General features: G+C 51.3%; 5 protein-coding genes and 1 non-coding gene across 9 annotated transcripts; 1 reads left to right on the top strand and 5 right to left on the bottom strand.

The window, feature by feature from the left end:
* Window positions 1–4325: 4325 nt before the first annotated feature.
* FFAR3 (free fatty acid receptor 3) lies at window positions 4326–5306 on the bottom strand. Its single transcript, XM_065925949.1, has one exon. It carries the CDS (start codon window positions 5304–5306, stop codon window positions 4326–4328), a length of 981 nt encoding a protein of 326 aa, XP_065782021.1.
* Window positions 5307–9356: 4050 nt separating this feature from the next.
* Window positions 9357–10259, bottom strand: FFAR1 (free fatty acid receptor 1). The gene has a single exon (XM_065925950.1). It carries the CDS (start codon window positions 10257–10259, stop codon window positions 9357–9359), a length of 903 nt encoding a protein of 300 aa, XP_065782022.1.
* A 4447-nt stretch (window positions 10260–14706) lies between these two features.
* On the bottom strand, window positions 14707–28371 carry CD22 (CD22 molecule). Of its 4 annotated transcripts, XM_065925792.1 has the most exons (15): window positions 28326–28342; window positions 26556–26606; window positions 26148–26292; window positions 25137–25526; window positions 23302–23595; window positions 21374–21637; window positions 20986–21249; window positions 19759–20016; window positions 19294–19554; window positions 18956–19219; window positions 17100–17196; window positions 16869–16944; window positions 16341–16465; window positions 15898–15982; window positions 14708–15601 (listed from the first exon to the last, which is right to left on the bottom strand). In XM_065925792.1, the coding sequence occupies exons 1-15, from the start codon at window positions 28335–28337 to the stop codon at window positions 15470–15472; spliced, it is 2718 nt and encodes a 905-aa protein (XP_065781864.1). In that variant the 5' UTR covers window positions 28338–28342; the 3' UTR covers window positions 14708–15469. The 4 variants fall into 4 exon arrangements, with proteins under 4 accessions (XP_065781867.1, XP_065781864.1, XP_065781866.1 ...); XM_065925794.1 differs by lacking the exon at window positions 26556–26606 and having other exon boundaries at window positions 26148–26203; window positions 28326–28371; XM_065925793.1 differs by lacking the exon at window positions 26556–26606 and having other exon boundaries at window positions 28326–28341.
* A 15548-nt stretch (window positions 28372–43919) lies between these two features.
* Window positions 43920–60859, bottom strand: MAG (myelin associated glycoprotein). The gene is made up of 11 exons (XM_065925867.1): window positions 60843–60859; window positions 58984–59043; window positions 58291–58358; window positions 57766–58134; window positions 55842–56138; window positions 55453–55710; window positions 53696–53956; window positions 46658–46945; window positions 46216–46312; window positions 45356–45455; window positions 43920–44398 (listed from the first exon to the last, which is right to left on the bottom strand). Exons 3-11 carry the CDS (start codon window positions 58334–58336, stop codon window positions 44234–44236), a joined length of 1881 nt encoding a protein of 626 aa, XP_065781939.1. The 5' UTR covers window positions 58337–58358; window positions 58984–59043; window positions 60843–60859; the 3' UTR covers window positions 43920–44233.
* TRNAV-CAC (transfer RNA valine (anticodon CAC)) lies at window positions 47334–47404 on the top strand. The gene has a single exon. It is a non-coding gene; the product is annotated as a tRNA-Val (tRNA).
* Window positions 60860–66676: 5817 nt separating the features above from the next.
* On the bottom strand, window positions 66677–68186 carry HAMP (hepcidin antimicrobial peptide). Its single transcript, XM_065925998.1, has 3 exons — window positions 67918–68186; window positions 66955–67014; window positions 66677–66864 (listed from the first exon to the last, which is right to left on the bottom strand). Exons 1-3 carry the CDS (start codon window positions 68002–68004, stop codon window positions 66763–66765), a joined length of 249 nt encoding a protein of 82 aa, XP_065782070.1. The 5' UTR covers window positions 68005–68186; the 3' UTR covers window positions 66677–66762.
* Between the last annotated feature and the right edge of the window lie 683 nt (window positions 68187–68869).

The following is a 68869-nucleotide window of genomic DNA, read 5'->3' as shown; positions in this document are numbered from 1 at the left end:
TGTCCACAGGCTCTAGTCACAGGTGATGTATTCAACTCAGCAAACGGCCTAGTTTCCTCCCTGCTCCCTGTCTGGCCCTCTGCCCTCCTCTGACTGACACAGGTTCATGGACAGTCTGAGCTGCAGTGGTTTTGCCACTTGCTGCCTTCAGTCAGGCCACTGTGAACCATCTTTGCCAGTTTCCTAATGACTTCTTCGGTGGCTTCCCTAGAATTCTGGTCACACGTGGCTATTTAAAGCTCCCAGCCTCCTCCCATTCCCTTATGAGCTGACACTTGGCCTGTGACCCAGGGAACCTATGACAGAGATGAGTCAAGCCTACCCTTCCTTTCATCCTTCTGGGTTGCACTGCCCCAGGTTTTTTTGCGGGGAGGGGGAGGGTGACCATGACCTTTCCTTCTAGGAAGGAAAGTTTCCTATTCTCACGGCCATCAGTGACTCCCGTTTGTAAGCCTTTAAAAACTTGTTTTGTTAATTAACAAAATTTTACTGCTAAGAAATCTAATTCTTAAAATCGCAGACTGGGAATTCACTGGCAGTCCAGTGGTCAGGATTCTGTGCTTTCACTGCTGGGGCCCAGGTTCAATCCCTGGTCAGGGAACTAAGATCCAGCAAACAGTGTAGCATGGCCAAAAAAATAAAAATAAATTTAAAAAATTAAAATCACAGACTATCAGACACATGACTATTTGAAATCCTATCAGTGAGAATGGAACATTCCACTGCTGCCTGGAGGCACTGGGCAGGAGCCTGTGACACAGAGAAGTAGCCTGGCTTTTCAGCCTCCAGAGCATCACATGAGTTTTCAGACACAAAATTCCACCTTGATCTTTATTTTGTGTTTTCCAGAGAACTAAGACCCTGGGTCAGCTTCTTGGCGCAGCCCTGAAATTGACCTCTTTCCACCCAGGCCTGCTGTGCTTTGAGCCTATCAAATACGATGTCATCACCTAAAGGTCACCGTCATCCCAAACGTCTAAGAACCCAGTCTCTTCATTTGCGAGATGCCCCACGCTTCCTCTGGAGTGTGTGTGGTCTCCTTTGCTCCAGCAAGATAATGAACCTAACTTTGTTGGGCTGATGCATGAGACAGGCTTTCTCAGTCTGTGAGTGATGAGACCTGTGCTCCAGCTCATGCGTTCTCCACAGGGGCAACAATTGTTCCCAAAGATGTGAAGATATAGTTCCAGAGGAACCAAAAAGTCTTATAGTGGTCTGTGGTCTTCCAAAGGGCTACACACATAGACAAGATACAGAGTATGCCTGTTGTATTAAAATGCCATGGGGGATACTTCCCTGGTGGTCCAGTGGTACGGAATCCACCTCGAAATATAGGGGACGTGGGTTCGACCCAGATCAGGAAGCTAAGATGCCACATGCTGTGAGGCAACTAAGCCCACACACCATAGCTGCTGAGGCTGTGTGACCCACGGAAGATTCCACATGCCACCTCTGAGACCCGAGGCAGCCAAATAAATTGTAAAAATTCTAAAAAATAATCATTAAGAATTCATGGGCAGGGAAGGGAAGGTACTGAGTAGGAGGAAAATACCCAGAAAACGTTCCTGGAGGGAACAGTGGTACAGAAGTTTGAGAAACAGTGCTTTAGCTTTCATGCATTGGAGAAGGAAATGGCAACCCACTCCAGTGTTCTTGCCTGGAGAATCCCAGGGACGGGGGAGCCTGGTGGGCTGCCGTCTATGGGGTCGCACAGAGTCGGACACGACTGACGTGACTGAGCAGCAGCAGCTGATATTGATTAGCTTTGGGTGCTTGCAGTGAGTGAGGTGCCCAGTTGCTCTCTTTTGCAACTGGAATTGAGTTCTCTGAGCTCGGTCTTTGACCTCTCGCAGCACCCGGAGAACTGTCCCCTCCCCGCCCCCGTGCCTGCCATGTCCTCACCCACCGGAGCCGCACACCTGGGGCTCTGCCGAGTTGGGAGAGCGCGTGATGCGTCGTCACGCACACGCATGCGCCCACGCCATCTCTCTGCCCGTCCTCTCCCCTGCTTTGCCGAGTGGGAACAGTGCGTGATGCGTCGTCACGCACACGCATGCGCCCACGCCATCTCTCGGCCCGTCCTCTCCCTTGCTTTGAACGGCGCAGGGCAGTAGACCCGAACCCACCCGCTACTGCCTGAGCACCCCTCTCCTTCGACTTTCAAGAGATGTGGAAACACTTCCACTCTACCTTCAGCACCACCCAGCCTCTGATGACTTTTCATCCTCCCCGCCCCTCAGCCTTCAGCTTATACAGACTGGGGTGGGGGTGGTGCTTGGGTGATGCTTGGCCAGCTAAGCTGCCTCTGCTTCCTCAGTGTAAACTCTGAGGGAGGAGTCAGACTCCTGTTCTCCACGGTTCTCTCTGGAATGCTGGGTTTCCAACTCCTCTTTGTCCTCAGACTTGGGTCCTCGCTACCACCCCTGGAGTTGGAGGATTCCACGCCACCTTTTTGCCCTTTCCAAAGCATGTACACCCATGTTTCCAAGGCCCGACTGCCTTGGGACAGACAGATGAACAATGGGACAGAAGGGCAGCTCATGCCTTCATCTCTGCACTGAGATGATGTCTCTCTCCCTTCACCTGAGACTCAACCCCCACCCAAAGCCAGTCCTCATTCCCCAGTGACCTTAACCCCTGGAAGAAAGCAGATGCTAAAGACATTAGTAAAGGGCTTCTCAGGTGTCTCAGTAGTAAAGAACCCGCCTGCCAATGCAGGAGGCACGGGTTCCATCCCTGGGTCCGGAAGATCCCCTAGAGAAGGAAATGGCCACCCACTCCAGTATTCCTGCTGGGAAATCCCATGGACAGAGGAACCTAACAGGCTACAGTCCATGGGGTCCCAGAAGAGTGGGACATGACTTAGCAGCTAAACAGCAACAACAAAGACAGTAGTACGGAAATCCCTAAAGTTCTGAGCCCAGCCATCTACACACAAGGGCACAATAAATGTTTTTGAGCTAAATCTGACTGAGTGTCAGCAGTGCCAGCATATCTCTGGTTGCTTTGCGGGACAGGGGGGGGAGGCCCTGACCAGCTCTTTCTCAGGTATCACCCACCCCTCTGTGGAAAACAAAAAATTACTACATGATCACAGTTTGATAAAAATAGCTCTTAAGAACACACATTTGTCTTTGCGGTAACCTGAAGTCCACGCGCTGACTAATTCTCTTATTTTTTTCAAGGAGATTTCTTTACTGGGAAGAGGATGTATGCTCACAGATAGTTCATCTGCTTTGCATCCAGTTCTGTTTCTCCTCATTATCTGTTTACATTTGTTCCAGTCAGTCTGCCTTGGCTGACTCTGGAAGTCTGACTGGGCCTGCTTACCGATGACACACAGCTAGTGGCAGAGTGGCTCAGGGACCTGGGTTTCAGAGTCAGCTAATTTCAGCTTCCAGTCCTGCTTCAACTGCTTGTGGGATATGGGGTCTCAGGTAAGAGACTTCACCTCTCTGGGCCCAGTCTCTCACCTGTAAAATGGGAAGAGTAATAGTACCTGCCTCACAGTTACTGAGAAGAGTGAAGAAGAGAGTGTCAGGCCAAGCTCTTAAGATAGGTTAGTTATTATTCTTATTCTTTCAACTCCAGTCCTCTCTCAGCATCTTCTTGTTCATCCCTTTTCTTTCAGAGTCTAGGTGTTTTATCCCTCTCTCCAACAATTCCACCTAAGATACACTCACATATACCAATCGCATGGACCATTAAAAAAAAACACACACACAGATTAAGAAAAAAAAAATTCTCTTTTGCTTGCCACCAAATTTATTTAGGTAATGTTTCTTCTGCCATTTTTAATAAATGTCCCTGAAGATCTGAAATTATTTAACAGTGGAAACTTTCTGGAAAATCCACATGTGACAGCAGGGTACTCCCTCCCACCTGGAGTCCTGTGTCCCTACCCCCACCAGCTGCATCAGTAGTTCTGAAGGATATATTCTTCCCATCTTCTTTCCCAAGTCACTGGGCAGCTCCCTGGGCCCCTGAACACTGCTCTCAGCTCCTCTTCTACCTTCAGCAAAGTTCAGGAGCTGGCCTGCTGCCATGGGAAGCTCCTTTTTTCTCTATAGCTCTTCCTCACCTTGACCACTTCCTAGGCACATCAGGGGATGGGAAGGGAGGGCAGTGTGTGGTGAGATCAAGAGCTGGGCTTTTGTGGGCACATCCTGAGGAAGGCGGGGTGCCTGCTCTGCCCCGGATGGTGCCAGTCCCCAGTCTGCCTCTCCAGGGTCCTGCCTGACTTGAGCTTGGAACTGCCCCGGGGATGATCTCCCTTGCAGCCCAGTCCACCAGCCACCGGCTCCAGAGCGCCCACCTAGAGTCTGCTAGCTGGCTTCTATGATGGACAGCTCCTGTGGTGGCCCCTCTCCGTCGCTCTTCTTCGAGGCCACACCGTTCTCCTGCCGCCAAGGGCCCCAGGACATAGTTAGCCGCCCCAGCAACCCCTGGAAGTCGGCTTGGAACCCAGATGACGAGAAATAGTAGACAAGGGGATCGAAGCAGGAATTCAGGGTGCTGAGGAGCAGTACGTAACTTCTCCACTTGGGACTTTCACCCTGGACGTAACCCACGATGTGGGACACGTTGTAGGGTCCGAAGCAGACGAGGAAATTGAGCAACGTGGCGGCCGCCAGCCCTGCCACCCTCTTCCGACGGCGATGGCTGGCTCCCCTCCCGAGTATGCAGACCAGGCGGCTATAGCAGTAGCTGCTGATGAACAGGGGCAGCCCAAAGAGGACCACCGCCATCTCTAGCCGGAAGGGCAGGAGAAGGGCCAGCTGATCCTCCCGGAACTCCAGGTAGCAGGTCCTGTTGATACCCTGGCTGGGGGAGGAGCCCCCCGAGAATTCGATGACGTAAACCACGCTGCAGTGAGCAGCGGCCAGGAGCCAGCAGGCCCCGCTGACCAGGCCAGCCTGCCCCGGCCTCGGCCGAGTCTTGTACCAGAGCGGGTAGGCCACGCTCAGGAAGCGCTCTGTGCTCACGGCTGCCAGGAAGAGGGACGTGAGATAGATGGTGGTGAAGAAGAGGAACTTGGAGAAGGGGCAGAAGATGAAGGGCAGGGACCAGTGCATGGCGCTGGCCGCCTCCACCATGCGGAACGGCAGGAAGAGCAGCAGGAGCAGGTCCGAGAGGGTGAGGTTTAGCAGGAGCACATCCACGGCCACTGGGCGGCGCCGCAGCTTGCCCACGAAGATCACCAGGGCCATCAGGTTGAGGGGGAGCCCCACGAGGAAGGTGAAGAGGTACACGGAGAAGAAGAGCCAGTGATTGCCGAGGAAGAAGGAGTGGTCTGGGTTGGTCATGGCCACTAGCGAGAGAGAAAGAGAGAGAGAGAGAGAGAGAGAGACAGTGATGGCAGCCCAGGTGAGGGTCTCGCACCATCAGCTTCCCAGCTGTCGGCCGGGAACACCCCCACCCCCATTCCCTGACGCTTTCCGCAGCAGGGGCAGCCTGCCTCTCTTCCTGGTCACACCCGGTCTCCTGCCCCTTTCCTGTCCCTCTCTTCCTGGTCGCCTCCTGTCTCCTGCTCCCTCTCCTTGAGCGCTGAGGTGCCCTCCACAGAGCCCCTCAGAACACCGTGCTCACCTGCTGCCTTGAGAACCCGAGGGCTCTGTCGCTCAACACCTTGCCGGCTCCTCCAGATCAAGTCCGGTGAGCTATTATCTGGCAGAACTGATAAAAACCTGGCAATGCCCATGACGTCACTCGCTGGAGAGCCAGGGCACAAAAGATGCCTTTAGCTCCGTTAGCAGCAGCGCCGCCGGGGCCAGTATGCAAAATGAGGAACAAATTCCACGACTGCCTGCATGCCTTGCTCCTCAGGCGGCCTCACAGGGGATGTGCAGACTTTGTCTTCTCTCTGATCCTCCACTTGAATTTTATCTGCTCCTCTAGAATGGCACTCCTCCAGTTTGCCTTGTAAGGGCAGGAAGTGTGACACAGTCATGCAGAGCCTGGGCTCTGGATCCAGGCTGGGGTTCAACGCTAGCCCTGTCACTTGCTAGCTTCGTGATTTGGGGCAAGTGACTTAAGCCCTCTGTGCCTCTGCTTTCTCATCCATAGAACAGGATCATCAGCATACCAGTCTCGTAGGCTTATTGTGTAAAGTGTTAGTTAATAACCTGTCAAAGGCTAAGTCAAGTGTGGTGAGCACTGAACAGATGTCACTTGCCCTCACCCCACTTCCTGCAGTGGGCCTGTCTCTGGGCTGATGGTAATATTAATGTTGGTGGTGATGATGGTAACAACTATATTTTAGGGGCCACATAATCCATAGCAGGGGCTTCCCTGGTGGCTCAGTGGTAAAGAATCCACCTGCCAAGCAGGAGATGCGGGTTCAATCCCTGAGTGGGGAGGATCCCCTGGAGAAAGGAATGGCATCCCACTCCAGTAGTCTTGCCTGGAGAATCCCCATGGACAGAGGAGCCTGGTGGGTTACAGTCCATGGGGTCGCCAAGAGTTGGACACAGCTGAGTGACTGATACTAACTACTGACTTAAGAGAAGTGAAAACATACATCCACACAAAGACTTGCTCATAAATGTGCATAAGAATATTAGTCATAATAACCAAAAAGTGGAAACATTACCTGGTATCCATCAGCTAGTGAATGGATAAACCATGTGGTGTAGTCAGACAGTGGAATACTATTTGGCAACAAAAAGGAATGAAATACCCAAGCATACTGTAACACAGACGCACCTAAAAACATTGTGCTAGGTGAAACAAGCCAGACATAGAAGACCATGTATGTTTCCATTTTTTATGACATGTCCAGAGTAGGCAAATCTGTAGAGACAGAAAGTAGATGACTGGTTGCCTGGGGACTGAGAGTGGAAGTGGGTTAACTGTAAGTGAGCATGAGAGTTATTCCATTTTTATCAAAAAATGTCCTAGACTGCTTGATAGTGATAGTTGCACCCCTTGGTAAATGTACTAGAAATCACAGAATGGTACACTTTAAATGGGTGCACTGTATGATATGTAAATTATATCTCAAATAAGCTGTTAGAAGTTGGGCAGAGAACCAAAGTTTTTGCTGTTGTGAGGCTTACATTTGGTGGGAGGGGGTGTCTTTGAGAGGGATTGAGTAGGGGGAAAATAATAAAGACACAAATAATACAGAGTAATAATAAAGACACAAGTAATACAGAGGCCAAGAGCCTCTGGAGGAAACAGTACAAGCACAGGGAACAGGAGTACAAGGTAGACCTGCTGGGAGCCACTGGTAGCAGGTTCAAAGCATAAGGGACGAGGGTAACCAGAGGATGCTGGGGGCGGGCTCTGCGGGGCCGCAGGGAGGAGCTGAAATCTCCCCTAAGTGGAAGAGGTACAAGTAACTGGAAGAGGTGGCCCAGCAGGCAGCAGGTGCTCTGGTGCGGTGGGAGGGAGCGTAGTTGTCGCTTTATGGGAGGCGTCACCTGTGCTGGAGTTCAGGCTTTGACCAAGATTCTCTGGTGTCCCCACTGCACAGAGAGCAAACTTGTTTCTGGCTTCAGTGGAGCCTCTGGCCAGTGACTTCACTTCTTTGGCCTGTTTCCATCTTTGTTTGTTATTGCTGTTGTTTAGTCGCTAAGTCGTGTCGAACTCTTTGCAACCTCATGGACTGTAGCCCACCAGGCTTCTCTGTCCGTGGGATCGTCCAGGCAAGAATACTGGAGTGGGTTGCCATTGCCTACTCCATGGGATTTTCCCGACCCAGGGATTGTACCTGCATCTCCTGCATTGGCATGCAGATTTTTTACCACTGAGCCACCAGGAAAGCCCCCCATCTTTATAAACAGGGATAATAAAACTATCTTTGGAGGGCTGTTACAAGCATTCACTCACTCAGCAAATATTTACTGCAAGCCTACTATGTGCTTGGCTCTCTTCTAATTGCTGGGGTTATATCAGCAAATGAAACAAGAATTCTTTCCCTTGTAGACATTTTTTTTTTATTGGCCACACCATGCAGCGTATAAGATCTTAGTTCCCTGACCAGGGAATCCAACGTACTCCCCTTGTAGTGGAAGCACAGAGTCTTAACTTCTGGACCATTAGGGAAGTTCCCCCTTGTAGACATTTAAGCATGAAAAGATAACTTGTGTAAACCACAAGTGCAAGTCAGGCACGTAGCTACCAGTTCTTTTGCTTCTATGTGTTCACATCTTTGTCATCATTAGAGGAATAAGTCTGCTTCCTACACCTCGTCTCAGAGCAGACGCCCACGTGTGGGTCTCTCTTGGCCGCTGTCCTCTGCCCACTCTCTCTTGGGTTCAGAGTGTTACCACTCACCTTCACAAAAGGGACCACAAGGAAAGGCATTAACCCCGATACCCCTAAGTTTTCCAGATGTCCCCTGACTTCTTGGGGTCCTCCTCAAAGCATCATATCTTATGTCCACCGTTCCACTGCTGTAAGGTCTTGGGCAAAGTTCTTAACCCCGAGAAATGAAGATGATGATCGTATCTGGTTCCAGGACCATAGCAAACTCATGCAGCACCTCAGTGCAAATTAGGAAAAGGCACGCCCTGCGGAGCGCAGCCCTGCACCAGGGAGTGTGCGCTGCCGGACAAAGTGAGTAGCGTCTTTGTTCAAATTAGAGTAAGTCACTCCTTCTCCTGGGTGGGAGCAGCCCTGCACCAGGCACGTGGCTTGGTGAGCAAAGCGCAGTCTGGAACTCAGTCAGCATTTGCCCCTTTGCCTGACTCCCTTGTGCAGTGAGCTGCCTGCTCATCCGTACAGCAGCTGCACGGCTAAATCAAAGGTTGGTGGGAGGATGAAATGAGACAACACTTGCAAAACTCTTGACGTGGTGACCGTCAGGTATCTCTGCCACTATTTCTGGTGTTGCTAGTATTTTCCCTTCCCCCTACCCAAGCATCTATTGCCTACCAGCTTCCTGTTCACAGTTCTAATGCTGCCCCCTTGTGAGCCCTAGAGGATATCACAGTGTCATGGTCTTGCCTCCTGCTTCTTGCTGAGAAATTTAAATGATTTTGGAGTAACATCTCCCCAGACGTACCATCAGAGTGGCACTGCCTGTGACTTAGAAGCAAACGTCCTTCCTCCTCCTCCACACGGCATGCTGGCCATTGAGGACAAGATTCCAGGAGAGGAGAGACAGGGGAGGTGGGAAATCCTGTGTGCCAGGGGCAGCTTACCTTTCTCCTGCCATCCGGCTCCAGGCCTCCATCCTTCTCTCCAACTGCATTGCTGTCTTCTTCTAGGCTCAGTTCTTCCTACAAGTGGCTCCAGGGATGCTCCCAGGCGAGGCCGCCCTGCGGTTCCCTGAGAGTGGCCCTGGCCAGGAGCCTGGAGGAGCAGCCAGGCTCTCCTGCCTCCTGCCCCCTTCCCCCCGGCAGTAGCTACTACTTCTGGGATGCCCCTGTGTTTGTTTTGGCCACACAGACTGTCCCCTGGCCAGGGCGCCTTCCCAAGTAGCCAGTCACCAAAGGGTTGAGCACCACGCTCCAAGCACCTGTGATGAGCCCCAGTTGCCGCCACTGGCCTCCGATTTCGGGGTGCAGGAAGCCAGCCACGTTGGAGGCGTTGTAGGGTCCTAAGCAGAGCAGCAGCGTGAGCAGGGCCCCGCCAGCCACCCAGGCTGCCTTTAGCTTCCGCCTGTGGCTCAGGCCCGAGCGGGCCAGTGCCCGGAGGCAGCCCACGTAGCAAAAGGCCGTGATGACCAGGGGCAGAAAGAAGAGCAGGAGCGAGAGGCTGAAGCGAGCAGGGCCCGCCGATGCTGGGTCCCAGGCCTCCAGGCAGACTGGAGAGCCATTGACTGGTGTGCTGATGCCCAGGGAGCTGGTGGAATTGTCCAGCCAGCCCCCCGGGGCCTCCAGCCCAAAGACTAGCCCCAGGTGACAGAGGACGATGGCCCATATGGCCACACACACGCCCCAGGAGTAGAGCGGCCTCCGGGCAGCTTGGTAGCCCAAGGGGAAGGCAGCTCCGAGGTAGCGGCCGACACTCAGGGCGGCCAGGAAGCCCCCGCCCGCGTAGAGCGGAGCGAAGTGGACCAGGGCGAAGGCAGGACAGAGGGGGGCCGGCAGGGGCCAGGCGCCCCCAGCCAGGGCCTCCACCGCCTTCAGGGGCAGAGAGGTCGCCAGCAGGAGATCAGAGCAGCCGAGGTGGAGGGCATAGACCAGGCTGGGGGTGAGGCGCAGCCGGGCGTGGGACACAGCGCCCGCGACGGCCAGGGTGTTGAGGGGAAAGCCCAGCATGAAGGCGGCCACATAGAGGGCGAAGGAGAGCTGCGGGGGCAGGTCCATGGTGCCCTTCGTGCACCCCACTCACTCCCTGATCTCAGATCTCCCAGGACCGGGGAACGGGGGCTCCTGGAGTCACAGACTTGTCTCGGCACCGCTCAAGGTGCAAGAAGCCGTCTAGTGAGATCGGTGGACAGATGGACGCCCCATAGAGGGAGGTGGCAGCTCTTTAGCAGTCAAGCCTGGATTCGAGCAGGGACCCCTTGCTGTCAGCCCTCTGCTTTCTCTCCACCACGTGCCCCCTTAGAATGGAGCATGCGATCGCTGGTAACAGGGGGGAGATGGAACACAGGTGGGCAGGTCCCAGAAGAGGCAAGACCTCCGATTCCCAAGCCTCTGGGAAAACAAGGGGTGGAGAGAGTTCAGAACCAGAGTTAAGCCCGAGAGGATGTTTTTCTCAAGAGAGGAATCTATACCCCTGTGTTCATGCCCCTTTCCCAATTCCCTGAAAAGAGAGGGCCCTGCTCCCCTATAGCAGGCAGTGTGGGGCAGGTGGCAGCTCTCAGCTGAGGGAAGGAGAAGCCGGGGTATGGGGAATGTGAAGATCGTGGTCATGGGCAGGAGAAGAGGGTCACCTGAGGAGAGTCCAGGGGTAAGCCAAGTCCCCTTGGTGTAGGGGAATGACTTTAGCTGACTTCAGGGGTTCCCCCTGAGTGGAGGCATCTGGGGATTTGGGCAATCATTCTTGCTGGGATCTGGGGAATCATTCTTACAGGGAGAGAAGTCATAGAAAGAGGGACTCACCTCCTGGTGCTGCCAGATGTCTGAGGCTCAGGAGTCCCCCGAGGGAGGGTGGCCACGATGGGCAGTGAGCCGGAAGGGAGAGAAGGGCGGGGTGGCAGGGCCATTAGCCTGAAGCACTCACAGCCTGGATGAGCAGCTAATGGACCATCTCCGAAGGAGGTGAGGGTCCAAGGTGATGTGAATACAGGAAGGGGAGAGGTTAGAAGTGTGGCCTTTCATTGGGTGGAGGGAGGCGTGGCTGGCCAGCACCTTTAAAGAGCAGGGTGGGTGGGGTACAACCAGAACAGTTTTATTCTCCCCCGCCCCCACCAGTCTGTTCAAACCTGGCCTGGGGGCTGTCTTCTCTACTCTTGGATGAGCTCGTGGGCAGGGCCGGGCTCACTCTCAGAGACTAAAAAAGTCCCTCTGGTCACCATAGCATCTCCACTTGGCAGGTAGTAGGTGGGATAATGTGGGATAATGAGATCATCATGCCTAGTTGGAGCTTCCGCTCTCCCCATACCTGATAACAGGCCCATCCTCCCTCTCCCCTCCCCTCTTGCCTGATGACTGTCGTTGCTTTTTTTCATATATATATATATATATATATTTTTTTTGACTGTGCTAGATTTTAGTTGCAGCATGCAGGATCTAGTTCCCTGATCAGGGTTTGAACCTGGGTTGGGAGCATGGAGTCTTAGCCACTGGACCACCAGGGAAGTCCCTGATAGTGGTTATTGATCCTCCCCGTGTTGGCAGGAGTGGGAAAAGGAGAGACCAGGAGCAAGCCAAGTTGAGATGGATGGCACTGAAGTACCGGGCGGTGGTCCACCCTGCCCCTCTCTGAGCTGCACTGATGGCAGAGGGGACCCCTCCTGGGGGCACTTGTAGGGACACTGGGTGCCGAGTGCCTCCATCTGGCTGCTTACCTTTCATCTCAGCCTCTGAGAACTCAGTCGTTCACTTCCCTGTTGGCGTCATCCTCCCTACGTACCTGCTTAGTCATTTCAGTCATGTCCGACTTTTCGCGACCGCATGGACTGTAGGCCACCAGGCTCCTCTGTCCATGGGATTCTCCAGGCAAGAATACTGGAATGGGCTGCCATTCCCTTCTCCAGGGGAACTTCCTGACCTGGGGATTGAACTCACATCTCCTTTATTGCAGACGGGCTCTTTTACCCACTGAGCCACCTGGGAAGCCCCATCCTCCCTAAGTGAGATTTAAATGACCCCAGGCTGTCTCTGTGATCCTGTCTCTCTGTCTTTGACTGAGCAGGTGTCTGTCTATCCATCTGTCTCTCTCCTGTGTGAGACTGACAGTACGGCCTCTCTGGACTTCAGCTTTCTTGAGTGTGTGTGTCAGTCACCAGGCCACTATGTCCTCCCTGAATTCCACGTCACCCAGAATAAGCTTCTCCAAGTGGCTCCCTGAAAGTGCTTCCTATCAGGCTTCAAGTGCGGGCAGCATGAGAGTCTCAGAGGATCCACAGCTCCCTCTGAAGAAATGGTCATATTTCTCTTTGAATCTCAGGTTCTCCATCACCTCCCTTCCAAGTCCTGCCTATGTCATCCAGCACCTCCCCTGGGATATAGAAGAACTCACCACCTGCTGTTTAGGGTTTTGTCTTTTGGAAACACTCAGAAACTGAAGGGCTGGGGGAAAAAAATCAACAGAAGTGCCATTTTACCTGTTGCGATGAGTGTTTGGGAGATGAACAAAGCTGGGTGCCAAAGGAGACCACAGGTCTTCAAGCCCTTCTCCGCTGGCTCTCCCACTCGGCAGTTCAGGTGTCTGCCAAGCATCACATCCTCAGAGACGCCCCTGGTCCCTGCATCCTATGGGCCCTGCCTCTGCTCCAGTCCCTCTGCTGTCATTCTCCGTTTAGTCCAAGCACCTGAAACTCTGCAACATCAGATTTCCCAGCTCCTCTGCTAAAATTTACGGGTCCCCTGGTGGCTCAGTGGTAAAGAATCTTCCTGCCAATGCAGGAGATGCAGGCTCCATCCCTGGGTTGGGAAGATCTCCTGGAGAAGGAAATGGCAACCCACACCTGTATTCTTGCCTGGAGAATCCTATGGACAGAGGAGCCTGGCGGGCTACAGTTCATGGGCTCCCCAAAGAGCAGACATGGCTTAGTGACTAAACAGCAACAACTGCTAGAATGTTGGCCGGTGAGGGCGAAGCCTTCTGTCTGCTCTGTCCTCTGCTTGTTGCATACGCAGCAGGGACTCACTGAGTCGGATGAATGGTCTATTGTCTGGGCTCCGGGAGGACGGTGAGGTCTGGGGCTGGATGCGGGGCTGCATGTGTTCTGGCCCCAGCGCTGCCCACTCTGCTGTGCACGTCTCCGTGGGGCCTGATGACAGCTACATCTCTCGGGCAATTGGTCATGAAGAAGGTTGGTATCAGCAGCGAGGCATGGGGACAGGATGGAAATCACCTGCTGGTTGCCAGGGAACCCCGTACCAGGCCTCTTTAGGCTGCCGTCAGCTCCTTGGGCATCTAAAACCCTCTGGCCGGGTAGACCAGAGACCCCTAAGATGAGGACCATGCTCTATCTTTTTTCAGTATCCCAATAGCTGGTTCTGTGCTGGATGCAGTGACAGGTGTTCAGTAGGTAAATGGTTGAATGGGTTCAGTGGTTCTGGTTCCCAAGCCCTTCCCCTCTCATTTCAAAGGTCCTCAAAGCCTTCTCTAGAAAAGCATATGGTGCTCACAAGAGGTCAAACCAGGGAATTCCATGGCAGTCCTGTGGTTAGGACGCAGCGCTTTCAATATGAGGGCCCTGGAACTGAGTTGCCCCAAGTCACATGGTGTGGCCAATAAAGAAAGAAAAAAAAGGAAGAAGTCAAACCAGGGACAAGAAGATGGGGAAATCAGCGCCCCACGTCCTCAGGTATCCCAAGGACAACCTTGCAGAGAGCTTCTGGTGTTGGGCAGGGGGGAAAGGTGGGGGCAGGAAAGGAAGATGATGCCTTCAGAGCACCCATCACGGGCCAGGAATTTGCTTGGCATTTTGCTGATTGATGAACCACACCTTCCTGCCCTGAAGGAGAATGGGCTTTGGCCCCTTGGCAGAAGTGGAATGGAGAGAGAGAACAGATGGAGAAGCAGAGGGCAAGTTGGCCAGGGAACATACTAGAAAATGAGTGCGGGTAAACGAAGGTAGAAAGAGTGAGGGGTCCCTCCAGGTCTTCAAGAAGGCATGCAGCTGTGGGTTGCGAAAGAACTCAGCAGGGTCTCTTTTTGAGAAGTGCTGTGAGTAATGAGTTGGCTTCCCCTTTTCACGGTCTTCAAGAAATGCAAATCAGATAAGAATTTGATTTTTAGGGACTTTTAGCTGCTATGTTAGCCTTCTTATAATATGACATAAGATTATAGCTCATTTCCTATCTCGAACCACCTGCATCTTCTTTTTAACAGATGAAGAAACTGAGGCTCAGAGAAGCCAGTGAACTCTGCCCAAGCTCACTTGGCTGGTCAAGTGGAAGAGTCAAGACCCAGACTCTGTCTGTGATGCCAGTGGACTCTCGGCAACCAGAAGGTGGGCTGTCCAGTCTGGTGATTTGATCATGACCTTTCCCCTCTTCCCAAGCCCCAGGATGCCCGCCCCATCTCCCTGTCCCCACTCAGACTCTGCAGACTGGAAATCACTCACTGGCTCTTTGATGCGGTGTCTGAGTCAGGTTTATTGTGCAGCTCTGTGTCTGTTACATGTGTCTCCACATGGGTGTACGTCTCAGACCCCGAGACCTCCAAGGACAGGGGCCGCAGCAGCATCATCCACTACGTGGAATGCCTCCTAGAAGAGGAACTGGCCCAGGGCAGTGCCTCTCTCTACCTCGTTTCTATTCCTCATTTCCCGGCCTTTGTCCCAGAGGCAAAAATTAGGCATTATGTTAGTGAGTGCAGTTATTAGAGCAGGGGTCACTTGTCAAAGGAACAGGGTGAGAGAGAAATAAAAATAATGACCAGCTGATCCCAGCAGGGACACAGCCATCTAGGGGATGGAGTTTGGGAGGGGGCAGATGGTGGCTCAGATGGTAAAAGTTCTGCCTACAATGCAGCAGACCCAGGTTCAATTCCTGGGTTGGGAAGATCCCCTGGCGAAGGGCATGGCAACCCACTCCAGTATTCTTGCCCAGAGAATTCCATGGATAGAGGAGCCTGGCGGGCTACAGTCCATGGGGTCACAAAGAGTTGGACACGACTGAGTGACTAACAGACCACACAGGCACAGGTGGTGACAGATGTCTGGGGAGGGGCAGGGGGAAGGTGTGTACAGTTCAGGGTAGGTATGTAGATGAGATGCTGGGAGGAAAGGACCAGGAACAAACCCTTTGAGCGGTTACCAGTGCTAAGAAGGGAGACCGTGTCTGGGCCACGTACAAAGTTCTCTGCACCAGCTGGGTTGCAATAACCATGCATGCGTGCCTGCACATGTATAATGCCCCAGCAGAGTAGCGGGGGCTGAGAAGGTTTTGGCCCATCAGTGCTTGAGGGTCACGTATTCCACTCCTTCCTGGGCCAGCGCCCGCTTCCCATTCCCAAAGTGGACCAGCTCCGAGTAATGAATGCCCTCATCGTCTAGGACCTCCGGAGTCACGTTCTCATAGTCGGCCTGAGGAAGACACAGTGTGGTGAGCAGCCTCCCACTGCCCCTTCCCTCCCGGCTCCCCCCACCCCCACCCTGGGGTCCAAGGCCCCAAGACGGAGCCCTCTTGTCTGGAAACTGGCCACAGCCAACCTCTGCAACTGGGAGGCGCCTGCCCGGGCTCTGACCATGCTGGGGCCTGGGCAGCCCTCCCCACTGCTCAGCCTCTGCCACCACGGAGCCCACCCGGGTCCTTCCCGTCTGGGACTCAGGGGCGAGGCCAGGTCCCCCCTCTGCCCGCCTCCCACAGCCCTGCCTCTCACCACTTGACGGTTCTGCACCACAGCGTAGGTGACGCTGTCGTCCCTGCTTGGGGGAATTTCCCTCATCTCTGAGCTCTCTGCGTCTCTGAGAGGGAAGGCAGATTGATAACCATAGGTGAAGACTTTTGCATGCCATTTGCTCCTTTTTCCAACTCCCCCAGCCCCTAAGAGCACCCCAGCCTCTCAAGCGCCCTGTGTGTGATGTCCAGTGTTCAGAGCAGAAGCTCAGGTGTCCACCTAGTGAATGTGTGTGTGTATGTTTCGTGAAGCCTCAACCTTGGCGAGGGAGACTATCCCTGGCTTGAAGGCATAGATCCAGTTCCCTCGACCATTCTCCAGGGGATTGTTATAGAGCTGGAATGAGAAGATGAAGCAAAGAGGAAGGCAAGACGGGAGCCCTACCCCATGGCCCTCCCAGGGTGCAGGTGACACCCCGCTGGTACCTAAGTCTCTGTGCGTCAGTCTCGCCAAGAGGAAAGCTCAAGGTAGCATAGCTGACTGCATCTTCCATCACCCGGTTGTAGCACCCCAGGGAGTGGGGGCATTCAGCTTGGGGGGTCCTTCTAGCCTGAGAGAAAGACAAAAATTTCAGCTCTTACCACTCCTCTCCCCATCCTAGCTCCCCCATCCACCCCCACAGTACTCTATCACTCATGTCCACTGTGTTTCTTTTTAAAGATTTTTTTTTTTTAATGTGGACCATCCTTTTTAAAGTCTTTATTGAATTTATTTCAATATTGTTTCTGGCTTATGTTTCGGTTTGTTGGTCCTGTGGCATGTGGGATCCTAGCTACCTGACCAAGGATGGAACTCAACATGCCCTGAACTGGAAGGCGAAGTCTTAACCCCTGGACCCTGGACCGCCAGGAAAGTTCTTTTTTATTTCTTTAATTGTCACATAGTTGATTTTCCACTTTGCTTCTTTCTTGACTTCAAGACCTGCCCTGCATTTCCTCTTTCTGCCCTCCTACCTTTATATTCCTCACAAAGAAGCTCTGTCCACTGGAACTTTCCTGAAGGCCCTGCTGTCTCTGAATCCTCTTCCAGCTGAGAAATAAAGACGTGATCAGGGAGGACAAAGGGCCTGGGGAGAGTGCCCTGAGGACCTGGCATGTGGGGGGCTGCAGGGCTGAGTGACCAGGGACCCACCCACTGGGATGGGGGAGGCAAAGCAAAGGAGGCAGGCGGTGGGAGGCACTCACTTCCGCTGAAGCTTGACTCCCCAGATTGCCAGAAGGAAGATGGCCAGGCAGAACCCCACTCCCAAGGCCGCACGTCTGCTGATGGTGGCAGCGCTGTCTGATAGAGAAGGGAGGTCCGTCAGTGGATGACACAGCCTCAGTCGGGGAGCAGGCCTGCTCTGCCATTTGCCTGGGAGGCATCCTTGGCTTCTCTCTGCAAGGCCACTGTCCTTCTAGCCTGCGAGACTCCTCCATGCCCTGGGCATGTGACTCAGAAAAAGAGGGAGAAACCGGCCCTGCCCTCTGGACATCTCATTAGAAGGGAAGTGCAGTCAGTTTTCAAGAGGAGTGCCTGCTTTGTGACAGACTTGGGCACACGAAGAGCACGCGACCCTCATAAATGGTACCGTCTCATCAGAAGGCCTCTTGAGCGTGAGTGTGTGCTAGGTCACTTCAGTTGTGTTCAACTCTTTGCGACCCCATGGACTGTAGCCCTCCAGGCTCCTCTGTCCATGGGATTCTTCGGGCAAGAATACTGGAGTGGATTGCCATGCCCTCCTCCAGGGGATCTTCCTGACCCAGGGATCTTGCATTTCCTGCATAGCACCACCTGGGAAGCCCCAAGGGCCACTTGGCTTTACTTAAAGTCACTTGTCCTTTAACCCAGTAAGTCCAGGAGAGAACCTAGCCTACAATTCTCCTTGGGGGTGTGCCTGGATCAGGAGACTGTGTCCAACCTTGAGGAGGGCACTGGGCACATAGTTTTTCAACATTTCACCCTGAGGAAAAGAAGCAGGTCTCAGGATGTCTGCGGAGGGAAGACCTAGGGAACGTGATTTTAAGTTACTTTTCCAAATGGCACCCTCAGATTGGCTCCCTTTAGCCAGCGTGGTGATGATCCTGTAAATTTAAATTTAGAAGCTCCAATCACTAATCTGAAAAAACACAATAAGTAAATATTTCCCCCTATGTTTCCAGATTCTTCAGACACCTATCTGCGCACAAATCTAGAACAATCTCCAAGTGCTGTCATTACATGAAAAGTGAAGTGTTAGCCACTCAGTCGTGTCCGACTTTTTGAGACCCCACGGACTGTAGCCCGCTAGGCCTCTCTGTCCATGGAATTCTCCATATAGGAGTACGGGAGTGGGTTGCCATTCCCTTCTCCCAGGGATCTTCCTGGTCCAGGGATCGAACCTGGGTCTCCAGGATTGCAGGCAGATTCTTTACCATCTGAGCTACCAGGGAAGGCCCCATTACATGAAGAAAGGAAAATTCAAGGCAATGTGTGAGCTCTTTCACCATCTAAGTGACAAAGAAGGGTGTATGGACACGGGTCTCTAGAGGCCTATTGTGCACGACCAGAATATTTCTGCAAGGAGACATACCCAGCCAACAGTGAAAGCCTTGAGGGAGGAGAGGAGGCAGAGTTCTCAGGGAGCAAAAAAGGAGAAGTGACTGTTCCTTCCACTATTTACCCTTTCATGCTGTTTCTTTTTGTTTTGTTTTGTTTTTTTACCATGTACTTGTATTGTCTTTAAAAACAAAAAACACTAAAAAAAAAAAAAAAATCAAAAGATAGAAACAAGCAGCCTATCAAGGGTGAGACAGAGAGGGAGGGGCAGAGAGAGGGAACCAATAGAAGCTCAGGGTGTCTGGAGGGAGAGGGGCAGGCAGAGAGGCAGTCATCCTGGAGTCTGCAGAGACTGAGCAGGAAAAGGAAGATGGAAGAGCTGTGTGTGGAGCAGGGGGGCCCTGCAGGAGAGGGAGGGTGGGCAGGGCAGGGTCAGGGATGTGGTCTGATCACACAGCAACACAGCCAAGGAGGAAACCCCAGGAGTGGCCAGGGCCCGAGAAGAAGAAGAAGGGGCCCTTACAGTAGACAGTGAGGGTGGTGGGGGGCGACTGGCTCTGGCCCAGACGGTTGGCCCCTCGGCACCAGTAGCTCCCTGAGTGCTGCAGCTTCACGGGCTCCAATCTCAGCGTCTGACCGTAATGGTGGAGGTCTTGGTTATTCCCATCAAACCAGTTGTAGTGGGAGGGGGCAGGGTTGGCGTCGCCCTCACAGGTCAGGACTGCCATCTTCCCCTCCACCACGCCGTCTTTCGGGCTGATGGACACACGCAGCCTTCTGGGAGCATCTGCAGGACAAACAAAGTCAGGATTCAGGTCTCTGGTCCTCTGCCCATCTCTGCCTCCAGCTCCAGCCACTCACAGAGCACTCGGAGCTCACAGGCCTCAGATGAGGTCTGTCCAATGGAGTTGTTGACCAAGCAGTGGTAGGTTCCTGAATCTTCTGGAGAGATGGAGTCAAAGGTAAGTGTCTTCTGTTTCTTCAGAAGGCTTCCATCTTTTTTCCAGAAGTAGTGGACATCCATGGGACGGCTACTTGAGAACTCACACCGGAGGAGGACCTGCTGCCCAGATTGGACCTCTGTACGAGGGCTGATCTGGATGTTGACGTCCTTGGGAGCATCTGGAAAGCAAAGACCTCAGGCTGATCTCTGGGGTCCCTTTCCCTCCTTCTGTCCTTCTGTCCCCAAGACTCCCTGTCCCCTTGGCTCTGAGGCCTGACTCTCATCCCTCAGTTCTCAGTGAGGCTTCATGCTCCTCACTCTTAGAACCTCGTTATCCCAACTGGCCCCCCTCCCCTCAGTTCCCACGGGCCTGGGGCACTCACAGTGGACATTCAGGTTGACAGGGGGAGACCACGAACACCACTGGTTACAAGCTTCGCATTTGACTGGTGCTGCGTCCCACGTGACTTTTCGAATCGTCAGCTTCTCCTGTGATGTTTGGTCCTGGGAGCCTGGGCTGTTCCAGTTATATCGAGTAACTCTGGGGTTACTGGAATTGAAGGTGCAGGACAGGGTCACACTGTCTCCTTCTCGAATCGGTGTGGGGTTTTGAATCACCGTGGTGACCCCCTTGGGGGGATCTGGGAGAAAACCAGAGAGATGGATGAAGAAAAGACAGCCACCTCTAATATCAGTATCTGTTCCTTCCGGCCTCCTCTCTGCTCTCCCCGTGCCCTGCATTGACGCAGTTTATCAGTTAGCTGAGGGAAGGCTTGAACTTCCCTCTTGCCCTGGCCATTTGGCCTGGTTGTGGTTAGAGGCAGGATGGTGCAGTGGTTAAGAGCACAGTTCTGGGCAGAGTGCGTACGTGTGGTGCTGAGCAAGGAGGGGCTGCTGTTTGTGGATCTCTGCATGGGTCTGGGGACTGTCAAGGCTTGGTCATACAGCAAGGGCGTTCATTTAAAAAAGAAAACCATAGCTCTGGAGCCAGACTGCTGGGTCCTGCCACTTGGAAGCTGCAGGCCTGAGCTTACTCATCTGTCAGATGGGGTCCTGTGAGTAGCTAACCTTGTGGAACCATTGTGAGGATGGAGTGAGAGGAGGCCGTTAGAGCCACATGGCAGGTGGTAAACACCTTGCTGCTACCAGTGTAAACCATATCCGTTGTCTAGATTCCAGGGTTTGGATATCCAGTGTATTTGGCTCATACTATGACACCCCAGGGTCCAAGGAGCAAATCCAGGGGCCCTCTTTGTCCTGGGCTCTGCTCAGTGACAAGACTCACTGGTGCTAGACAGGGCCAGATGACAGAGAGGTAACAAGGCATTTTGCCCCAGTTCTTGAAAACTTCAGGACCCCTCCAGGGACTCAGCCACTGCTTAGCGATGCCAAGTCTCCGTGTCCCTCACGGGACCCTGGCAGCTTGCCATTCATTCAGTCAACAAACATCTACTGAGCACCTCCCATGAGCCAGGCCCTGTTCTGGTGCTAAGGACACAACTGTGAACAATAGCAAAATGCCCGCCTCCCAGAAGCTCATCTGTCAGGAGGCCCTGGTTTCCACTTGCTGTCCCTTCTCAGACTCTTCTATTTCCTCTGTGACTACTCACACTGGACGTCCAAGTCAGCTTCCTGGTCAACAGATCCAGGCCCAAGACTATTTTCTGCCAAGCAGGAGTACCTCCCAGCATGCTTGACGAGGACTTGAGGGATCTGGAAGTTCCTGCCGTTCTTTCCAAGTATTTCTTGGCCATTGAAGTACCAGGTGTAATTAGCTGGGGGAGGGCTGGCTGCTGATATACAAGCCAGCTCTACTGTAACTCCTTCTTTAATTGATGACGGGGAGATCTGAACCGAGGAAGGTTCTGGAGCATCTGGAAGAAGGGGTCGAGGCGGGGGGTGGGGTGAGCAGAGGCCTCTATGGGTCCCCTCCTGAGGGCTTGGGTGGCGCCCCTGCTGCCCCCAGCCTGCCCCTTTTGCAGCTCCCGGGAGGCTCACAGTGCACCTGGAGATCCACTGCATCTGACCGTCTTGTGCCCACTTCATTGGAGACCTGGCACGTGTACTGCCCGCTCATCGTCCTGGTCACTTCGGGCAGAGTGACTGTTGTCCCCTGCTCCTTCAGTTGAGTCCTGTCCTTGAACCAGGACACATTCCCGTGCGGCGGGTTGCTGCCCATGACCTGGCACCTCATGGTCACAGACTCTCCCTCTGTGACGGTGGCTTCTTCGGGGTTGACCTGGATCTTCAACTTTGGTGCATCTGGAGGAGCAGAGGACAGTGCAGAAGGGGTAGGGAATTCTCCGAGGGTGTTAAGTGCTGAGAAGTTGCAGCCCTTTTATTCTGATAAAGTAGCAGCTTACACAGGACGAGAGTCTGGAACCACTCCCTGCTGCCCTTGTCAACAAAGGTGGGCTGGTCCAAGCACCAGGGGACTGTCACAGTCTCCCAAGTCATCTCTCTGCTCCCCCCAACCCCAGTCCCCAAAGCTCTGGTCTCTGCCAGCAGCCAGCAGCATTCCCAGGACGATCCATCAGAGCTTGCCACTCCCCTGCTTGAAGCTGTTCGGTGGATTCCACACTTAGAGAAAAACCCAGGCCCCTCACTGCAGCCCCTGAGATCTAGTGTCCCAGTCCCTCTCGGCCTTCCCTTCCTACCACTGGGCCCCTTGGACACCTTGCCAAGGTTGAGAGCCCCTTGCTCTGATGCAGACATGCCCAGTTCCTACCTCAAGGTCTTGGACTTGTTCTTCCCTCTCCCTGGAATGCTCTTCTTACAAAGATACTGTATGCCCGCCTCAGTCCCTCCCTTCACTGAGTCTCAGCTTCCTTCACTGAGTTCAGCCTCCACCCTTCACTCTCTCTATCCTAGCCCTGATTTCCTTTTACTTTTTCCCTTTTAAAATATTTCTTTATTTGACTGAGTTGGGACTTAGTTGCAGGACATGGGTCATCGTTGCATCGTGTGGGATCTTTTGTTGCAGAACATGGACTCTCTAGTTGTGGAGCATGGACTCTCTAGTTGCAGCACACGGACTTTCTGGTTTTGGCACATGAGCTTAGCTGCTCTCTATCATGTGGGATCTTAGTTCCCTGACTAGAGACTGAACCCATGCCCCCTGCATTGCAAGGCAGAGTCTTAACCACTGGACCACCAAGGAAGTCCCTATTTTTTTCTTAACTGCACTTAGTACCACCTACAATTATGTTCTGTATTCCCCTGATCATCTATTTGCTCTCCTGTCCCCCACTGCAATGCTAGTTCCACATGGGCAAGAACTTTGCTCACTGCTCTATGCCTGGCAGCCATAATATGGCTTAGCGCCTAGTAGGTTCACAATAAATATTTATTGAATGAATGAATGAGGCTCCAGTAATGATGTGAAAAAATTCTTCACCCCATCCCCCCAGGGGAACAAAAAGCCCTTAGCCAAGTGATCCCCAAATCATGTCATGGTTTGAGGATAGATTAAATTATTTTATTCTATTTGACTGGCATGTGCGCGTGCTCAGTTGCTTTAGTTGTGTCCAACTCTTTGTGACCCCATGGACTGTAGCCTGTCAGGCTCCTCTGTCCAGGGGGATTCTCCAGGTAATAATTCTGGAGTGGATTGCCATGCCCTCCTCTAGGAGACCTTCCCGACCTAGGGATCAAAGCTGCGTCTCTTATGTCTCCTGCTTGGCCAGGTGGGTTCTTTACCACGAGAGCCACCTGGGAAGCAGATGCTAACATGAATCCATACCCTGAAACACCAGCGCTGATGATGGGAAAGATAGAGGAGGTGCCACAGCTCTGCCTGGACCATTCCCATCTGCGGGAGCCCACAGACCCATCACGCTTCCTTCTCTGAGCTCCCATGCCCCTTTGAGGGGGTGAAGAGATGGCAGGACCCTCGTCCCTCCCACAGGAGCATCGGGGAGACTCACACTTCACTTCCAGCAGCACTACTTTCTCCGAGAGTAGCCGCTCTTTCATGGGGTCCCAGAGCTGGCAGGTCAGGTTCTTGCCATCATGAGTCCAGTTGGGCTGGAAATGGAGCTTGCTCTGGGTGGCGACTGTCTCAGTGGAGAGGATGGTAGAAGTGGTCACAGACCCCTCCAGGGACCACCGCAGATGGATCTGGTAATCATGGCAGGCGAAATTCAGCAAGCAGGTGGCAGTGACTTCCTGGCCCTCCTGGATTTCCTGAGGGAGCTCAATGTGGGGTTGAGGAGCCTTCTCTGCAAAAGAGCAGGGACTCAGTGGGAGAAGGAGAGGGTGGGATGATTTGAGAGAGTAGCCTTGAAACATATACACTGCCATATGTAAAATGGATAGCCCGTGTGCGTTTGGTGTGTGAAGCAGGGCACCCACAGCAATGCTCTTTGTACATCATGGGCAGATAGGGTGGGGAGGGAGGTGGGAGGGGGCTTCAGGATGGAGGGGACGCCTGTATACCTGTGACCGGTTCATATTGATGTATGGCAAAAACCATCACAATATTGTAAAGTAATTATCCTCCAATTAAATACGTTTTTAAAAATAAAAGAAATATTAATCTTATCTAAAAACATCTTCATAGAAAATCCAAAATAAGGTCCGATCACATTCCAGCCTACTGTAGCCCAGCCATATCTACACACAAATTAACCATCACGGGAGTGACAGATGAAGGCACTGCAGTTCTTTCTGTGGTGATGAAAATGTTATAAAGTTGACTGTGGTAATGGTTGAACATGTCTATAAATAACACTAAAAAACACTGAACTGAACACTTTTAGTAGGTGAGTTATATTAGACATATCTCAATAAAACCTTTCTTTAAAAAAGAAAAACAAAAAGAGCAGGGACCAGAGGGAGGTGGGAGGGGGGATCGGGATGGGGAATACGTGTAACTATATGGCTGATTCATGTCAATGTATGACAAAACCCACTGGAAAAAAAAAATAAATAAAGATGAAGAAACAGGAAAAAAAAAAAAAAAAAAGAGCAGGGACCATGCTGGAAGCCTGAGAGATGGACCCACTTTCGACACCCTGCCCCACATAACCCATCAGGAATCCCCGGCCACTTCGTCCACCTCTCTCCGGGTCTGCCTTTCTCTGCTCAGATGAAATACCCTCTGAAAGGGCTTGTGAAAGCTGATCCTCCTGCGGAACTGTGTCTTATGTTTTGTGCTTACTTCAATCACACGCCCTGGTGTTTGCCTTATCAGTGTTTACTCTCCTTTAGCGGAGAGGCCTGTTGTGCAGCCAGTCTCTGCTGTCCCCAGGGCTGGGCCACCCTCGTGATGCCTCAGAGATGCTGTGGCATCTCTCACCCCAAAAACAGGGCTGCAGAGAACCACCCACCAAATCCACAGGCTGTGGAACAGAGTGGGCATGCCGTCTGGGGTGGGGGCCCCACACCTGTGTTTTGTTCATACCCTATCCGTGTGTCAGGTAGCCGCAAAGGGCTAATTAGAATTAATCCCTCACATTAACGCATTGGGAGGTTTCCCTTGAAAATTCAGATCTCCATGTTCTCTGGAAAAATCAGGCAACCCGGAAGCCAGATTCTAGAATGTACAGGAGCCGAGTGTCAGGCAGTCTGCTCAAGGAGGGGTGCACACCCACAATCCAGTTTGCCATGGGTACCACAGGGCCATTCAGCCACCCTGGTGACCCTCTGGCATCCCCGTCTGGCCTCTGCAGGCAGCCCAGTTTGTGATCAGTCCCAGGAGTCGGATGTTTCCCCACCATCCTGCCTGCTGAGACAAAGGGACCCATCCTCAGGGCCTTACCAGAGATGCTGAGGTTTAGAGACGCCATCCATTTGTCAGTCCTCGACATCACCCTCAGCCCCAGAAGACCGCTGTCATCGACTCTGACAGGATTGATGAGGAGCGTGCAGTTGTTTCTGCGGTTTCCCAGGAATCGTACCCTTTCTTGACTGGAGGTAGACTCCTCAGCTGTCAGGTTCTTAAAATAGAGGACGGTTCCAACGTAGTTCTTGGCCGTTTTGTTATATGTAAAATTGTGGTACACAGTCAGGTTATCTAGGATGTGTCCACCACCCTTTAGCGAACTGTATGTGCAAGGGATCCAGACGCAGGCTCCATCCCAGGCATAGAGAGTCTTAGGATGCTTAAACGTCCAGGCACTGTAAGTTGAGTCAGAGTAAACCAAATATCCTGGAACCCACCAAAGTGAACAGAAAACATTACTGAGGGACACTGAGAACTTTCAAAGGAATAAAGAATTTCCCCTGAAGAGGCAGGGAGGGAGAGGGAGAGGTGTGTGTGTATACACACACACACACACATATGAGCTTCCCTGGTGGCTCAGATGGTAAAGAATCTGCCTGCATTGTGGGAGACCCAGGTTCAAGCCCTAGGTTGGGAAGATCCCCCGGATATGCACGTGCATGCATGCTAAGTCTCTTCAGTCAGGTCCGACTCCTTGTGACCCCATGGACTGTAGCCTGACGGGCTCCTCTGTCTCTGGGGATCCTCCAGGCAGTAATACTGGAGTGACTTGTCATGACCTCCTCCAGGGGATCTTCCAACCCAGGGATCGAACCCGTGTCTCTTATGTCTCCTGCCTTGGCAAGCATGTTCTTTATCACTAACGCCACCTTGGAAGCCCAAACACACACACACACACACGCCGATACACACACACACACACACACACACACACACAGCCTGTCTCCACCCTGCCCCCCATTTACTCTTCTCTGCCCCTGTCTTTCCTCCTCCTCCAGCTCCCACCATCAGCCCAGACCCAAGGACCACCGAGACCGCCATCCTTACCAAGAAGCAGGAGCGAAGGGCCAAGGAGATGCATGGTGCTGTGTCTAGGCAGGAGCCTGGGCCAGGAAGAGTTTGTCTTTGAGCCACCTGGTCGCTGACATCTTCCAGACAGCTCTTCTTGCGCACCTATGTCAACCCCTTTTCCCTGATCCCAGGAGGACAGTGACTGGTTGCACAGCAGGATAGGGAATTCTAGAAGCTCATGGGCCTTTTTGGGATATGCCATGCCTCTCCCATCAGCCCAACACCATGTAGGACTAGCATTTCTTCCTTTCTTCCAGACCATCCATCCATCCAATCAACCATCCATCCAAACTTCTATAAACTTGCTGGCCAGCTCTTAAGCTTTGAGTGGCACCAAATTGCTGAGCACCTCAAATGCCAGGCCCTAGGTGACTTAGAACTTACCTTGGGACAACCAAGGAAGGGTTTCACATAGGAAAGAGACAGGGCCAAACTCTGATTTTAAAGACCAGGAGAAAAAAAAACAACAACAATTCTAAAGCCAGTCATTAAGTATGATGCCAGGAGAGCATTTAGATGGATCTGAGAGGACTCAGGAGAATGTGGTCCAAGGGACCACTCAGAGCACCGCCCCCCTGCCCCGTACCCTGGACTCCGTAGGAAACTAATCAAGCAGGTGGGGACACCAGCCTTGAGTAAAGGCCATGCCTATCTCAGTTCCAGTCAAGTGTGAACATGAGCCCAGCACTGCCCTATCTCTACTGTTTTAAAAGCAGCAAGAAGCCAGAGTTTCGTGTCTTGCTTTGAAAAAAAAACAAAACAAAACAAATAAATACCACTCTGGTCAAACAAAACCTGTCTGTGGGCTAGAGGTAGTCCAAGGGCCACCCATGTGCAACCGCTGCCTCTGTGTGTGTGTGTGTGTGTGTGTATGCACGCGCACACTCACGCAATGAGCTGGACAGCTAACTCACTAGAATTTTACATAGAGTTACATTTACATAGAGTTAAATTTAAGTCCCAATTTGCATGGTTGCTCCCTTCAGGCCTGTCCCTGGGGTGGGGGGGTGCACCAGGACGGGCCAACAGAGTGTGTCTCCTGTCTCAGCCCAGACCTTCGTCTCCTCCCACCCCCTCCCTGCCCAGCCAACAGTTCCCACACATCAGCGCCCCTGCCCCCAACAGCTCTGGCTGTTTATCTCCTCCGGTTGCATGGCTTAGGCTAAGGACTGTTGGATGTCCACGACCAGCGTGGGGAAAGCTAGGCTGCTGGCTGAAAGGAAGAAAGGGGCCTGTTCCCAGGCCCAGAAGTCATGCTGGTCTGGCTCCGGGCACGGATGGGGTAGACATTCCACGCAGGGACCATATAGCTCTGCAGGTGTTAATCACATTACAGAGAAAAAAGTTTTCAAGGTCATATCCATCTGAGAGAAGCCGGATTAAAAAATGTGAAATGGGATTCTTTAACATAGACCTTTTCAGGCCCTTTGGCCAACTGTATATGCCTCGTGAATTTCCCAGCATGGAGTTCAGAGTACAGCAGAAGACCCCAACTTCTTTAGCCAGGGGAACTATTTTACACGCTTTAGTCCCAGGGTCAGCATTCCAAGGGATGCACTTTGGGCCCCCTTCGGGTTTCCACAAGGGCTGTGGCCAGGGCCAGCGTCCATTCCTCGTGGCAAAGACTAGCCTCCAGGGGTTGGGCCACGGTGCCCCTCTGCCAGCAGCCACCAGTCACACCCTCATTAGGGACTGGCTGGAGGATGCCAGGCCATTGGGAGAGGGGCACTTCTCAGAGCAAGGCTGCATGCTTACCCCCAGGGAGCTTCAGGCGGACTCTGGGGCACAAGGAGTGGGCCCCGGACCTGCGATTGGAAAGCTGCTGAGGTGGGATGGTGCGGGGAGGCTGGGGACAGCCGGCGCTGTGCGCAAAGGCTCCAGACCTGTGCTCTGCTCAACACCAGCCCTCGTGGAGCCTCGCAAGACCTCAGAGCTGGCCTCCCTGGGTCCATTCTCCCCTCCTGGGCACCCCGTGAGGGCAGGGCACCCTCCTGCTCTCAGAAGACTCGCCAGAGAGATGCTCAGAGACAGGGCACTACTACCTGTTGTCACACTGATCCCCTCTGTGCTCCCAGCCCCCGAAGTTTGTGCCGGCTTTCAGCGGCTGCTCCATGCATGCTTGTCAAGTGCAAAAGAGAACAAAATAGTTTTTACCTCTTTCCTCATGTGTCTTCCCTCTTCGGGGACCCTGGCAGCATCTAAGAGTGAAAGGGGAAGCACGGCGGAGTCACCAGTGACCTATTTTCACTCTTCTTGGCCACGCCCCCGGCCCCAGCTCCCTGTGACAGCAACGCCACTTCTGGATATTTCTCTGAAGGAAACACAACGCTAACTCGAAAGGATATTGGCATCCCAATGCTCCCTGCAGACATGGAAGCAACCTAAGTGTCCATCGATGGAAGTGTGGATAAAGAATATGTACACAAAGGAATATTTTTCAGCCATGAAAGAGCATCTTGCTATTTGCTACCACATGGATGGGACTGGAGGAAATTAATGCTAAGTGAAATAAGTCAGAGAAAGACAAATACTGTATGATCTCACTTACAAGTGGAATCTTTAGAAAATGAAAATGAACTCATAGATACAAAAAACAGGTTGGTGGTTGCCAGAGACAGGGAGTAGGGGGAGGGCCAAAAGGGTGGAGGTGGGTTAAAGGTACAAACTTCTGGTTATAAAATAAATAAATAAATCCTAGGGTTGTAAGTTATAGCATGGTAACTATAGTTACTATTGCTGTATTGAATATTTGACAGTTGCTAAGAGAGTAAATCTTAAAAGTTCTCATCACAAAAAGAAAAATTGTAACTATTTATGCTGATGAATGTTAACCAGACTTATTGTGGTGATTGTTTTGCAGTAGATATAAATACTGAATCATTACATTACACACCTGTAACTAACATAATGTTATATGTTGATTATATCTCAATTTTAAAAAGAAAATAGGAGTGGCTATAATACCGGTGGCTCAGTGGTGAAGAATCTGCCTGCAATTCAGGAGGCCCAGGTTCAACTCCTGGGTCGGGAAGATTCCCTGGAGGAGGGCATGGCTACCCCTTCCAGCATTCTTGCCTGGAGAATCCCATGGACCAAGGAATATGGTGGGCTATAGTTCATAGGGTCGCACAGAGTTGGACACAACTGAAACCATCTAAGCAGCAACAGCATAGTAGATTTCAGAACAAAGAAAATCACCCAAGACAGAGAAGGATATTATGCAATAAGGAAAGGGTTGATCCACCAAAACATAGCACTCTAAATGTGTAAGTACCAAACAGCAGAGCTACAGAACTTGTGAAGCAAAATCCAATCGAAGTGAAAGAATAGACAATCCACAATTATAGTTGGAAGCTTCAACACTGATCCTCAACAACTGATAGAAGAACTAGACAAAAAATAGCAAAGGACAACACCATCAACCAAAAACATCATCAACAAACAGTATCTAGCTGACATTCACAGACTACTACTCCAGCCCAAGACAACAAAATACACTTTATTTTCAAGTGAGCATAGAATGTATACCAAGATCAACCAAATTTAGGGCCACAAAACAAGCCTCAAAAAATTTGAAATAATTGAAATCACATACAGTATATGCTTTAACCACAATGGAATCAAACTAGAAATAAAAAACAGAAGCATCCCCAAACACCTGAAAACCAAACAGCCACTTCTAAATAACCTATGGGTCAAAGGGAACATCTCAAGGGAAATTTAATAATGCATTGAACTGAAAGAAAATGAAAATAGAAGGTATCAAACTTTGTGGGGCACAAATTTGTGGGACACAAACTTTGTGGGACAACAAGGGAGAAATTTATGGCACTGAATGTTTTCATTAAAAAAGTAAGTCTTGAGAGTTCCCTGGTAGTCTGGTGGTTAGGACTTGGTACTTTCACTGCAAAGAGCCAGGGTTTAATTCCTGGTTGGGGAATTAAGTTCCTGCAAGCCAAAAAAGAAGTAAGCCTCAAATCAATAACATAAGATTCTATATCTAGAAACTAGGCAAATAAGAGCAAAACAAATCTAAAACAGGCATAAGGAAAAGGATAATAAATATAAAAGGAGAAATCAATGAAATTGAAAACAGAAAAATAATAGAGGAAATGAAATACATGATTCACTGAAAAGATCAAGAAAATTGATGGATCTCTAGCAAGACTGACAAAAAGAGAGAGAAATTGTTAATATAGAAAGTGAAACAGAATATCTCTACATATTCTACAGATGTCAAAAAAGATAATAAGATAATATCATGAAAAATTCTATCTACTTAGAGTGAATGGATCAATTCCTCAAAAAGTACAAGCTAAAAAAAAAGTATAAGCTACCACAACTCAATCAATAATTTGAATCAGATAATTTAAATAGCCCTGTAACTACTAAAGTAATTTAAAATGTGAAAAACGAGCATTCAGGTCAATACGGTTTAATGGAGAATACTATCCATCATTTAAAGAAGAATTAACACCATTTCTAAATAATCTACTTTGTAGAAAATGGTAGAGAATGCTTTCCAATTCATCTATGAAGCCAGTATTACCCTGAAACCAAATCAAAACAAAAAAGACAAATATAATACAAAACACAGAAACTCTCTCGGGACTCTGTGGGGTCCTCACAGAGCCTGGGGACCCTCCCAGAGGACTCCACAGGACTGGAAAAGGTCAGTTTTCATTCCAATCCCAAAGAAGGGCAATGCCAAAGAATGCTCAAACTACCGCAAAATTGCACTCATCTCACACCTAGCAAAGCAATGCTCAACATTCTCCAAGCCAGGCTTCAATAATACATGAACCATGAATTTCCAGATGTTCAAGCTGGTTTTAGAAAAGGCAGAGGAACCAGAGATCGAATTGACAACATCCATTGGATAACAGAAAAAGCGAGAGAATTCCAGAAAAACTTCTATTTCTGCTTTATTGATTACACCAAAGCCTTTGCCTGTGTAGATCACAACAAACTGTGGAAAATTCTGAAAGAGATGGGAATACCAGACCACCTGACCTGCCTCCTGAGAAATCTGTATGCAGGTCAAGAAGCAACAGTCAGAATTGGACATGGAATAACAAAATGGTTCCAAACTGGGAAACGAGTGCATCAAGGCTGTTATTGTCATCCTGCTTATTAAACTCATATGCAGAGTACATCATGCGAAATGCTGGTCTGGATGAAGCACAAGCTGGAATCAAGATTGCCAGGAGAAATATGAACAAACTCAGCTACACAGATGACACCACCGTTATGGCAGAAAGTGAAGAGGAACTCTTGAGTGAAGAGCCTCTTGATGAAAGTGAAAGAGGAGAGTGAAAAGCTGGCTTAAAACTCAACATTCAAGAAACCAAGATCATGGCTTCTGGTCCCATCACTTCATGACAAATAGATGGGGAGACAACCAAAACAGTGAGAGACTTTGTTTTCTTGGGCTCCAAAATCACAGCAGATGGTGACTCTAGCCATGAAATTAAGATGCTTGCTCCTTGGAAGAAAAGCTTTGACCAATCTAGACAGTATGCTAAAAAGCATAGACATTACTTTGCCAACAAAGTTCCATCTAGTCAAAACAGTGGTTTTTTTAGTAGTCATGTATGGATGTGAGAGTTGGACTATAAAGAAAGCTGAGCACCAAAGAATTGATGCTTTTGATTTATGGTGTTGGAGAAGACTCTTGAGAGTCCCTTGGACTGCAAGGAGATCAAACCAGTCAACCCTAAAGGAAATCAGTCCTGAGTATACATTGGAAGGACTGATGATGGAGCTGAAACTCTAATACTTTGGCCACCTGATGGGAAGAACTGACTCATTGGAAAAGACTCTGATTATGGGAAAGATTGAAGGCAGAAGGAAAAGGGGACGACAGAGGATGAGATGGTTGGATGGCATCACTGTCTCAATGGACATGAGTTTGAGCAAGCTGCGGGAGTTGGTGATGGACAGGGAAGCCTGGCATGCTGTAGTCCATGGGGTCACAAAGAGTCGGACACAACTGAGCAACTGAACTGAACTGGTAGTATGAAAAAGAAAACTACAGACCAATATTCTTCATGAAAATGGATGCAAAAGTCCTTAACAAAATGTTAGCAGATAGAATTCAGCAATATGTCAAAAGAATTATGCAACTATAACCATGTAGGGGTTATTCCAGGGATGCAAGTCTGGTTCAATATTTGAAAGGTAGTCAATGTAATCTCACACTAATGGGACAAAGAAGAAAACTCACGTGAACATATAAAAAATTGTTGCAGAAAAAGCATTTGGCAAAATTCATCACCCTTTTATGATAAAAACTCTCTGAAAACTAAGAATAAAAATTTTTCAACTTGATTATCTACAACTAACCTACAAAACATACTTAATTCTTAACAGTGTTAATACTCTCTCCTTCTAAGCTTGGTAACAAGGCAAGAATGTTCACTCTCAATTACTCCTATTCAGTATAGTACTGGAAGTTCTAGACAGCATAGGAAGATAAAGCAAGGCAATAAAAAGCATATAGATCTGAAAGGAAGAAATAAAATCTATTCACAGATAACATAAAGGTCTGTGTAGAAAATCCCAAGGCACCTACAAAAAAATTCCATAATTAATAAGTGAATTCAGCAAGATTGCAGAATACAAGATCAACACAAAAATTAGTCACATTTCTTTATGTTAATAATGAATATTTGGAAACTGAGATTTAAAGTACAATTCAAGATTTCTTGGGCTTCCAGTTCCAGAAGACGGAGAAGAATACATGCTCATCTCCTTCTTCAAGAGCACCAAAATCACAACTAGCTGTTGAGCAACTAGCTGTTGACAGGAGGATGCTGAACCTACTAAAAACGGACACCTCATGTCCAAAGACAAAGAAGAAGCCACAGCAAGACAGTAGGAGGGGCACAATCATGATTAAATCAAATCCTATACCTCCCAGGTGGATGACCCACAGGCTGGAGAACAATAATACCAAAGAAGTTCTCCCACTGTTCTGAAGGTTCAGAACCCCAGGTCAGGGTTCCCAGCCTGGGGACCTAACAAAGGGGCTGGGAATCCCCAGGGATCTGACCTTAAAGGCCAGTGGGACTTGATTACAAGACTTCCACGGGACTGGGGGAAACAGAGTCTTCAGTCTTGGAGGGCACAAACAGAACCTTGCAAACACTAAGACTCAGCGGAAAGGAGCAGTGAACCCGCAGGAAACTGAACCAAAACTGCCTATTAGTTTTGGAAGGTCTACTGTGGAGGTGTGGGTTGGGTTGGCAGGGGCTTACCACAGGGATAGGGGACCAGCAGTAGCTGTTTAGGAAGGTCCCTTTTAGAGTAAACTCTCTTGGAGTTTGCCATTAATCAGACCATAGAGCCTGTGGACCCCAGGGCTGGATCAGTTCAGTCACTCAGTCGTGTCCAGCTCTTTGTGACCCCATGGACTACAGCATGCCAGGCTTCCCTGTCCATCACCAACTCCCGCAGCTTGCTCAAACTCATGTCCATTGAGACAGTGATGCCATCCAACCATCTCATCCTCTGTCGTTCCCTTTTCCTTCTGCCTTCAATCTTTCCCAGAATCAGAGTCTTTTCCAATGAGTCAGTTCTTCCCATCAGGTGGCCAAAGTATTAGAGTTTCAGCTCCATCATGAGTCCTTCCAATGAATACTCAGGACTGATTTCCTTTAGGGTTGACTGGTTTGATCTCCTTGCAGTCCAAAGGACTCTCAGGAGTCTTCTCCAACACCACAGTTCAAAAGCATCAGTTCTTTGGTGTTCAGTTCAGTTCAGTTCATTCACCCAGTTGCGTCCAGCTCTTTGTGACCCTATGGACTGCAGCACGCCAGGCCTCCCTGTCCATTACCAACTCTTGGAGTTTACCCAGACTCATGTCCATTGAGTTGGTGATGCCATCCAACTATCTCATCCTCTGTCATCCCCTTCTCCTCCTGCCCTCAATCTTTCCTAGCATCAGGGTCTTTTCAAATGAGTCAGCTCTTCGTATCAGGTGGCCAAAGTATTGGAGTTTCAGCTTCAATATCAGTCCTTCCAATGAACACCCAGGACTGATCTTCTTTAGGATGGACTGGTTGGATCACCTTGCAGTCCAAGGGACTCTCAAGAGTCGTCTCCAACACCACAGTTCAAAAGCATCAATTTTCAGCACCAGGCCTTCTTTATGGTCCAACTGTCACATCCATACATGACTGCTAGAAAAACCATAGCTTTGACTAGATGGACCTTTGTTGGCAAAGTAACGTCTCTGCTTTTTAGTATGCTGTCTAGGTTGGTCAAAGCTTTTCTTCCAAGCAGCAAGCGTCTTTTAATTTCATGGTTGCAGTCACCATCTGCAGTGATTTTGGAGCCCAAGAAAAAGAAAGTCTTTCACTGTTTTGATTGTTTCCCCAGCCATTTGTCATGAAGTGATGGGACCGGATGCCATGATGTTGGTTTTTCGAATATTGAGTTTTAAGCCAGCTTTTTCACTCTCCTCTTTCACTTTCATCAAGAAGTTCTTCACTCAAGAGTTCCTCTTCACTTTCTGCCATAACGGTGGTGTCATCTGTGTAGCTGAGTTTGTTCATATTTCTCCTGGCAATCTTGATTCCAGTTTGTGCTTCATCCAGCCCAGCATTTCACATGATGTACTCTGCATGTAAGTTAAATAAGCAGGGTGACAATATACAGCCTTGATGTACTCCTTTCCCAGTTTGGAACCATTTTGTTATTCCATGTCCAGTTCTAACTATTCCTTCTTGGCCTGCATATAGATTTCTCAGGAAGCAGGTCAAGTGGTCTGGTATCCCCATCTCAAAGAATTTTCCACAGTTTGTTGTGATCTACACAGGCAAAGGCTTTGGCGTAATCAATAAAGCAGAAATAGATATTTTTCTCGAACTGCTTTATTGATGATCCAAGGTAAGTTGGATGTTTGACCTGAGGGCTGGGTCACCTTAGGCCAAAAACTTCCAGAGAAAGAGCCCAATCCAATTATCAGCAGATAATTGGATTAAAGCTTTACTGAACAAGGCCCTGCCCACCAGAGCAAGACCCAGTTTTTCCCACCACCATTCCCTCCCATCAGGAAGCTTATAAAAGCCTCTTAGCCTCCTCCATGACAGGGCAGACAGAAGGAGGAAGAAAAACCACAATCCCACAGCAACTAAAACAAAACTACATTACAGCAAGTTAATCAGCATGAAAATGCAGAAAGTTATGTCCCAGATGAAGGGACAAGATAACCCCCTAGAAAAACAACTAAATGAAGTGGAGATAGGCAACTTTCCAGAAAAAGAATTCAGAATGATGATAGTGCATATGATTGAGGCTCTAAGAAAAAAAATGGAGGCAACGATTGAGAAGATCTAAGAATTATTTACCAAAGACCTAGAAGAACTAAAGAACAAACAAACAGATGAATAAAACACTAGAAGGAATCCGTAGCAGAATAACTGAGACAGAAGCATGGATAAATGACTTGGAGGACAGAATGGTGGAAATCACTGCCACAGAACAGAATATAGAAAAAAGAATGAAAAGAAATGAAGACAGCCTAAGGGATCTCTGGGACAACATTAAAGTCATGAACATTTGCACTATAGGGGTCCCAGAAGGAGAAGAGAAAGAGAAAGGATCTGAGAAAATATTTGAAGAGATAATAACTGAAAACATCCCTAACATGGGAAAGCAAATAATCAACCCAGTAGAGGCAGTGCAGAGTCCCAGGCAGGATAAACCCAAAGAAGAACACACTGCAGCACAGAGTAATCAAACTGAGAGAAAAACTAAAGACAGAGATAAAATATCAAAAGCAACAAGGGATAAATGACAAACAGCATATAAGGGAACTCCCAGCAGGCTATCAGCTGATTTCTCAACAGAAACTCTACAAACCAAAAGGGAATGGCATGCTACATTTAAAGTGATGAAAGGGAAGAACCTACAACCAAGAATACTCTACCCAGCAAGACTCTCCTTCAGATTTGATGGAGAAATCGAAAGCTTTCTAGACAAGCAAAAGTTAAGAGAATTCATCACCACCAAACCAACTTTACAACAAATGCTAAGGGAACTTCTCTAGGTAGAAAACAAGAGAACAAAAAGCCTTACCTACAGAAAATAAGCCCAAAACAATTAAGAAATGGTGATAGGATTATGCATGTAATTACCTTGAATGTAAATAATTACCTTGAATATAAATGGATTAAATGCACTAGTCAAAAGACAGACTGGCTAAGCAGATGAAAACATGCACATATGCACTTCCACTTTATTTGTAATTACCTTATATTGTTAAGTTAATCATGTTCCCATTATGGCTTGCAATTGTAATTCTGTTTTATTTTTTTTTCTTGCTGTTGATTGTGAAAACTGATAACATCTTTTACTATTGGGATTATGTAACTATTACTCACTTAATACATTGTATCATAATTGGTCAACAGTGCTCCCTGGAGGTGAGGTGATAGCCCCAGCTCACAGGTAGGACACAGCCAAAGACCCCACTCCCACCCCAGAGCTTGGCCTGCCTGGAACATCATCTCTGGGGCACAGGCGGGGAACCACAATTTTGTCTCAGAGGGACTCTATCAAAATCAGGCTAGAGATGAGCGGCCAGAGGTATGTGTGACGTGACGTCACCATGGAGTATCTGTCAGGCAGAGCAAGGGACTGTCGGCAATAACGACAGCTCACTTTTACAGAGTGATGCTCATTTCATGACCACCACCGTGCAAAGTGCTTTGCATGCTCCTGATCGCTCACAGCACACTCAGGAAGTCAGAACCACCCATGTCTGCACCATCCTTAGAGGGGAAACTGAGGGACAGCTCACAGTTGACAGGTGGCAGGACTGGGATTTAAACCCAGGTCTGTTCACCAGGTGCTCATCACATGTCATCGGCAGCTGAGTGCAGCGCGTGTGTGACCTCACTTAACCCTGTAAGAAAGGCACTGTCATCCCTATTGTTCAGGGTAGATGACACCCCAAAAGGGAGACCACCTACCTCTTTGGAGGAAAAGATGTGAAGGCGCCAGAGCTGCATTCTCAGGAATCCTGCTTCCCTAGCCTTGCCTCCTCCGTGCAGCCCTTGACCTCCAGAAATCAAGGCATGCCCTTGAACTCCCTGACCAATTTCCTCCTGTGACCATCAGCAATGCCTGGAGCTATGCCAGCAGACACTCCTGGCTGGTGAGCCAGAATATACCTCCCCATTCAGTCCCCTGTTGAAGACTGGGATCTTGTCCCCTTGGCCTGGGAGTACCCCACTGAGATCACTGGGTTGTTGTGTTTTTTTTCTCTCTCTCTTTTGAACTTTTTATTTTGAAATAATTATAGACTCAAAGGAAGTGACAAAGATAGAAAAGTCTGGTGTGCCCTGTGATGAGTTTCTTCCGATGGTTACTTCTTACATAATTAGGTGTAGTACAACCTGTGTGTGGTTCTAAGTCTTTTTATCTTGTATCTAGATGTACATAACCATTGCAGACAAGATACTGAATTATTCCGTTATCACCAAGATCACCCTTGTAGTCACAACCACCTCTCTTTCCTCCACTATCTCTAACAAGTAATCTGTTCTCCATCTCTATCATTTTGTCATTTTGATAATAGTAGATAAAAGGAGTCATATGGTACATGACCTGTTAGGATTTTTTAAAATATTTATTTATTTGTCTGCACTGGGTCTTAGTTTGGGCATGCGATATCTTTAGTTGCACCACGGTAACTCTCAGTTGCAGCATGTGGGGATCTAGTTCCCTGACCAGGGATCGAACTCGGGTTCCTTGTATTGGGAGCACAGTGTCTTACCGCTGGACCACCAGGGAAGTCCTTGGACTGTTTTTCTTTTTTTTTGAACTCAGTATAATGCCTTTCAGAATTTTCCAAGTTGATGTCTGTTCCACACCTCATTCCATTGCTACATAGTACTTGCTACATAATACTCCTGGATATATCACAATTGTTAGCTGTATCCCAGGGAGTTGTGATACATCCACAGAGTACTATGTAGCAATGGAATGTATTATGTACATTGTACTGTGTAGCACACAGATATATCACAATTGTTGAACCATTTAGTATTGAGGCACATGTAGATTGGTTCCAATTTGGGGCTGTTACAAATAAGGTGCTTTGAACAACCGTGTACAGGTTTTGGTGTAGACATGAATTTTTATTTACTGGGCATCAATGCCTAGAAATGCAATTGCCAAGTCATATGGCAAGATTATTTCATTAGGTTTTCAAGAGTGGCTGTACCATTTTACATTCCCACCAGCCATGTATGAATGATCCAGTTTCACTGCATCCTCACCAGCATTTACTATCATTATTATTTTTAATTTTAGTTGTTTCATTGGTATGCAGTGATTTGCACAGTCTTGATTTGCATTTCACTAATGGCTAGTGGTGCTGAACATCTGTTCATGGGTTTATTTGCCATTTGTGTATCCTCTTTGGTGAAGTATGTTTTCAAGTCTTTTGCCCATTTTCTAATTGCCCATACAATCCACCTACTTAAAGCATACCCGTCAATGGTTTTAAGTGTATTCACAGCATGGTGCAAACCATCACCACAGCCAATTTTAGATCATCTCATCACCCCAAAAAGAAACTCATGACCATTAGCAGTTAACCCCTGTTTCCTCTTGACGCCTGCACCCCATCCCTAGGCAACAACGAAATCTACTTTCTGTCTCTACAGATTTTCTTTTCCTGGTCATTTCATAGGAGTGCAATAATACAATATGTAGCTTTTTGTGATTGACTTCTTTCACTTAATGTTTTTAAGTTCATCATTTTGCAGGATCTGTACAGTACTCCATTTCTTTTTATTGTCAATAAGTGGTATTTCATTGTATGGATAGACCGTATCTTCTTTATTCATTCATCACTTGATAGACATTTGGGTTGTTCCCATGTTTTGTTTTTTATGAGTAATGAGCTATCAACAGTTGTGTTCAAATCTTTGGGTGGATGTGTTTTCATGTCTCTTGGGTATATACCCTAGGAATAGAATTTCAGAGGCAGATTGGAATTCTAGGTTTAACCTTTTGAGAAACTGTTTCGAGACTGTTTTTCAAAGAGGCTGGACAATTTTACATTCCCACTAGCAATGTATAAATGCTTTCATTACTATATATCCTTTCTAGCATTAGTTATTGCCACTATTTTGTATTTTAGCTGTCTAATAAGTGTGTGACAATGATAGTTCACTGTGATGTTAACTTGAATTTCTCTAAAGGTTAATGATGTTGAACATCTTTCTATATGATTATTTTCTACCCATATACCATCTTCAGTGAAATGTCTCTTCTTGCCTTTTGCCCATCTTTTTTTTTTTTTTTTTTTTTTTGCTCATCTTTTAGTTGTTTGATTTTTGGTGTTTTTGAATGTTGAGTTTTGAGAGTTCTTTTATATACTCATTCTAGACATGAGATCTTTGTCAGGTTGAGACTTGAACTATTTTCTCCTAGTCTATAGTTTGTCCTTTCATTCTCTTAAAAAGCTTTCCCGGAGCAAAAAGAAATTGATTTTGAAGTCCAATTTATATTAGGGGTCATGGATTGCAGAGTGAGGAAGGTGGGGAAAGAAGGAGGCGTGGCTCCTCCTGGGCAGAGCTGTGGTATTCCTCCTCCCACTCCCAGGGGAGTAGCCAGCATACAGCCTGGAGCTGTTTCTTCCTGGGGTATGTGGAGCCGCCTGACCCAGGCACTAGTTCTCAAGATAGGGTGGGAGACCCTGCTGACAGCTGTGTAGACGGTGAGCACAGCGGATCATCAGGCCAGGGGCTCCAGAGGCCGTGACTCTTGTCCAAGAGAGATGTTCGGGGATGACTTTTCTCAATCAGGAATGACCCAGGAGTTTGGTGGGAGGGGAGGGACAAAGCGGTCCTTGTTGACACGCCCCGGTGCCCGGCCCCTCCTTCCCCAAGTGGCCCCTCCTTCCCAACAGTGCAGCTGTGAGACCTGCCCAGCCCGGCCAAAACTCTTCTGCGTGTGTCTCCAGCTCTGAGTCACTGTGAGCTCAGACTTTTCCTCAGCTTGAAATGCCCTGATAGAAGAGTCCTGTCAGTCTTGCCTGCCCTTGAACATCCTGAGTGCTGTGTTCTCCACCAGGATAGCTTCTCTCGGCCTCTCCAGCATCTAAGGAAGCGGCCAGCATCTCGGGCCCCTCTCTTCCTTCCCCTCTGTATCACCCGGTCTCCTCAGGGCCCCCTACAGAACAGGTCCTGACTCTTCCCTCTCACCCCCCACCTCCCCTCTCTCTTGGACAGGAGTCATGGCCTCCGGAGCCCCTGGTCTGATGATCCCCTGTTCTCACTGTCTACACAGCTGCCAGCAGGGTCACCAAAACCCCTCCCTAACGCTCCCCTTTGTCTAAGTCTCCAGCAGGTCCCCAGTTCACTCAAAGTCCGAGTCCTGACTGTGGCCTAAAACCCTGCTGTGATCCAGCTCCCTTGGGCAACTGCTCAGGCTCCTATACACCTCTCCAGGCATGCTGGTTGGTTTCCTTCTTGTCCCATGACCACAAGTACATTCCTGTGCTGGACATTTGCACCTGAGCTCGACTTTCCCTGCACCCACATCTCCCAGAAATCGACCGAGCTCCCTCCCTCCCTCCCTTCCTTCCAGTCTCTATGCAGTTGACCGCTTTCTAAATCAGCCGACTTGCAGGCACATGCTGTCCCTCTATCTCTCTCAGCTTCCTTCTTAGCCCACTCGCTATCTCACCACACGTTTATCTGGTCTTTGTCTATCTCGTCCACTTGATGTCAGTCCCAGCAGCCAGAGTGTGGGTCTTTTGGTTTGTGCAACAGCCCTAGAGTCCAGTCCAGGCTTGGCATAAGTACTCAGCAACACTTGTGTTGACAGAACAGGTGAATTCTAGGGGGTCCGGCGCTGGGCAGAGTGTGATAGCTGAGTTGAGTGTCATCACTAAATGCTAGCCTATGAGATGGTCTTTATGTCAGATCACATCACTGTAACCCAAACTTTTAACAGTTTGCCTGTGACCTTTAGGACCTTTTGTCCTGTCTGTGAACCACCTAAAGTATTTTTATTTCATACGTTTCTTGAAATCAATTCACTTGATTTGTTTTTTAACTTACTTCTTCCTAAGTTTTTAGCAAAAAAAAAAAAAATCAAACTTCTAAATATCCCTTTGGGGATGGGCATGTACACACTGCTGTATTCAAAGTGGGTAACCAACAAGGACCTACTGTGTAGCACATGGGACTCTGCTCAATGTTACGTGGCAGCTGGATGGGAAGGGGGTTAGGGGGAGAATGGATACATGTATATGTATGACTGAGTCCCTTCCATGTTCACCTGAAACGATTACAACATTGTTAATCAACTCTACTCTGGTACAAAGCAAAAAGGTTTTTGAAAAATTTAAAAACAATCACATTTGGCATGCTAGTTTCCTTTTGCTCAGACACAGACTAAGTGAGGTATGACTATTCACCTAAAAGTCCCTCCACACCACTCCCGGGGACACCCAGGTTACCCGGGTGGCGTTCTGGCTGCACCTCAGGTGGCACAGGGTTACTCCGATGGCTCCGATTATTGACACTGCTCTGCCTCCCAGGGCGAAGTCCTTAGAGACATTCCTCCCTGACCAGACCTGCTGGAGCCAGGGGCTGTTGTCAGGGGCCAGGTGCGTCAGGGCAGGTTCCCGCACACGCACAGGAGAGCTGGTCAAAACGTTTAGTGGGGCTGCCATGAAGCCACTGCTGTTCTCTGCCACCCTCTCCGGCTTCGGTTCAGCCCCTGGAACTTGGCCAAACGTGCTTCCACGTGGGGACTTCACACAGGGCGTCCCTGAGTGACAGTCCTTCCAAACAGACACTTCCCTGTCCCTGAGACCCTAAGTCTCCTTTCGTTCTAGTCTCTACCAGCCTTCCCTGTTGGGAGCAGGTGTCACGTGTAGCGGCCAGGTGTTCTGTCTGAGGTCATTTATTTAATGTCCTTCTCCCTGAGTGACTGCCACCGCTGGGAGGAAGGGGCAGGCCTCAGGGTGGGGTCCCACTCTGCAACCACCTGCCATTCTGCCTTTCTCCTGCACGGGGACAACGCATTCCAGCTAAAGTAGCCTCGTCCCCTTCCCACTCAACACAGTTTGGTTATCTCTGCCTCTAGACCTTGACTTTGGTCTCTGTTGTACCCCCCACCTCCTCAAAAAAAAAAAAAAAAAAAGAAAAACCAGGGCACAACCACCTTCCTCAGGATTCGCCCGAGTCCCCCACAGCCCTGCAGCTCGATTCTTACTGCCCCTTCGGAAACTTCATACACACAAGCTCCTGCTGCTTCTCACCAAAACAGCAGCGATGCACAATGGTCAGTGCAGGGGAGGGGGTGGGCCTCTAGGGCCAGGGCCCAGGAGGGTGCTCAAGTCAGGGCTGCACAGTCCTCAGCTGGGGGCCCTTGGGGAAGTCATGTCACCTCGTGGCCTCGGTCCCTCCAGATTCTCCACGACAGTGCACAAGAATCACCAGAGGTGTATGTGCATGCTGAGTCACTCAGTCGTGTCAGACTCTGCAGCTCCGTGGATTGTAGCTTACCTGGCTCCTCTGTTCATGGATTCTCCAGGTAGGAATACTAGAATGGGTCGCCATGCCCTTCTCCACCAGGAAGAGTCATGAAAACACAGACTGCTAGGCCTGGGTATGGCCTGAGAATCTGCCTTTTTGGCAGATGCCCAGGTGAGCTGATGCTGGTAGTGCCAGGACCCCACTTGGAGAACCACGGTCAGAGTCATCAGGGAAGGCGGACGGAGATTAATTCATGTAAACCAGGTAGAACCATGGGGCACGTAGTAAGTAATCAGCAAAAATGTTAGTTGTTGATACCAATTCATGCCAAAGAGTCTGGCCTTTTTTAACATCAAGAAGACTTGAGTCCAGGGTCTGGTCACATCATTTCCTGGCTCTGGGACCCTGGGAAAAATCACGGGGCTTCTTGGAGCCCCAGAGTTCTCACAGGGTTGTTCTGCAAGAGGTGGAGGGGGAGGTCCCTTCCCAGGATAGCCCAAGCTTGCTAGAGGAATTCAATACACAGCTGGTGCCCGATGGATATTTCTTGAATCAAATGAGGTTTGAAAGATTGAGAATTCCCTGGTGGTCCAGTGGTTAAGACGCAGGACTTTCACTTCCAGGGTTAGAATTTGATCCCTGGTAGGGGAAACTAAGATCTCACAAATGACATGGTGCAACCAAAAGAAATACTTCATTTAAAAAGAAAAAAGAAAGATTGAAGCTGCAGAATGCAGCATAAATGTGAGGCATGGCAGTCAAGCCGATACAGGCTCAGGAGACACGGAGACCTGGGGTCCCCCTGCGACCCACAGAGGGCGGGGGAAAGTCAGTGAGTGAAGCCAATCGGGTGGGGGACGACAGGGAATGGTGGGCACCGTGCAAATCGGGAACCAGGCTGCTTCCGAAGAAGCAGTCGCCATCTCTGCCAGTGAGACACGGCAGTATGGAAGTGCAAGCCTAGGGCTCTTGGTCACTCTGACTGTGGCACAAGCAGGAATGAGGGTTGTTAGGTGAAATCACCCAGCAGTCAAACATGACCTCCCATGGACCACAGCTGCCAGATCAGAGCGGGAACAACTTAAGAATGGCTGGCCTGGGTGCTGGGCTAGAATCCCTGAGGACTCAGGGGGGAGGGCAAGGAGGTGGGTGGCAGGCTTCCCAAGGATGAGTCAGAAATCACCAGGAACTAGGCGGGTATTTGGCTTCAGGGCATTTATTTCACATCCCTCCGTACAGGTCCTGGGGCCAGGTGTGGGGGCAGGAGACCAGGCAGGGGGTAGCAATAAATAACACGGACAGACGGAGCTCCCCTCCAGACAGATGAGGTTAAAGGAGGTTAGAGGGAAGCTACAGGTGGAGGTGGGGTGCTGGCGGGGCAAGGGCAGCTGGAAGGAGAGGGAGGCCAGGCCCCCAGAGCTCTCCGTCACCTGCCCCGGCCCTTCCCTGCCCCAGCCCCCACGACTTTGGGGAGGAAGGGAGCCCGCAGCCAGTGGGGGCCAGCGAGGGTCTTGGAGGGGTGGGTGACCGCACAGGGTGTCCCCGGCTCCCTCACTTGACGCGGATTTCAGCATACTCGGCTAGTTCCTCCGTCAGGGTATAGCTGTCCTTGGTGGGTCGTTTCCCCAGGTCTGAGTGTGAATAGCTCAGGTCCAGCTCCGGGGGTTCTCCCCGAAGACCCAGCAGCCTCCTCTCTGATCCCAGGCGCCTCTCACTCTAAGAAGGGAGCCAGCCCATTAGGCGGGCCTGTCCCATCTTTCCCAGCTGCAGATGCTGGGGTCGCTGGCACCCCCACGGCTCTAGAGCAGAGTCCCACGTGAGCCTCCTTCCTCACCCAGCCAACCCAGCCCTTGGGAGCCCTGCCCGCACCAGTGCCCCCTATACAAAACAAGCTTCTCGCTGCTAAGCCTGAAAGCTGCCCCCAAATTCACTGTCTCCAAGAAACCTTCCTCAACCTGGGAATTTGAGGGGCACCCAATTCAACCCATAACACCTTTCTAGATGGAAGCCACCTGATCAGGAACCCACTTTTCCCAGTTGTGAGTGCCTATCTCAGCAGGTTCAGGTCTGGTGTGGTCCCTCCTCAATCTGGGACATCCTCCAGGTGCAACTTCAGCTTCCCCATCATGCCTGCCGTCCTTGACCTCCCTCCTTCAGACACACACACACACACACAGGACAGTAGCCACAGACAGACAGACGGGAGCAGTAGTGGGACAGAACAGACAAGGCCAGGGGGTGCTGGGCAAGACCACACTGAACTGGGGACCAACCTGGACGCCTGACGGGGACGCACACACATGCACGCCAACCCCAAGGCCCAACACGGGCCCAGAGGCGGGCACACTGAGGCCCCCGGAACCTACCTCCTGGGGTGCTCATTCCAGGGTAGAGACCTCTCTGGACTATTGGAGAAGGAAAGGCAGTCATAGACCCAGGCGGAGAGGGTCAGGGCTTCTCGTGAGCCCCGAACTCTGCAGCCCCACTCACAGCCTCAGCCTGAGCGCCCTGTCCCAGCCCAGGGCCAAGCCAGTCTCAGCAGATCCTTTCCTCCTTTTCTTTGGGGCCAGCTCCCCCCCGCCACCCAGGACCTCCCAGGCCCCTCCCAGGCCCTCAGTGTCCCCAGCACCCAGGATCTCCAGCCAGCTTGGCACCACGGGACTCTGGCCTCACCTCATATTTCTCCGGCGCCCCGGAGATGCGGAAGTCGCTGCTGAACACCACGGGGGGATTGTCCCCGCCCGAGAAGCTGGGGCTTTCCGTCACGTTCTTTCTGCAGGGCAGGACACGTCAGACCCAGTGCAACTTTCAGGTTCCCTACTCCTCTATCTGCAGTCCCCTCTACCTTGGCAGTTTGGCCCAAGGGACTCCAGAGCTGCTCCCACCCATCTCTAAGATGGGGTGGGCGGCCGCTTCGGTGAGCAGCCTCTTCCCGTCCATCCTAGCCCATCCCTCTCCTGCTTCACAGCTGAAGACGAGCCACACCTGGTCCCCACTCTCTGCCATCTTCAGGACCCCTGCCTGGCTCCTCTGGGTTCTCTGGGGCCATCTGTACCCCCTGGCTTTCAGGATGCGGAACAGGGAGATTAATTCCTTGTCAGGAGAGCTGATGTGTGTGTAACACAAGGAAGAGAAATAGCAGCAGGTGGGTGTGACTTGGGACTGGGGAGTGTTTATTGATACCACAGATTATGTGTAGTTGTTGGAGTTTCTGGAACCCACTGTGACTGATGCTGGCTCTCCACATCACAAGGGAGGGGCAGGAGGAGACAGCAGAGAATGTGGGGCACCAGTGATGACTGGTGGGAAGCGTCCCGTCCAGGCACCGACACCTGTGACCCAACCACGGCGGCTCCAGTTAGCCAGAGTCCACTGTCCTCCGCCCAGCTGAATTCTCACAGCGGAATCCGCCCTCTCTCACCCACGCCCAGCCTCCAACTGGTCTGCCCGCCCCTGCCCTCGGAGGCTCCCTCCACCCACCCCCCACCCTCCCACCCCACCATGCTCCAGCTTAGCCCCCATAGGCCACTCACTTTCTGCGCGTCTGGGTGATGTAGCAGACGATGGCGATTAGGATGGCAAAGGCCACCACGGCTCCCACAGGTCCGATCTTGGCCCACATGAGCCGGTCTGGGGAAAGAGAAGACCCAGGCACCCTCAGGGCTGTTGGTGGGAGTGAGGACACCAGAGTTCTTAGGAGACGGGCAGGGGCAGGGGTGGGAGTGAATGTATTTATGCAGCAGCAGGCACACCTTTGCACTGACTGGCTAGTTGAGCTATTGGAGGGGCCCGCGAAGTGTCAGCAAGCTTGGGGCAGCCTCTCCTAACCAGCTGGAAAGCACATCTTGACCACCCGATCGACAGCACAGCCAGACCATCACTCAGTGGTCAGTAATCAGCCTCGGGGAGGGGAGCTTAGATCCAACGGGGGTCCCATCTGTCCCTTGACTCCCAGCCCCAGGCCGCTTCACTCACGGGCTCCCTGGAAGGGCAGCTCCAGGCTCTTGGTGCCGTAGAGGTTGTGGGAGGTGCAGATGACCCGGGGTGGGGCCTGGGCCTGCCCCCGCAGCGTCAGGATGCTGGTGAGCAGGAGGCCGCTGCGCTCTGAGTACACGAACTCGCGCTCCGTCTCATTCACGGTCACATTGCGCAAGGGCAGCTCGAAGGCCACGGACGGCTCTGGGTTGGCTTTCACCACGCATAGGCACTGCACCGTGTCGCGGGCTGCCGCACAGTGGGACTCCAAGAGGATCACAGGGGCGACTGTGGGGGCAAGACAAGAACCGGTAGGCTGGAGATGGGGCCTTGGGGGCTTCTGGGCTGAGATGAGCTGCCCGTGGCCCCTGCACTCTCTCTTGTGTGTGCTCGCTCAGCCACTCCAGTTGTGTCCGACTCTTTGCGACCCCGTAGACTGAAGCCCGCCAGGCTCCTCTGTCCATGGGATTCTCCAGGCAAGAATCCTGGAGTGGGTAGCTGTGCCCTCCTCCAGGGGATCTTCCCAATCCAGAGACTGAACCTGTGTCTCCTGCATTTTCTGCATGGCCAACAAATTCTTTACCACTGAGCCACTGGGGACGTCCCACACTCTCTCTGACGCCCTCTCTAATGCTGCTCACCTTGTAAAATATAAATCAGATAGATTATAGGGACTTCCCTGGTGGTCCAGTGGCTAAGACTTTGCACTCACAATGCAGGGGCCAGGTTCAATCCCTGGTCAGGGAGCTAGATCCCACATGCTGCAACGAAAATGTCTCACATGCCGCAGTGAAGATCTCTAGTGTTGCAACTAAGACCTGGCGCAGCCAAATAAATAAATATATATTTTTAAAACATGAGGGGCTTCCCTGGTGGCTCAGTGGTAAAGAATCCACCTGCCAACACAGGAAACACGGGTTTGATCCCTCACCCGGGAAGATTCCACATGCCATGGAGCAACTAAGCCCATGTACCACAACTACTGTGTGCTCTAGAGCCCGGGAGCTGCAACTACAAAGCTCATGTGCTGCAGCTACTGAAGCTGCGTGCCCTAGAGCTTGTGCTCCTGCAACAAGAGAAGATACCACCATGAGAAGCCCACACACCACAACTAGAGAAAAGCCCATGCGGCAACTAAGACTCAGCACAACCATAAAATAAATGCAATCTAAACAAAAAACCTCTGAAATAAAATCTTTAAAAGTGATAAATATAAATAAATAAATCAGATCACGGCGCTCCCTGCTTAAACTCACCCCCTCCAACTGCTCCCCGCATCACTTAGAATAAAACCCCAATACTTTACCTTGGTTTGCAAAGCCCTGTAGGGTTTAGCCACACTCAAATCTCCTGCTTTCACTCTGGCTCACTCCCTTCCAGACACACCGGCCTCCTTGCTGTTTCTCATACTCGTGGAACTTTTTCCCACACCTGGAGGTCATCCGTTTCTCCCTCAGCCTAGAGCACTTCCCTGACACCTGCAGAGCTCACACCCTCACTCCAGGCAGCTTCTTTGCAGACCACGATCTTTCTCTGACCACACCATGTAAGCGGCACCTCGATGCACTAACCGCTCACTCGGGTTTGCTCCTCAGCACTTATATCTACCCGAGTTACATGCTGATGTGACTGCTCTCTTATTTCCATCCAGACAAATGCTTTCTCTGTCTCCAATCTGTCCCCACTGTTAGAATATCCCTTTCTTTTTTCTCTTTTTGCCACACTGAAAAGCATGCAGGATCTTAATCCCCTGACCAGGGATCAAACCCATGCCCCTTGCAGTGGAAGCTGGGTCTTAACCACTGGACCGCCAGGAAGGTTTCCAGAACATCCCTTTCACCTGGCAGGAGCTCTGGGAAGACTCATGGGATGAGCGACTGAGTTCAGCCAGCTCTGCCTCCAGGCCATCCTGCAGATGCCCCCACTCACTCCCTGGAGACCCTGCGTCCTGACCCTCCCTCCCTCATAGGACGCACCAGATACCACCCTCCACCCAAGATAATTTTGTTGAGCTTTGCTGCCATTTGAATTACAAAAATGATACTGGGATGGTTTTTTCCCTTTCAGTTTGCAATATGAAATTAGAATAGTGAATGTCGCTTTTTAATCTATGTTCTCTTTCCTTCTGAGAGTTTGGTACTCACCTCTGCTCACTCTAGACTGACCTTTGGTTCTCAGTCCTGAGTAAATCTCACTTCCATATGGACAAAAGATCCTTGGCCCACCTTTGTTGTGGCTCAGTTGTGTCTGACTCTGCGACCCCATGGACTGGAGCCCACCTGCCTCACTTATTTTCAATTTCCAGCCAAAAAGAATATGCAGGTAACAGTGATGGGGCAGGGAGCCATAAGACTTGGGTATTTGCAATAGGGATCATTCCATTTGGAATGGGTACATATCTCTAAGTCTAGTAAATAAAAAGTTAAATAGTCCAGATTCTGTTTATGCAGACGTGTATATGCTTGCTATGTTGTTGCTTAGTTATTAAGTCGTGTCCAACTCTTTTGGGACCCCATGAACTATAGCCCGCCTGCCTGTCTCCTCCCTCCATGGAATTTCCCAGGCAAGACTATTGGAGTGGGTTGCCACTTCCTTCTCCAGGGGATCTTTCCAACCCAGGGATTGAACCCCTGTCTCCTGCATTAGCAGGAGGATTCTTTACCACTTAGCCACCAGGGAAGCCCGATGTTTACTATAGTATTAACGAATTAACACACCACAGAGTAAATTAGTAATGACCAAACTGAACTGACAGTGATTATTTTAAAAAGTAAAAATCTTTTCATTCTAGACTGTACCACTAGTACAGCTGTGACAGGGCTTCGGGCATGCTGACAACCTGCTGTGTGCTCAGCATCTTTGCAGAGTTGCCAGCAGCCCCGAGACCTGTGAAACCCTGACTGACACCAGACAAACCCCAGGTCCCACAAGAGATGGGAAGTTTTGGGGGTGGGACAGCTTTGGCTTGAATTCCAGCTCTGCCATCTACTGGCTGGTGGCCGGAACCAGGCCACTCAGCTTCCTGGACCTGCAAGATGGACTTCTCATCTGTGCAAACAGGGGTAATGGGTGCTTGACTCACCAGGGGCTACGGAGAATACACTCTGAAGTGGGAGCATGAATGTGTTGAAAAGAAAGCTTAACATCCCACCTAGGAATTTAGGATTAGATAAAGCGACTGCAAAGAGATCCAGCCAGTCCATCCTAAAGGAGATCAGTCCTGGGTGTTCATTGGCAGGACTGATGCTGAAGCTGAAACTCCAATACTTTGGCCATCTCATGCGAAGAGTTGACTGATTGGAAAAGACCCTGATGCTGGGAGGGATTGGGGGCAGGAGGAGAAGGGGAAGACAGAGGATGAGATGGCTGGATGGCATCACAGACTCGATGGACATGAGTTTGAGTGGACTCCAGGAGTTTGTGATGGACAGGGAGGCCTGGCGTGCTGCGGTTCATGGGGTCACAAAGAGTCGGACACGACTGAGCGACTGAACTGAACTGAAAGCGACTGAGCACACGCGCATGCACATCGAACCTTTCCAGCAGAGGGCGCACCTGAGCAACGCCTTGGCAGCAGGAAGGCCGCGGATATCCAGTCAGGAGTTCAGGGAGATGAGTGGGAAATTAAAAGGGTGTCTAAGACTCATAGGGCACGTGGGTTCCTGTCAGGTCCTGTGGGCGCTCACCATAATATCCTTAGTGTAAGATACTGTCACACCCATTTTTCAGAGAAGAGAATCAGAGCTCAGCAAAGGTGAAGTCACTTGTCTGGGATCACACAGCAAGACGGAAACAGCGCTTGGATTCAGACCCAAGTCCATTCAGCTCTGTCGGGCACTGGGCACCAGTAACACTTCTACTTCTTCATATCAGACTCGGGTGATGAGTGATCCCTACCCCCAGTCACATTGTTGTGAGAACGAAACAGGTCAATATGTGCAAAAGGCTCGGACCTGCTCATCACAAGATCTCAGGGAGGGTGAGCGCCCTATAGGTCCCCTGCTGGGACCCCCTCCTCAGGAGCACCCACCATTGTCAGTGAGCATGGAAGCCCCAGTACTAGGGGACACAGACTTCGGGGACAGAGAGGGGACTGAGGGATGGTTCTGCCGAGCAGCCTGAGGCTGGACTCCCAGAGTGCAAGCTCTGTGACCCAGACCTCGGAGCCCAGCGCCGGGCTCAGCAGGGGTGGGGGTGGAGGCACGGCTCTTGTCCCCTCCGGCACATTGAAGGCCTTGAGTCCTTGGGGACCAGGGACTTTGGGGGAACTGAAGCAGCCAGAGGTTTTCAAACTGGACAGACAGGGTCCAGAAGAATCTTGACACTGGCCAGCCTCCCAGCTGCATGGCCTTGGGGAATTCTGTCCTTCAGTCTCTCCTCAGAGAAGGGAGATGATGACAATACGCAGCTGCTTCAAGAGGTGACCAGGGAGGGGGTTGGGGACTTAGTGTTTAATGGGGACAGAGCTTCAGTTTAGGAAGGTGAGAAATTGGGGAGATGGGTGATGGTGAGAGCTGCACAACAGTATGAATGTACTTAGGGCCACTGAGCTGTACCGTTAAATATGGCTAAGATAGTGCATTTTATATTATGTGACTTTTACAACAATTAAAAAAACACATAAAAAAGAAAGAGAGAAGAAAGAGGCCACCACAATAACACGTGCTGGGGATGCAGTCCTGGTTCAGGACAGGCCCTTCAGTGTTGTTTGCTGCTGACACTCTTACTCTGCTTCCCTGGTGGGTCAGGTGGTAGGGAATCTGCCTGCAATGCAGGAGACCAGGATTCAAATCCTGCTGGGAAGCTCCCCTGGGGAAGGAAACGGCAGCCCACTCCAATATTCTTGTCTGGAGAATTCCATGGACAGATGAGCCTGATGGGCTACAGTCCATGGGACAGGATGGTCTGTGACTGAAAATGTACATGAGGTGGAGTTGTGTGTACATTCGGGGGCTTCCAGCAGGTTTTCAGGGGGTTCTCTGACTCTTACACCTAAGAAGCTCTGATTAGGGAAGTAGATATAATGAGGAAAAGCAAGAGGAAGAAAGAGGGGCATGTATGAAGAAGGCAGAGTATACACAACCCATACACATGATCATGATTGATGCTGGGAGGGAGCAAACTGGGAGGAAAGATGTTCCTAAGATGAAAGGTCAGCAGAGCAGTCACAGTCATCACCTTGCCCTGGAATAATCTGTCTGCACTTTGCCGACAAAGCCATAGTCAAAGCTATGGTTTTTCCAGTAGTCATGTATGGATGTGAGAGTCGGACCATAAAGAAGGCTGAGCACCAAAGAACTGATGCTTTGGAAATGTGGTGCTGGAGAAGACTCTTGAGAGTCCCTTGGACTGCAAAGAGATCAAATCAGTCAATCCTGAAGGAAATCAATCCTGAGTATTCACTGGAAGGACTGATGCTGAAGCTGAAGCTCCAATACTTTGGCCACCTGATGTGAAGAGCTGACTCATTGGAAAAGACCCTGATGTTAGAAAAGATGGAAGGCAGGAGAAGGGGACAACAGAGGATGAGATGGTTGGATGGCATCACTGACTCAATGGACTTGAGCTTGAGCAAAGTTCAGGAGTTAGTGAAGAACAGGGAAGCCTGAAGGGCTGCAGTCCATGGGGTTGCAGAGTCAGACTCAACTTAGCAAGTGAACGACAACTGACTGTGACCACTTGCAGACTATTGAGTATGAACTGTGCTCAGTACCTTCTGACAAACTTGTGTGGTGAGAACCACAGTAGGTGGAATAAGTGAGTCTGGAAGTTGTGAATTTGGAGATAAGTTCCAGAGGTCAGGCTGGGGTTGGGGAGGAAGCAGAGAGAATGGAAATATGGAGGTGACATTCCAGAAGGAGGTGCTGGAGGAGGGGAAGTGGAAACCATGACTCGGGAGCTATGACCTGAATGATGACTGGGGTGGGAGCGGGGTCTTGGCAGTGCTGTTCAGAGAAGGGAGGTCAGAAAGGGGACTGGTTGGCAGTGGAACAACGAGCTCCATTCCCAAGACAGTTAGCTTTTTATCTGCATCCATCTCATCTCTCTGGCTGTGCTATATCTGTTAACATGCTTGGTGTCCTCTCGGTCCTATCTCCCGCCTCCCACTGAGCCACACAGCTCATGCACATAACAACGGCTTGATCAATGTATTCTGATGTCATAACACAGGATGAGGTCAGCTTTGGGCATTACAGAAGAGTGGAACCAGACTGCTGCATCTGAATCTCAGTTCTGCCTGGGTGACCTGTGGTGAGTGACATAACCCCTAAGGGCCTCAGTTTCCTTCTCTGGAAACTGGGGACAGTAAGATAACCTCCCTCACTGGGATGCCAAAGAGGTGAAAGAGTAGGCTCCTGTCAAGAGCGTCCAGCAGTGCCTGGTCCCTAGTGATGCTCCACGGGGTTAGAGGTTGCAGGTTTTGTTTTAGTTAATACATGTGTGCTAGCCTGGCGGCTCAGACAGTAAAGAATCTGCCTGCACTGTGCGAGACCTGAGTTTGATCCCTGGGTCAGGAAAATGCCTGGAGAAGGGAATGGAAACCCACTCTGGTATTCTTGCCTGGGAAATCCCGCAGACAGAGGAGCCTGATGGGCTATAGTCCATGGGGTTGCAAAGAGTTGGACACAACTGAGGGACTAACACTTCTACACTTCAAAGAAGCAATGGCCACAGGATTCAGAAATATCCTTGGTCAAAAGCCCATCCCCGGGTGTGGGAATATTATATTCTCAGGTGGAACTTTTTTTTTTTTTTGGCCAACCCGCACGGCATGTGAGATCTTAGTTCCCCAACCAGGGATTGAACCCATGCCCCTGCTTTGGAAGTGTGGAGTCTTAACCACTGGATTGCCAGGGAAGTCCCTTAGGTGGGCCTTTTCTTGCTGTGGATTCAGCTTCCCCACCCCCATCTGCTGGAGCAAAGCTGACCCTTGGTTGGGATGCTGAGTGTCCCCCTTGAGCTCCACCACAGGGGTGGGTGGGCAGGAATCAAGCCCACCTACTCTCATCAGGGGCAGAGGGTTGGGGGGGTACTCACACTCCACGGACAGGTTGAAGGCGGTGGCCCTCTGGCCGTACTGGTTCTCAGCCACACACCAGTACTCCCCGTCGTCCTCGGGTGTGACGGCAGGCAGCTCCAGCTGCAGCTCACTCTCGTAGATGACCGTGGCCAGAATCTGCTTCTCCTTGAAGATGGTGAGGATGGGATCCGGGTTGCTCTGTGTGGAGCACAAGATGGAGACTGTCTCGCCTTCCACGGCCACCACTGTCCCGTTCACTGTCGGCTTCCAGGGTGCATCTAGGGGGCAGGACAGGGGGCCAGTGGTCAGAAGCCAGGGGGGCCTCTTCTGCCAGCCAACTCTCACCCCTGAATGTGACCCCCAACACCCTAATTGGAACACACCACTTCAGGACAGCCCAAGTAACCCCAGGACTGGCTGTCTCATTTATAGAAATTCTGCAGACACGGTGCTTCTGTCTGAGTCCTGGCTGTACCCCTTCCCAGCTATGTGTGGACCCATGTCTTAACCCTTTGGACCCCATTTTTTAAATCTGGAAACTAGGCTTAATAATATTCCCAGCTTCATAGGGGTCACTGAGAACAGACTATGACATGCACTGCTTTAGCCTGAGCAAGGCAGATGAAGATCTCTGTCCATGTGGACAGATTCTGTATAAGGAAATCAAGTATCTAGTTGGCAAGATGGGGAGGGGCACTTTGGAGAAAAATAAAGGTGGGATGGGAAGTCAGGGTAGTTATGGCTTAAACTAGGATGCTGAGGGAAGGCTCCTGTGAGACTAGAAGGGGGCCAGGAGAAGGCAATCAGCCATGGGGATGTCTAGGGAAAGACCATTTGCGTAGGGCACTCAGAAACTGCTGAGTAAATCAAACACTGCCTGGCGCTGTCATTTTTATTATCCCCAATCCTGGGCACTTTGCCTCAATAAATGTTTGTGAATGAATGAATGAATGAATGACCTCTCCTTGGCTCCTAGCCAAGAATCCTGTTTGACCCGCCCCCTCCCCCTGAAGCCCTATAATGTTCCAGAGTGCCCACAGGGGCTGGATCAGGCTTGGGTTCCCCTCGGCCCTCCCATTTGAACTGTAATAGGGCTCATGTTAAAATGCAGATTTCAGGGTTTCCCTGCTGGTTAAGAATCTACCTTGCAATGCAAAGGACATGGGTTTGATCCCTGGTGGTGGAACTAAGATCCCACTTGTGTGTGTTCAGTGGTGTCTGACTCTTTGTGACCCCATGGACTGTAGCCTACCAGACTCCTCTGTCTGTGGGCTTCTCCCAGAAGGAACTGGAGTGGGTTGCCGTTTCCTTCTCCAGGGAATCTTCCCAACTTAGGGATCAAACCTACGTCTCCTGCATTGGCAGGCAGATTTCTTATGATTGAGCCATCTGGGAAGCCCCTAAGATTTTAGGCTCACACGGTGCAGCCAAATAAACAGATATTTTAAAAAAATAATAATAAAATGCACATTTCTGGGGTCAAGCCCAGCTCTACCCCCCAGGAAACTGAGTTTAACAGGCTTTCCTGGGTGGGCAGGGACCACCTCTGACTCCCTCTTCCTATCTCCATCTCCTCCTAGGCAGGAGATTGGTGCCCAGTGGGTGTTCAAGAATAAAAGAACTCCTTAACCTGAAACTTCCTCTCCATCTTCATCTCAACTGCAGGCATGACCTGACCGCCACCACTACCCCCAACCCCGGCCCCCCAGCTCTGCCCTGGGCGAGGTTGGTTCCCCAGTGCCCAGTGTGTGGGGCGCACAGGGCAGCGACTCACACATGACGCTGAGCCCTACGGTACGGTTGTCCTGGCCATAGGTGTTCTCAGCCAGGCAGAGGTAGACGCTGTCTTCGGCGGGGGTCACTTCGTCCAGCTCTAGGGACAGGCTCTCGGCCACGGCCTCCCGGAGCACCGTGCCATCCCGCATCCAGGTCAGCAGCGGCGGCGGGTTGCTGTCGGCCCCGCAGAACAGGCTGACGTGGGAGCCCTCGATGGCCTCGACCGTGGAGTTTATCTCCACGATCACCGGGGGGTCTGCGGCGTGGAGGGAGGACACAGGACCTCAGCTGGCTCGCGCGCGCAGGCCCCGCCCCCGGCCCTGACCCCGCCCCCGCCCCGCCCCGCCCCCGGCCCTGGCCCCGCCCCCGGCCCGCACCCAGGCTCACACTTGATGTCCAGGCTGGCGTAGCCTTCGAACTGCAGGGTGGTGTTGGGGAACGAGGCCTGGCAGCCCAGCCGGTGGCCGTTGGTCTCCCTGGTGGGCACAAAGTGCAGCAGCGACACCTGCACCCAGGTACCCTCCTCCTCGCGCAGCCGCCCCAGCACAGTCGGCTCCCCGAGCCCCTCGTGGCCCAGCCAGCTCAGCTCCGGGTGCAGCTCCGGGCAGTTGTCAGGCACCATGCAGCTGACCTCCACTTCTGTGCCGGCCATCACCTCCGGGGGGACCACGATGTTGGGGGTGTCTACGTGAGCCCGGGAGATGGAGGGTGAGGAAGCAGCGTCGCCCACCAGCCGTCCCCCACCCGCAGGCTACTGTCGGACTCCATTCCTGGCGCCTGGTTCCTCCCCACCCTTGGATGCAGAGCTCTCCACAACCTGCTCTTCTCCTGGGTACTGTTCACCCAGAAGCCCTCGGCAGATCCAAAGAGGGATGTAATAATAATGGAAACAACAATATAGTGCTCTGAGTACTTCACCAGTGTTTGACTTGCCAGTCCTTCCAGCCATGCTGAAACTAGAGGGTGGGTAATGTTATTTTGCTCGTTTTACGGATGAGGAACCTGAGGACACAGCTAGTACCAGATAAAACTGAGCTTCAAACCCTGTTGCTCTTGCTTCATCATCTGTGCCCTATGTGTGCGTGCTCAGTCACGTTCAACTCTTTGCAAGTCCATGGACTATGTAACCCACTAGGCTTCTCTGTCCCTGGAATTTTCCAGGCAACAATATAAGAGTGGGTTGCCATCTCCTCCCCCAGAAGATCTTCCCAAGCCAGGGATGGAACCTGAATCTCTTGCATCTTCTTTCATTGACAAGCAGATTCTTTACCAACTTTGCAACCTAGGAAGCTTCGTGCCCCAGACAATATATTATATTCCTCAAGAAACTTTTCTCCTTCCCATGTTTGCTTTGCTTTACCTTCCACGTGTGTGTGTGTTGCGGGGTGTGTGTGTGTCCTAGAGCTGTGTCTGTCTGTCTGTGCCGGTTTGGAGTTGGGGGCGGGGTCTCTTTCTGCATCAGGGCTGTAATCTGGCTCCTCACATGGTCTCAGAGCTAATGGGGAACCTGAATCTAAGGGTTCCATGCCTCTCAGAGCCTCTCAGAAATGAGACAGTGGACCCTACTCTGCCCAAACTGGCCCAGAGCTGCATTCTATTTGGTGTAAACTTAAGACATTAAAAAATATATATATCTGAAGTAGCAGCCTATGCTGAAAATACACAGCTCTGGTTCCCCTTGAAAATTCAGAGAATTTCCTGGCCATTCAGTGGTTAGGACTCCAAGCTTCCACTGCAGGGAATACGGGTTTGATCCCTGGTCAGGGAACTAGGATCCCCCATCCCACTTGGCATGGCCCAAAACAAAGCAAAACAACAAAAACTTAGACTGCCTGAGATCTATGGCCCTGCATTCTCATGTTACACCATTTAGCTTGAGCCGAGCTCCATGTTCCAGGCACTACTTTGCGCACTTGACAACTATTCCCTTATTGAACTTTAAGTGCTGTTCTTATCCCCATTTTACAGAAGATGATAACAAGACCCAGAGAATTTCAGCAAACTGCCTACAGTAGCCCAGCTAATACAGGGATGCAGAGGCCTTACTGCAACCCCCGAGCTCCACTGCCTTTCTCCCGAGTGTCTCTGAAGAGAAAGAGCACTGCTTTCCTCTGGGGAGGACAACACAACTCGGGGCCCTGCTTTGCCCCTTTCTGTCATCTGCCTGGTTATGTGGACAGAGGCTTGGCACCCCTCCCTCCAGCCGAACCAGCAAGTCCTTGGTTCTGCCGACCAGACCTCCCCAGGGAGCACTGGGAGGGCTTCCTGTTTCCCATGCTCCCTGCCCCCAGCACAGCCCTCCGAGACTCACTGATGATGTCCAGGACGCTGTGCTCAGAGAAGGTGTACTGGTTGTAGCCCCCCAGGTCCCCTCGAAAGTAGTATTTGCCGCCCAGCTCGGGGCTGAGGTTGCTGAGCAGAAGGGTGCAGTTGCGCAGGCCAAGGTCCCCCAGGAGGCGGCTGCGTCCCTGGAAGCTCTCGTGCACCACCTGCGTGCGTGACTTGAAGACCACCGGCGGGTAGTTTTTCGGATAGGGGCTATTGAAGTACCAGACGCCGTGCACAACGGCCGGCCGCAGCTCATCAGGGAAGCTGAAGCGGCAGGGGATGGAGACGCACGTGCCCTCAAAGGCTGAGATGGACGACGGCATCCAGGCGCCCCACTGACCCCCACGAGAGGCTGTGGGTGAGCAGGACCACTGAGACTGAGAGACACATCCTGCCTGGGTGCCCCCAACCCTCACTCCCATCACCTCCCACCACCTGAGGGGTCCAGGGGCCCCAGCCTGCTCAGGGACCAGGACCCATGGACCCCCAGACCCCCAGGCATTATTACCTGAAATCATAATCCAAAACAGAGACAGCGCCGTGAGAAATATCATTTTGTACAGCAAGTGAGCAGAGCTGGAGAGGGGAGAGGAGAGTGTTCAAGGCCAGGGAAGTGAAAAGTAAGACTTCAGGTAAGATTTTGGGAAGCAGCCCGTTCAGATGTTAACTGCTGCTGCTATTAGTATTTATGATCACAGACACATCTGTGGCATCAACCATGTACCACCCGTGGTACTCTACTATACAAATTCATTTGAGGTAGGTGCAATTATTATCCTGTTTTTGTAGCTGAGCTCCAGCAAGATTGAGGAACTTGCCCAAGGTCACACAACCAGCAAGCAGCAGAGCTAGGATTCAAGCCCTGTCTGTCTGTCCAGGGTCACAGACCTCACCACCAAACTGTCCTGACTCTACGTGGGTTTGTTGTTATTCAGTTGCTCAGTCACGTCAAACTCTTTGCGACCCCATGGACTGCAACATGCTAGGCTTCCCTGTCTCTCACTGTTTCCCGGAGTTTGCTCAGATTCATGTCCATTGAGCTGGTGAAGGTATCTACATGGTTAATGACGTGCTAATAATTATCTTCATCACCATCATGCCTTTGGGGATCTCCAGAAAGTAAGGATAGAGCCAAGTTTGGATGAGCAAGAGGAAGCAGGAAAAGCCAGGAGGAAGGGAAGTTGGAATCCTCCCCCCTCACCTCTGTCTCCCTGAGTTGGGAATGCCTTCTGGTCCCGCTTGCAGCTGTCAGCCGGCCAACCTGGAGCAAGAATCAGACAGGTGCAAGGAGGTGGGGACCCGAACATCGCCCACCCCTGCTCTCAGGATCCACCACGAGTCGTGGCCGTTGTCAGGCTACCCACACAGTCTCTGTTGCCCATGGTCTCTGGATGTTTGAGACCCTCCCACGCAGCCTCAAAGCTACTCTGTGGTCACCTCCCGTGGCAAGCCACGATGGAGAACTCCAGGGAAGCCAAGGGGAGCAGCAGAGCTTTGGGGTGGGGGGAGGTGAGGGGTGTGAATGGGGCAAGGGAGCACTTGTCCCATGGCTGAGGCCTGGGGGTGGCAGGCAGGGACCCAGCCCCATCAATGACTGGGTTTCACAGCATCAGCATTCCCAACATGCCGCGGGAATTCCTGCCGCCCTCTCCCGCCCCACAGACGGCCCCTGGTGTCCTCACCCTCCAGAGGCCAGAGCCTGGTTACAAAAGAGGCCTGTTCCCTCAGGGTGAGGGCGCCTCATCCTGGGGGGCTTCTGAGGTAGGTGGGGTCGAGAGAAGAGCTGGAAACGCCTGGCCGGGCTCTGAGTGGAGCCAGGAAGGACCAGGGACTGGGGTTAGTGAGTCCCCAGCACCCGGTTGCTCTGTGGGTTGCCTCGGGTTGGAGCCAGGGTTTCCAAGTGGCTGCTTTTTTGGCCTCTGACACTGTCTTCCCACGGACAGACACATGCAGTCAGACACATGCAAATGCTGGTATGAAATGTTACAGATGTGGGCAAAACCAAAAGGAGTCGGCCCACCCCAACAGCACTGCTCAGGACCTTGCACACATCAACAGGCATCGGGACCCACGTGCAGCAGATACTCACACACACCTGCACCCTCCTGCCCACCACACACCTGGACAGGCACAGGTGTGGCCATCAGGCACATGCACTGCGTGTCATGGTCCCAAAGGCACTCGGACCGGCAGACACACGGAGGTGTGGCTGTGGCCAGCCCCACCCAGACCCCTGCCGAAGAACACATGGCAGATGCCATCTTTGTACCTGCCTCACAGAGGTACGGCAGGTAGACACAGGTGAGGGCCATGGGCCCAGACTTATGAACCAAGCGTGTAGCCCATGCATTCTGAATAAGGATGAAAACTGGTTCTTGGGGATGGGGTCCAGAAAAGCCTGAGTTATTATGATGGTTTGTGGCTCTCTAAAGGGCTGTGGTACATAAACACAAACAGTCCATCCATTATCTTAAGATTTCATGGGGGAAGTGGGTTTAGGAAAAGCAAGTCTGAAAGGTTTCCTTAGTGAGATGTTAAAAAAAAAAGATTGAGAAACACTGACGTGGATTAAGGCTCACTCAGAGAGGTGCACGCGCCTGTGCACACATGCTCCTGTCCCGTGCTCAGTGCTGGAAATTGCCGACTCAACCTCCCCCACCCCCGTTCCCTCCTAGATGGCAGGATACAGACCTGTGATCACCTGGGCATCCTTTCGCTCTTCTCCTGGCCCTGGACCACTTCCACCCCAACTGCCACAAACCTAGGAGCCCCAGGGCAGAATCTCCACCAGAGGGGTGCTGAGGAGGGCGCCTCATTCTCTCTCTCTCTCTGTGGTTTCCTCCCAAAGCCCTGTCAGTGTCTGTGCCATGATCCCAGCCCACGCCCAGCGCAGTCCTGAGCAGCACCCTCCCCCATCCGAAATTAGTGGCCGCTCACAGCCACCATCCACGGCCCAGAACGCCCTGCGTTGCCCGCGCCCTGGCCGACCCTGCCCCGTGCTCTCAACCCGGGTCCTCTGCTCTCCTCCGCGTCCCCAGCACTCTCAGCTGCAGTACTCACTTGATGCTCCTGCTTCTGCACCCTCTGCTCCGCCGGCCCTGCCCGCAGTCCCCTGGCCTCCCAGGGTCTAGGCCCCCACTCGCCAGCCCCTCCCCTCCCCCCGGGTGCCAGGGGCCGCCTGCCTCCAGGGCCCAGCTCCTCCCTGCCCCCGGGGGAGGGGGGCACAAAGGGCCCTTGTCACCACAGCTCGGACTGGGCAGCCTGACGCCTGGGTTCCACGAGCTCCCTCCTGGAGGGGCTGGGGGTGGCTGCCTCACTCGTTCCTCGCTCCATCCCCGCGCACCCTAGTTCTGGGTCCCAGGTTGGGGTGGGGGCGGCTCTAACATCTCTGGAAGTCTCAGGCTGAGATGCAGAACATGTAGTCCTCAGCTTCAAGGGAATCTTGGTGCCAATGCTACTGATAACCTTAGGCCCGGGAGGCCATAGAGGCCAGTGTGACCAGGAGGAGGCAGCCTCTAGAGCTCGCTCTCAGCTTTAGTACCCTCATCCTCCCTAGAGGATGTCATGTTTGGTGCCCACACCCTGGTCTATTCTCTTCCAGGCTCTTCTTCCCATCGGAAATGCCTTTATGTATTAACTGTCTCCTCCCGTGAGAACATGACCTTCAGGAGGACAGGGCTTTGCTTCCTCCCACTCTACCCTGCAGGGAGACGCACTCCTGAGTTAAACTTCCTAAACGCAGAGTGGGTGCATGAGTGTGTTCCTCCAATACCCTCACTGGAGGTCTTGGCACTGTTCCTTCCTCCTGGAAACTCCCCTGCCCTGTTCCACTTCCCGATCTGCTGCTGACCAGCCCCTCTCGCCAAGCTGAGCCCCCCTGTTTAAAAGCTGCCCCAGGGGCTTCCTCCGTGACTCAGTGGTAGAGAATCTGCTTGCCAATACGGGAGACATGGATTCAATCTCTGGTCCAGGAAGATCCCACATGTTGCGGAGCACCCACATCCTTGCCCCACAACTACTGATCCTGTGTTCTAGAGCTCATGCCCTACAACAAGAGAAGCCGCCGGCAAGGAGAAGCCCTCATTCCACAACGAAGAGCAGCCCCCACTCGCCTCAAGTAGAGGAAGCCCGCGAGCAGCAGTGAAGACTCAGCACAACCATAAATGAAATATTTAAATGCTGCCTGGTCCTTCCGCGTCCCTCAGCACCTTGTTCGCCCACCTGCACCCTCAGTGAGCTGTTCCCCACTGGCATCTGAGCTCAGGTTTCCGCCTGTCTGTCTGTCTGTCTTGTTCACCCTTGTGTCCCCCAGTACAGTGCCTGGTGCACGAGGGTGCCCAACCCGGGCTGTGCTGACTCTCTGAGCTGGGTGGGGACCCTCTATGTGCAGATTCCCTGGGGATCCTCCTGCCGCCCCAGGCCCAGTCATGACCTTTGCATGGTGGTGGTGTGACTAAGTGTTCAGTTCAGTTGCTCAGTCGTGTCTGACTCTTTGAGACCCCATGAACCTCAGCATGCCAGGCCTCCCTGTCCATCACCGACTCCCGGAGTTTACCCAAACTCATGTCCAGCGAGTCAGTGATGCCATCCAACCACCTCATCCTCTGTCGTCCCCTAAGTGTAGTAGTGGCTTGATCATGAGCTGCTCAGCCACACTGGTGCATCTTCTGTCCTCCTTCGGGCCAGAGCAGTGGGGAGGAAGGGAGGGAGAGAGGGCCCTTTCTCCCAAGGGAGAGCCTGGCCCCGAGGCACAGGGGATGGGTCGAGGCGGGGAAATCCCTCAGACTGGGGCGTGAGGAGTCAGAGAAGCCTGGAATGGGGTGGGGGGGATGGGGAGTCCCACCCCCACCTCAGGCTTCATGATGTCAGACTCTGCCCGTGCCTTTCCCAGTCAGGGACAAAAGCCCATTGAGAGTGGGGTGGGGCCTGAACGCCTGGGTCCCAGAGAAGAGAGGGACCTGGCGCGTGGGCTTCGGGGGAGGACACGGAGATCTTGGAGGACTCATATGTCACAGCCTTCCACGTCAGCACCAGCCGCGTTGGAGATGTGTGTCTAGTTTGGGGGGCCCACCATCTCCCTGGGTGTGAACCGAAGACTGTCCCTGGGGGCGGGCTGCACAGGTGAGTGTGTGCCACAGAGGGTGCTGTTGCTGAGATCTGCACCCGGGTCCCCAGCCCACAGGAGGACTCGGGGACCTGGGAGCCTGTGCCGCAGAAAGGCGAGGTGCCACTCAGATCCAGCTACCAGTGCTGCCCGATCACCGGGTCTTTCCAGACAAAGCAAGTTTGCTAGGGTGACTGTGACAAAGCCTCATAGATCAGGTGGCTTAAAAAACAGTTTATTGTCTCATGGCTATGGTTTTACCAGTACAGATGTGAGACTTGGACCATAAAGAAGGCTGAGCACCAAAAGACTGATGCTTTTGAACGGTGATGCTGGAGAAGGCTCTTGAGAGTCCCTTGGACTGCAAGGAGATTCAACCAGTCCATCCTAAAGAAGATCAGTCCTGGGTGTTCATTGGAAGGACTGATGCTGAAGCTCCAATACTTTGGCCACTGATGCTAAGAGCCAACTCACTGGAAAAGACCCTGACGCTGGGAAAGATTGGGGCAGGATGAGAAGGGGACAGCAGAGGATGAGATGGTTGGATGGCATAACCAACTCAGTGGGCATGAGTTTGAGCAAACTCTAGAAGATAGTGAAGGAGAGGGAAACCAGAATCAGACACGACTTAGCACTGGACAATAGCAACAAATTGTTTCATGGTGCTGGAGACTAGAGGTCTCCACATCCACGTGGTGTTCTCCTATATGTGGGTTTCTCTGTCCAAATTTTCACTTTGTATGAGCACACCAAACCTACTGGATTAGGACCCACCTAATGACCTCATTTTAACGTGATTATCCCTGTAAAGACTCTATCAAAGGACTTGCCTGATGGTCCAGTGATTAAGACGCCGCACTTCCAACACAGGGGATGGGGGTTTGATCCCTGGTGCAGGAACTAAGATCGCACATATTGAGCCAAACAATTAAAAAAAAAAGAAAAAAGACCTTCTCACCAAATAAGGTCACACAACTGCATTGGTGGTTAAGACTCCAACATTTACATTTAATTAATTAATTGGCCATGTGACTTGCAAGATCTTAGTTCTCCAACCAAGCGTTGAACCCAGGCCCCAGCAGTGAAAGCACTGAGTTGAGTCCTAACTGCTAGACTGCCAGAGAGTGAAAGTCATTCAGTCGTGTCCAACTCTTTGTGACCCCATGGACTATACAGTCCATGGAATTCTCCAGGCCAGAATACTGGAGTAGGTAGCCATTCCCTTCTCCAGGGGATCCTCCCAGCCCAGGGATTGAACCCAGATCTCTTGCACTGCAGGTGGATTCTTTACCATCTGAGCCACCAGGAAAGCCCTGCCAGGGAAACCCCAGCATATAAATTTCAGAGGGACCTAGTTCAATCTGTAACAGCAGGAGATCAGATTTTTGTGTGAAATATCCCAGTCTTTAGGTATTTGCCCAATTTTTACCTAAAACATTGTACAGACTGAGCAAAATTCATCTCAGGGCAGGATCAAGCCCCTGCACCCACTTACTCCACATGCTCTTGACTGGGAGCAGGTGCTTGGTCTAACCCAGAGGTGCTCTCTGCCGTCAGCCAACAGCAGGAGTCTTTGAAGTGTGGCCCCCAGGCCAGCAGCAGCAGTATCAGCTGGGAGCTTGTTAGAAATGCTCATTCCAGGCCCCACCCTGGACCTGCCAAGTCTGCCTTTTACTAGGCCTTATGGGAGATTTGGGTGAACACTGATGTTTGGGTACCTCTGTTTCCCATCACTAGGACCACCTGGAGGACTGGCTAAGCTAAGAGAAGAGCACTGGTGTGGGGATGACCCTGGTGGTCCAGTGGCCAAGACTCTTTGCTCCCGATACAGGGGGCCCAGGTTCACTTCCTGGTCAAGGAACTAGATCCCACATGCCACAACAAAGATTCCGCATGTCGCAATTAACACCCATTGCAGCCAAATAAATAAATAAGAAGAAATATTTTTTCAAAAAGCCCTGGTGTCATGAAATGCAATCAGCAATTTTGAGTTTCCCACCTCCGGGGTATTTATTTATGAGCAAGGTCTGAGAGGCCTCCACATTCTCTGTCAGTATGAATCCTTCCCGTCAATGAGGCGTTGGACGGTTTCCAAAACTGCTTCACACTCTTCTGTTGCTGAGCATCACGACAGTCCAAAGAACTGAGGATTCTAGAAGCTTCTCTCCTTTTACAGATGAGGAGGTGGGGTTTCAGAGTGGGGCGAGGACGCCTGAGAGATCCCACAGCTGGGAGGCGCAGCCAAGCTGCCCACACAGCCCTTCCTCTCCCTGTCCTTCCGTCTCTGTTTAGGAAAACCTCTCACAGAGGACGAGGCTCTTGTGGCTTCCGAGGCAGAAGCTGATGGTGTGCAGAATCAATCTGGCTCCCAGCTGGGTTTAGTTTGGCTCCCAGAGTGTTGATTTTTAAAAAATCAGATTCCTTTCATCAGATGCCAAGATTTTAGGAATCAGGAAATTTCACATAAAAATAAGGATCGCCACCTTCTTTTGAAAAGTAGCTCTTGTGATGTTTGGCCCTCCAGTGGGCGCAGCAGCCCTGCCTGGCGGCCCTCATTGAAGGGGGCCCCCGGCCTCCCCACTCCCTATCTTTACACAATACTGAGGCCAAGCGGCTGAGGCCCTGTATCATTGTGCTAGCGACGACGTGCTCTCACGGGCTAAGATTATAATGAAATGCATCTTGCATCTCCTCTTCTATCAAAAGTGGGCAAATCAGATAAATTGAGAGGAATGCAGTTTTGAAGAAGAAACGGAGGGAATTCAAGCCCTGTGTAGGTGAACGGTATTGTCCTATGGGTCCTAGGCCAAGTGTATCCTTACTGAGCGCATACAACTGAAGATGCTCCTATGAAACAAATCCATCAGGCCTCACTCATTTACTGCACCTGTCTGCTCCCTGAAGGCCAGTGGTTCTCAAACATTTTGGTCTCAGAACCCCTTTATACTCTGAAAACTTGTTGAGAACTTCAAAAATTTTTTGTTCTAGTGAGTCATCTCTATAGTTGCTTTATCTATTAGAAATTGAAACTAGGTATTTTTTATCTTTTATTATTTTTTTGGCTGCACTGGTTCTTTGCTGTTGCAAGTGAGCTTTCTCTACTTGCAGCCAGTGGGGGGCTACTCTCTCGTTGTGCTGTGCAGGCTTCTCTTTGCCATGGCTTCTCTTGTGGAGCCTGGGCTTGGTTGCCCCACAGTGCATGGGATCCCAGTTCCTGTAGCAGGGATTGAGCCTGAGACTTCCAGATTGTCAGGCAGACTCTTAACCACTGCATCACCAGGGAAGTCCCGAAACTGGGACATTTTTAAAGCACAAGACCCAAAACACTCCATCAGCTAGCTGTCAGAAGGATAACATCAACACATGTCATGGGGCCTCTGGAGAGCTCCACAGTCTGTTCTCAAGAGAACAAGGGTGAGAGAGATGGGTGGCATCTGAGTTGTCTCCACTTTGTGGAGCCCTGGAGGAGTCCCCAGACGTTGCTCTGAGAACCCTTGCTAGGGATCTGAATTTACCCCTGTTTTTGAGAAGATTTCAAAGAGGAAACTTGAACTTTCACTCCTGGCTCTGGCAAAGTAAATTCGAGGCCTTTTGAAGTGGGGGAAGAAGAGAAAACAGATGTCCTTCACCAAGCTTCCTTGTGACCTCCCAGCGCACAGAGACCCTGCACACCCCACTGAGGAGGACTGGCCCTCCGAGAGAGGGCCCAAGACAAGCCTCTGGCCTAGACCTGGGCAGGGAGCAAAGAGAACAGAGACTCTGGTTTGGAAAACAGGAGCTAGAACCGGTCATTTTATTTCAAGACTATTCACCGAGTGTTGGAAGGCAGCAGGAATAAATAAGGGAAGAGGGCGTGGCAGGGTTTGGGGGGTGGTCCTACGTCTTGCAGCACATCCCACACGTGCCTTTACGACAGCAGCCACAGCAGAAGATGCAGATGGGAAAGTGGGTGTCTCGTCTCTGCCTCTGGAGGGCGGGCTGTGGGAAGGAAGGGCAGTGAGCCGGGCGTAGGGGGTGCAGGCACGGGAAAGCAGGCGAGGCTCAGAGGGGAGTCCCAGGGGCTCTTACCGTCAAGCCAGCTGCCGCTCTAGCTGTGTCCTGGGTCTGGAGGTCTGTGAGCTGTCGTGTCTGTGGAAAGCAAAAGGGGGTACTGAGGATGGTGGGGCCCCGGCAGAGCTCTCAGTCTAGCTCCCCCGAAGCAGCGCCTCCCCAGGGGTTGACATCTTCTGGCTCAGCTGGAGTCCCAGGAGTGGCCTCACCTTCCCATGGGCGGTTCTCCTGTCTGCAAATATCCCAGACCTGTCTCCTCCTCTCTCTACAGCTGCTCACTCTTCCATAGGACCCTCCGTGGCCCGGAGGCCTGTCCCCACCCTGTATCTTGCCCCTTACAACCCGTTCCCCGTGTTATCAGTCAGATCTCAGCTTTCCCCATTTCCCAAGCCTGCAGGGCTTCCTCTGCACTTGCCTATGACTTGGCACAGTCACCCCTCGGTCTCATCTCCAATCACCATCTCCTTCACTCACCCAGCCCTCTGTTCCTCAGGTCCATCGTGCTTGCCCCCACCTCAGTCTCAGCTGGCTGCCCCCTTCTCTTATCCTCCCAAACATAGGTCAAATAACATTTTCTCACAAAATAGCCAACCCCCACCATCACTCTCCCACCATCTTTTACGTTATTCATGGAATAGCATTTCCTAAACACAAGTGTTTCCTTGTTTTAAGTTCATTGGCTGGTTTCCTGCCCAGGATGTATGAGAATATTCATGAGACTATTCAAGCTCCATGAGACTATTACTGCTTGGTCACCGCTGTCTAGAACAGGACTTACTGCCGAGAAGGCACTCAGTAAATCACTGTGGAATTAGAGAGGGGCCCCCAGACCCTGCCGCTCGGTACCCCCTCTCTGCGCTCTGAGCAGCTGCCTGTCCCCCCTTTCCTCGCCCTGACCTCCGCCCCCATGCTGGGGGTCTCCCGCTACCCTCCGCAGTGGTCTCCCGGGGGCTGCTGCAATTCCGGGCCCTGTGCTCTCACCTGGGGAGGCAGAACGGAGCCGCTGGCCAGGCTGAGCAGGACAAGGAGCAGAAGGCAGGTGGCCCGGATCTGCGTGTTCAGTGCCATTGAGCAGTCTGTCTGGCCGTCCTGCCGTTACGTCTAGGACCTGCTCTGGTGTCTGGGAGTCCAGTTACAGTTGCTTTTATGGGTCCTCCTGGGGGAGGCGGGGATGCTAAGCCCTCTCCCCTTTGGCCCGACTCATTTCCAAGAAGGTGGTGGCGCCGAAAAGACGGGAGAGATAAGCGGGAACAGGGGTGACAGGGAACAGGGTTGTGTCACCCTCAGCCGACAGAGGTGTGTCCAGGAGGTGGGGCAGACACGACCGCTGACACACGCCTCTAGTCAGCCACCTGGGAGACACTTTCCCTGACATGACATCACCTTGTTGATTTCAGGAAAAAAATTTCCCCCCTTTGCCCCTGCGGTAGAACGGATCGAAGAGCAGGAGTAAGGTGTCTTCCATCCCCACCGTTCCTGACCTCGTCATTCACAAGCAGTATGGCTGTCACTTCCCACACCCCTCATCACTCTCCCATCATCTTTTATGTTATTCATGAACAGCATTTCCTAAACACAAGTGTTTCCATGTTTTTAAGTTCACTAATTCCCTGACCAGGATGTCAGCTCCACGAGAATATTCTCTCATGTACCTTGTTCCCAGCTTGGTCACCACTCTCTAGGATAGGACTTAATACAGAGCAGGCACTCAGTCAACCACAGAGGAACTGGATTGAGGTTGGCTTCTGGGAGGGAACAGCGATGCTCGTGTGCAGGAGCTTGTGTCCACAGGAACCCCCAGCACATGTGTGGGGTTTCTCAAGGGTCAGAACCTTAAGATGTGGCCCTGTGGATCTGGGAAATGTTCCTGTGAAGTTTTGGCCAAAAAGGACAGTGGTGACGGTAACAGCTAACATCTGATGACTGCACTTCG

Source organism: Muntiacus reevesi, chromosome 2 (genome assembly GCF_963930625.1).
Source record: "Muntiacus reevesi chromosome 2, mMunRee1.1, whole genome shotgun sequence".
In the NCBI taxonomy this organism is placed as follows: domain Eukaryota; kingdom Metazoa; phylum Chordata; class Mammalia; order Artiodactyla; family Cervidae; genus Muntiacus; species Muntiacus reevesi.
Note: the sequence above shows the minus strand (reverse complement) of the source record. Positions and strands in the feature narration are given on the sequence as shown.

Excerpts from the sequence above, each read along its gene's own strand:
- CD22 (XM_065925792.1), bottom strand. Across the intron at positions 21,638-23,301 it reads AGTGCTGCTGGAAGTGAAGT|ATGCACCAAAGTTGAAGATC; the intron begins GTGAGTCTCCCC and ends CTGCTCCTCCAG. Across the intron at positions 15,983-16,340 it reads ACTGACGCACAGAGACTTAG|AGACGCAGAGAGCTCAGAGA; the intron begins GTACCAGCGGGG and ends CTTCCCTCTCAG.
- FFAR1 (XM_065925950.1), bottom strand. The coding sequence starts at position 10,259 with ATGGACCTGCCCCCGCAGCTCTCCTTCGCCCTCTATGTGGCCGCCTTC.
- MAG (XM_065925867.1), bottom strand. The coding sequence starts at position 58,336 with ATGATATTTCTCACGGCGCTGTCTCTGTTTTGGATTATGATTTCAG. Across the intron at positions 56,139-57,765 it reads CAGCGTCCTGGACATCATCA|ACACCCCCAACATCGTGGTC; the intron begins GTGAGTCTCGGA and ends GGGCTCACGTAG. Across the intron at positions 46,946-53,695 it reads CTTCAACCTGTCCGTGGAGT|TCGCCCCTGTGATCCTCTTG; the intron begins GTGAGTACCCCC and ends TTGCCCCCACAG.
- HAMP (XM_065925998.1), bottom strand. The coding sequence starts at position 68,004 with ATGGCACTGAACACGCAGATCCGGGCCACCTGCCTTCTGCTCCTTGTC. Across the intron at positions 67,015-67,917 it reads GCTCCGTTCTGCCTCCCCAG|ACACGACAGCTCACAGACCT; the intron begins GTGAGAGCACAG and ends TGCTTTCCACAG. Across the intron at positions 66,865-66,954 it reads GAGCGGCAGCTGGCTTGACG|CCCGCCCTCCAGAGGCAGAG; the intron begins GTAAGAGCCCCT and ends TCCTTCCCACAG.
- FFAR3 (XM_065925949.1), bottom strand. The coding sequence starts at position 5,306 with ATGACCAACCCAGACCACTCCTTCTTCCTCGGCAATCACTGGCTCTTC.